The 60,948-nt window shown below is 33.0% G+C and overlaps 11 protein-coding genes and 1 long non-coding RNA gene across 23 annotated transcripts; 7 read left to right on the top strand and 5 right to left on the bottom strand.

The window, feature by feature from the left end:
- Positions 1 to 2,407: 2,407 nt before the first annotated feature.
- Positions 2,408 to 7,115, top strand: LOC136772471 (ATP synthase subunit C lysine N-methyltransferase). Of its 6 annotated transcripts, none has more exons than XR_010822462.1 (9): positions 2,455 to 2,754; positions 2,824 to 2,996; positions 3,055 to 3,243; positions 3,318 to 3,426; positions 4,848 to 5,036; positions 5,306 to 5,404; positions 5,506 to 5,587; positions 6,614 to 6,855; positions 6,980 to 7,115. XR_010822462.1 is itself a non-coding variant. In XM_066725483.1 (5 exons), the coding sequence occupies exons 2-5, from the start codon at positions 2,670 to 2,672 to the stop codon at positions 3,471 to 3,473; spliced, it is 603 nt and encodes a 200-aa protein (XP_066581580.1). In that variant the 5' UTR covers positions 2,408 to 2,514; positions 2,615 to 2,669; the 3' UTR covers positions 3,474 to 3,623. The 6 variants fall into 6 exon arrangements, 2 of the variants coding, with proteins under 2 accessions (XP_066581580.1, XP_066581579.1); XR_010822463.1 differs by having other exon boundaries at positions 5,506 to 5,671; XR_010822461.1 differs by having other exon boundaries at positions 5,506 to 6,258.
- On the bottom strand, positions 3,484 to 8,626 carry LOC136772469 (neutral amino acid transporter 9-like). Its single transcript, XM_066725480.1, has 11 exons — positions 7,877 to 8,626; positions 7,441 to 7,627; positions 7,190 to 7,352; positions 6,949 to 7,109; positions 5,225 to 5,382; positions 4,988 to 5,152; positions 4,853 to 4,909; positions 4,606 to 4,788; positions 4,308 to 4,510; positions 4,125 to 4,229; positions 3,484 to 4,055 (listed from the first exon to the last, which is right to left on the bottom strand). Exons 2-11 carry the CDS (start codon positions 7,617 to 7,619, stop codon positions 3,645 to 3,647), a joined length of 1,785 nt encoding a protein of 594 aa, XP_066581577.1. The 5' UTR covers positions 7,620 to 7,627; positions 7,877 to 8,626; the 3' UTR covers positions 3,484 to 3,644.
- Positions 8,627 to 8,975: 349 nt separating this feature from the next.
- On the top strand, positions 8,976 to 11,389 carry Pgm1 (phosphoglucose mutase 1). The gene is made up of 7 exons (XM_066725481.1): positions 8,976 to 9,392; positions 9,536 to 9,974; positions 10,048 to 10,250; positions 10,336 to 10,537; positions 10,601 to 10,793; positions 10,873 to 11,056; positions 11,144 to 11,389. Exons 1-7 carry the CDS (start codon positions 9,153 to 9,155, stop codon positions 11,366 to 11,368), a joined length of 1,686 nt encoding a protein of 561 aa, XP_066581578.1. The 5' UTR covers positions 8,976 to 9,152; the 3' UTR covers positions 11,369 to 11,389.
- Positions 11,390 to 12,611: 1,222 nt separating this feature from the next.
- LOC136772443 (uncharacterized) lies at positions 12,612 to 15,157 on the top strand. Its single transcript, XM_066725433.1, has 3 exons — positions 12,612 to 13,455; positions 13,603 to 14,872; positions 14,929 to 15,157. Exons 1-3 carry the CDS (start codon positions 13,257 to 13,259, stop codon positions 15,155 to 15,157), a joined length of 1,698 nt encoding a protein of 565 aa, XP_066581530.1. The 5' UTR covers positions 12,612 to 13,256.
- LOC136772445 (U3 small nucleolar ribonucleoprotein protein IMP3) lies at positions 15,093 to 16,100 on the bottom strand. Its single transcript, XM_066725434.1, has 4 exons — positions 15,882 to 16,100; positions 15,496 to 15,810; positions 15,342 to 15,414; positions 15,093 to 15,259 (listed from the first exon to the last, which is right to left on the bottom strand). The coding sequence occupies exons 1-4, from the start codon at positions 16,016 to 16,018 to the stop codon at positions 15,236 to 15,238; spliced, it is 549 nt and encodes a 182-aa protein (XP_066581531.1). The 5' UTR covers positions 16,019 to 16,100; the 3' UTR covers positions 15,093 to 15,235.
- Positions 16,101 to 16,567: 467 nt separating this feature from the next.
- LOC136772501 (uncharacterized) lies at positions 16,568 to 17,492 on the bottom strand. The gene is made up of 3 exons (XR_010822471.1): positions 17,225 to 17,492; positions 16,887 to 17,159; positions 16,568 to 16,818 (listed from the first exon to the last, which is right to left on the bottom strand). It is a non-coding gene; the product is annotated as an uncharacterized lncRNA (long non-coding RNA).
- Positions 17,493 to 19,230: 1,738 nt separating this feature from the next.
- TBC1d7 (TBC1 domain family member 7) lies at positions 19,231 to 21,211 on the top strand. 5 transcript variants are annotated; one of them, XM_066725523.1, is made up of 7 exons: positions 19,231 to 19,431; positions 19,559 to 19,639; positions 19,719 to 19,834; positions 19,901 to 20,250; positions 20,336 to 20,623; positions 20,695 to 20,824; positions 20,894 to 21,211. In XM_066725523.1, exons 3-7 carry the CDS (start codon positions 19,733 to 19,735, stop codon positions 20,999 to 21,001), a joined length of 978 nt encoding a protein of 325 aa, XP_066581620.1. In that variant the 5' UTR covers positions 19,231 to 19,431; positions 19,559 to 19,639; positions 19,719 to 19,732; the 3' UTR covers positions 21,002 to 21,211. The 5 variants fall into 5 exon arrangements, with proteins under 5 accessions (XP_066581620.1, XP_066581619.1, XP_066581618.1 ...); XM_066725522.1 differs by having other exon boundaries at positions 19,232 to 19,431; positions 19,559 to 19,647; XM_066725521.1 differs by having other exon boundaries at positions 19,232 to 19,431; positions 19,544 to 19,647.
- A 145-nt stretch (positions 21,212 to 21,356) lies between these two features.
- Positions 21,357 to 30,688, bottom strand: LOC136772499 (hippocampus abundant transcript 1 protein). Of its 3 annotated transcripts, none has more exons than XM_066725518.1 (7): positions 30,389 to 30,688; positions 27,038 to 27,439; positions 26,739 to 26,960; positions 26,357 to 26,640; positions 25,989 to 26,280; positions 25,639 to 25,795; positions 21,357 to 24,695 (listed from the first exon to the last, which is right to left on the bottom strand). In XM_066725518.1, exons 1-7 carry the CDS (start codon positions 30,512 to 30,514, stop codon positions 24,589 to 24,591), a joined length of 1,590 nt encoding a protein of 529 aa, XP_066581615.1. In that variant the 5' UTR covers positions 30,515 to 30,688; the 3' UTR covers positions 21,357 to 24,588. The 3 variants fall into 3 exon arrangements, with proteins under 3 accessions (XP_066581615.1, XP_066581616.1, XP_066581614.1); XM_066725519.1 differs by lacking the exon at positions 30,389 to 30,688 and adding an exon at positions 27,547 to 27,940 and having other exon boundaries at positions 25,660 to 25,795; XM_066725517.1 differs by lacking the exon at positions 30,389 to 30,688 and adding an exon at positions 27,547 to 27,937.
- A 5,559-nt stretch (positions 30,689 to 36,247) lies between these two features.
- LOC136772786 (uncharacterized) lies at positions 36,248 to 37,955 on the top strand. The gene is made up of 3 exons (XM_066725913.1): positions 36,248 to 36,328; positions 37,550 to 37,614; positions 37,697 to 37,955. Exons 1-3 carry the CDS (start codon positions 36,302 to 36,304, stop codon positions 37,953 to 37,955), a joined length of 351 nt encoding a protein of 116 aa, XP_066582010.1. The 5' UTR covers positions 36,248 to 36,301.
- Positions 37,956 to 44,053: 6,098 nt separating this feature from the next.
- On the top strand, positions 44,054 to 47,343 carry LOC136772785 (uncharacterized). Its single transcript, XM_066725912.1, has 5 exons — positions 44,054 to 44,107; positions 45,211 to 45,272; positions 45,441 to 45,739; positions 46,442 to 46,628; positions 46,725 to 47,343. Exons 1-5 carry the CDS (start codon positions 44,054 to 44,056, stop codon positions 47,341 to 47,343), a joined length of 1,221 nt encoding a protein of 406 aa, XP_066582009.1.
- Positions 47,344 to 49,495: 2,152 nt separating this feature from the next.
- LOC136772784 (uncharacterized) lies at positions 49,496 to 52,356 on the bottom strand. Its single transcript, XM_066725911.1, has 4 exons — positions 52,279 to 52,356; positions 51,383 to 51,432; positions 50,910 to 51,297; positions 49,496 to 50,509 (listed from the first exon to the last, which is right to left on the bottom strand). Exons 1-4 carry the CDS (start codon positions 52,354 to 52,356, stop codon positions 49,496 to 49,498), a joined length of 1,530 nt encoding a protein of 509 aa, XP_066582008.1.
- Positions 52,357 to 56,853: 4,497 nt separating this feature from the next.
- LOC136772847 (uncharacterized) lies at positions 56,854 to 59,759 on the top strand. The gene is made up of 3 exons (XM_066726025.1): positions 56,854 to 56,930; positions 58,433 to 58,494; positions 58,808 to 59,759. Exons 1-3 carry the CDS (start codon positions 56,916 to 56,918, stop codon positions 59,505 to 59,507), a joined length of 777 nt encoding a protein of 258 aa, XP_066582122.1. The 5' UTR covers positions 56,854 to 56,915; the 3' UTR covers positions 59,508 to 59,759.
- The last annotated feature ends 1,189 nt before the right edge of the window (positions 59,760 to 60,948 follow it).

The following is a 60,948-nucleotide window of genomic DNA, read 5'->3' as shown; positions in this document are numbered from 1 at the left end:
ACTTAAAGAAACATGCAACTGTTAACGTATACCGAAGGAACGTCATATAGATGATATTTATTGAACAAAAATACAAGAACTTACCCGGCTCTTCATCCCCAATAGCTTGCTCCGATGGTAGCAGCTCCTCCTCTCTCTCTACTGACTCGAGGAGCATCACCTGAAGGTTGGAATCTATAAAAAATTAAAAGAAAAATAATGACATGATATAATGAATTTAAAAATACACAAAGTAGTGACAAAATTACCATCTAGGCTGATTACCGCCGACACTAGGACATCATGAAAGACTAAAAAAAAAGAGAGAAATTGGTATATTTAAAGAGGAAGAAAACTTTCACATAAAGAAAAATCAATATGTAACTAATTATACTACTTACAAGTTAACTCCAGGTTCTCCTCATCCTCACAAATATCGTGCACTTCAATATCTATAAAATAAATGAAAGTATAAAATAATTATATTGACAATTTGCATTCAATAATAAATAGAAATAATTATATATACTTACTTTGTGAGGACTGGGGAGCTGGAAGAACTGCCTCCGCGACAATTACTCCCTCCTAGGTTTCTTGAGCTGTGTAAAGATATTAAAATATAAATATAATAATTATATCTTTACATATTAAAACAATTCTCTTACCAATAGCTGTGAGCGGCTCGCCTCTTCGGGCTCCATTACCGCTAATGACACTAGAAAAAACATTTTAAATTTACAACCTTATGTAAAATTAATAATTCTATTTTTTTACAGAATTACACATACCTATTGAAGGCCCAGGCGACCCGACATCACCAGTATCTTTTCCTTCGGTATGTGGAACTACATACCTACCTCAGAACTCGGTTCTCCGATATTCCGCTACTTCGGATGCCGAAAAAGAGGAAAGACATTCCTCAATGGCGGAAATCTAAAAAATAAAAAAGAAAAGAATTATTTTAAAGATATTAATTTACTGTAGAAGAAATAGAACTAACAATCCATACAGCACACTTGATTAAACGTTGTCTTATAGACATCTTTTAGTCATCCAATTGACTAAAAGACACCTAAAAGAAGTCTTTAAGTCATTTGGTCTTTTATAGGGAGAGTAAGAAAGTAATCGACTATACAAATAATAATAATCATAAATAAAGGAAAATAGAAATTAATTCAAACAAATACTCAACAGTACATACACCACGATATGTTATTGCCCTTATTAATAATTTCACACATATCATCAGACAATGATTTAATCTCATTGAATACTGCGGCAGGCTTTCTAAAAAATTTTTCTCCATTTTATATACCAGAAATTTTAAATAATATAATCACCTTTAACAGAATTATACAGAAAATTAACAAATATAAGAACATATAGCATACATTACACGTGCGACTATTAAATCCCACAAAAATAAGCTTCGCTTGTAAAAAAAAATGGTAAGTACATAGATCGTCTCTAACATAATTAATATAGTAAAATAAAATATTCTAATTAAAAAAATTAATGAAATTTAAATGCTAGGCAAGTATACATTTTTACCTTCGCGAAAGTTACAATTTATAAAAAAATAATAACGCAAAAAAGTTACTTTCCGGGAGCGTAATGTTCTCACGTAATTAACTATTGATAGATAGGCTTTCAGAAACAACGTTTTTCTTTGAATGTATAAAAATAATTGTTGTATTTGTCAAAAAAATAAACACATTTAACTATAACTATCTTAATCGAAATAGAAAATCAAATGTATATAATATTCTGTACCTTTTACAAGAGAGTAGGGATTGAAGCAAATTCAATCTGTTGAAAATGTCAAATTATTAAGCAGTAATCAGACTTGGCCACTCTGAATAAGACATTCATTACTTTTGTATTCACGAAAAATAGTTCGATACCAATGAGAATTAAACGTAGGAGATTCCGAAGGAGTCAAAAATTATTATATGCTAGAGATCTGTTTTATCCTATTCTCAGCTGAATCAACGGTTATCAACGTGCTTCACATCAGTTTGAACAGATGTCGCGAGGGCATAATTATTGTAGGAAAATGTATAGTTGGTAGAATAAACGACTGCTGTTCTCCAATTTTCTGTAAAGCGTTTTTATTTTACTTTTACTTCACTAATCAGTCTTTTATTAACTTCTTTACACTATATAACTTCCTTGAAGTATAGGGATGCAAAAAGAGAAAGATGGGGTCATGGGGTCCTTATATATATACATAATATTACATGTAAGGTCATCCATATATATATATGTTTTTCGCAGTATGCGTTTATCTGCAAAGTATAGTTGCTGACATTGAATTGCCTATATGTAAATTATGTGCATGAAACTGTTGCCAACTTAAAATTGTTGCTGTGGTGTCAGCACTGATCGCCGCCATGTTACTTGCTCGTGCCGCCACATTATATGAGAACAATTTTTCGGATGGATTTATTAGCAACGCCGCCTATCGGCCACGATTGCTGCGGCCCATCAGCAGTAATCAGCACGCTTTCTGTAATTTGATATATAGGTACATATGTATGTATCTGGACTTAAAGAGACTGCAACTGAAATATCTCCAGAGATCATGATATATCTTCAATAGAATTGCTGTATTACTTTTTGTTTGTTTTTACAGATTTTCTAATTTTTAAATTTCTAATATATAATGAAATTATAACAAATGTAAAAGTATGCACCCTGTGTATAAGTTGGAGCATGCTTCCAAAGCAAAGAAACAGTCTTCCCAGTTACCTCTAATTTTAGCAGGAATTACAGGTCTTACTTAATATTTTATATTTGAAATTACCTTTTGTAATGATCAAAATTTTAAATTCAATTTTCTAGGTGGTTTGGCTGCTGCTATAAGTGCTATATGTTATCCTTTTGTAAGCCCTGCTTTCCGTAATATATGTTTACCATATATGCCAGCTACAACTATGCAGGTTAAAAACATATTAAAAGCATTAGAAGGTAGACATGGAACTCTTGTCGATCTTGGTAGTGGTGATGGGCGTATAGTAAGTATCTTATGTTACAACATGTAAAAAGTTTGTTATTAAGAGTCATTTATTTTAGGTCCATGCAGCTGCTAAAGCAGGGTTTATAGCTCATGGAGTAGAATTAAATTTTTGGTTAGTTCAATATTCTAAATTTATAGCAGCAATTAATGGTCTATCATCAAAGACTGCATTTTATAGAAAAGATATATGGAAATTTAATTTGGAGTCTTATGATAATATTGTAGTATTTGGAGTTCAAGAAATGGTAATTATACATAGTAATGATTGACTAGAATTGTACCAAATTATGTAATATCAATATTTGATTTTATTTTACAGATGCAAAAATTGGAGCAAAAATTTCTTTCAGATTTGAACAAAAACTGTATGGTAGTAGCATGTAGATTCCCATTACCAAATATACAGCCAATTAATATAATAGGAAAAGGTATAGATACTGTTTGGATTTACAAAATTTACTCAAATGACCCTTGAACTATTTATGTTATTAAAGAAAAGTTTTAATTGAAAAAGAAATTATATTTTCACTAGTACAAAAGAGAATTATAAATATAATTAAGGTTTCTAATAGTTCAACAAATGATATAAGTACAAACTAGTCATGCCTACATGCCATGTTAAGTTTCAGTCGCATGTATTCACTATTTAGTGATCATTAATAAAGAATTGAGCTATAAGGTTGGATCCTCCAATTATTGGTATAATTAAGTGTAAGATTAAGGATAATATTGTCAGTTTACACTTTTTAATTAAAACTGCTAAATGCAACAAGCACGGCAGTGTGAAAACATATATAAAACCACTAACAGCTCCTGTATATCTTAATATAGTACCTATATGAGGCATAAACATAGCAAACAGAACACAGATTAATATAAGAATGGAATTAATAAAAATAGTCCATCCTCTACTAGAGACTGGCTTATGCATGGAAGAGAGCACTTGAATCCTTAACATATAACTAAGTAGTGGATATACAGTTAATAACTGGAAAAGGAGAACAGTACGAGCTCCAACAGTCAATCCATCCCATTTTTGGAAATTGTTTAATAAATTCTGTAAAAGAAAGTAAAAATAGAATTCAATTCATTTCTATCAATTAAAAGTCATCTAATTTTTACTTACATCTTCTATGCATGATTTGGCAAGAGGAAAGCATACAAAAAATGCTACTCCTATAATGAGATATGTCAGTGTTACGAGTACGTAAGCAATTGCCAAGTCACGACCCTGAAATAATATTAATTAGTCAATTAAAGTAAGAGCTAGAATATAGAGTGATCAACGTTGTAGTAATAATTTGTGTACGTTTTTGCTTTGATCCCTATTACTCTGTACAATAGTAATGATGATATTGTGAATAAAGAACGCTAGCGCAAGCATTCCTGATAAAGCTGGAAATGTAGGTCGTAGTATCCAACTAGCATCCCATTCTGCGCTATCCATATTGATACCCCATGACATAGATTTAATAATAACGAATACGATTATATATAGAATGGATGCCGTACCTATAAGACAACAATTGTTTTAAAGTATTGGACAAATTATAGTAATATTTATAGTAAACATTTTTAGAAAATTTGTGCTAATTTTGTATACAAACCCAAAGAATTGAACTTGGTGAAAAATGTTGTGCTGTTAAAATTTAGTAAAGGGAAAATTAATATTGCTAGGAAAATAGGCACGGTTTTGTATAAATCCCATGCTGGACCAATATTGTCGTAAGAACGTTCACGAATTGATATAACACGAGTGCTGTTAACTATCTCTTTATTCGGGCATAACACTGTAATTGTATAATACAATTTTATTTTTAATAAAATTAATATGCCTATGATTTTTCAGCTTACCTTCCGGTGCGATGTCGCTGTCATTAAGGGGCTTCCATGAAATTCCAACGATACTATCTAAAAGTTAAAATATGCTTTTATTACAAAGAACGATGTGTCGACAATAAATCGCAACTGATTATTAAATATACATACCATAGAAGAAATTGACAGAGTGATAGAGAAAATTGGACATTAGAATCCAGTAAGCTATAACTGCACCTAATAAAACAGTCATACTAAAAACTCTTGCAATATACTCTGCCCAACTACCAAAAAAAATACGACTTAGCTGTATTACTTCTGTTTTTTCATCTCCACCTAAAATGCATCAAAATACTGTATATATTTTTTTATTAATGCAATTCAACATAAATGTATAGTCTATCTTACCATAATATTTATGAACAGAAAGAAGAAGATAAACGGTGTACAAACATAAACCACTCATAAGTAATATTAATATAATTCCAGGAAAAAATCCGGCCATCCCAATCCCCCAAGGCATTGTTAACAAAGACGAACCAAGGATTGTATTCCATATTGAAAATCTACAGCGGGATTAAAATTAATGTAAAATAATTATTTTAAAATTATATATATAAATAGTATAATAACACGTTTAAGATCTTTACAAAAGTTATAATTCGAAATATGTATTTATTTTAATTCAGGAGCTAGCTGCGAGAAGTATCTATTGGCCCTGGAATAACATTTAAGAAGCATTATCGAAAGACATCTTATTTCTATCCTTAAGTAAGACAATACGATCCCAACACTTTTCTCAAAAGTTTTTATTAACCCTCTCATGGCTCGTGTCGCCACGCTACACATTATTACGTAAGATTTTCCCGTTTAAAAGATACTCAGCTGTCGATTACCAATTGCTAAATATAGTATAAAAACGCTGAGATAGAATATCACATCCACTGTCGTCTTAAGCTTTATATCGCTTTTCTTAATTATTCGACCCTAATTCCTTAATGGCTATATTTGCTATTAGATAACTAAAAATTCGATTGATTGATAATTAGATAAATTCCTTTGTTACATATATAGTTATACGTAATTTGTATATGTATGGATAGTCTGCAATCTTCTTGCAGAAAGAAGCAGTTTTATCCTTCAAAAATATATATCACTCAATAGTGTCTCGACCTGATATATCTCGCGCGATACTTTTGGAAACAACGTTTATTCGTTTTGCTTAAATCCCTAATCAGTAAAATGACAGCGAGAATAATAATATAAACCTGATTAAGATACTGAGTAAAGCTGTAGTGAGATACAGAAAAATCTTTAAGAATATTGGTACGAACACATACATGCAGAAAAATCAAAATACAGAACTCACTGGGAATCGAAATCTATCCGCGGAAAACTACGGACAGGCGAACTATAACGCAAAACATATTGTTGACCTATCGGTAGGTAATCTTATGTATCCGCGCGTGTATTAACCCGCAACTACCCCTTCGACGATATTTTTCTTTATTTACGCTATGATTGCATGTTACTACGAAATATCTCGTCATAATAATAAATCCACGTCGAATAATTCATAATATTATATTCCCCATCTGACTCACGTGCAATCAATAAGCAAAACATTGATCTGTCAAAACATACATCCTCATCTCTGTCGATTCATCAGATTTATTAAAATTTCACATATTGATTCTATAGAGTTGAGTCAAATAGAAATAATTAAACCAATTCTATTTTTTTATTTATTAATTGATTAAAGAAATTCTAATATTATAACTGCTTTTTTTGTTTCAGAATCTTCAAGATCATTTTCGAATAAAGAAAGCTTTGAATAAATAAGAGCTTTTCTCTTAATGAAAGAATGATCGACACAAGAAAAATCTTGACTTATACTGTGATGAATTTTGTTCTGATATGGATTTTTTTTCTTGGATTTGCACGATTTCGTGTAAAATCGGAGTTATTCGTGGAACTCAATGAATTAGAAATAAAATTAATGAAAGTTCGAGTATCATAAATCTTGAATGTTTCACTCTGTAAGTATTTTTCAATAGTTCTCGAATAAAGAAACTTGGATAATAAATCTGTTTTGATGGCTTAAAATCTGGCAGAGAAAATTGTTAACTTACACTGTGACTAATGAACTTTGTTTTGATATAGGTTCTTTTTGTTGGATTTGCACGATTTCAGGTGAAATCGCTAAAGATCCTGGCAAAAAGCCTCCTCCTATATCCTTCACTGTATGTTGTTTGTTGTTGTGATTATCGAGTTTCTGGGAACTCAGCATATACTGGCAACAAAGAGAAACTCGTTCAATGATATTTGACAAATAATTATCTTGCCTGGCTGTGTGTATAACTGATATCTCACCAGGTCCATATTGTTAATTTCGTAGTATTTTTCCGAAGGAAAACGCAAAGGAGAAGTCAAATTGTTTGTTGTCGTTATGATACGGTCGCTCAAAAGAGGCGGAAATCTTCTAGGAAGAACAGTGGCTGTCGAGCTATAGCTGGCAGCTTCGACACTTCCATACCTGCATCAGTTTTATATGTGATATTAATATAAGAAGAATTTGTTTGTACACAGACGAAGAAAAATAATTTTAAATAAGCTTTGTTTACCTCGGTGAGTTATCCTGTTGAGCGGATTCCACATCGCTGGTGTCAGAATTGTGAAACATAATTTGTTCGGAGCTCGCATATGACTCGGAAGAAATTAAAGGAGTACTTTCCGAACCACTGTCCTGTGATGTAGGACAAGTGGAACTACCGTACCAATGATCTGACGAAGATTTGAACATAATTAATCCTGTAAATATACATTAATAATTGTTCAGCACTTCTCGATTATCGCGATACACTGATCATTAAATTGTTATTTTATTATGCTAATTAAAAGAATTATTAAATATTGCTTCTGTTCGAAAAGTGCTTATCCGTTCAGACTCGAGTAGAAAAAACGTATGTTTACGATAATTCTAAATGTTTGTATTTTCAGATTCGTATTTATTTGTCGCTTTTGTGCGGTAAAGATATGCAAAGTAGGTGTGTTACTTACGCGTAGCGTTATCCACTGTTACAGTTTAATTACCGTCATTGTGCAATTAAATTAAAATATTTAATATAAATAAAAAATTAACAATTTCCAGTACGATGACGGGAAGTACGATAATTGTGAATGGATAATTTCGATAGAACGCACATTTTTATTAAACTGTTTCTGCAAGATGGAAAATGGTTTTTAAAAAACCAAAGAGAAGCTTCTATAACAAAGTCTACTGAGAAACTATCTTTCATATCCACTCTGATTTGTGTAAACCAACGAACTTGCAACAGCCGCATCCTTGACATAATACTCCATACTCCCCCCTTTTCCTATTTTTCATCATCATTGGTATATACATGTATATACAATATATATTTGATACAATATATCCAAGTTAGAACGATCTCGTACTTTGTAATACTTATATACACACGCGCACAACTTTCTTGCGTGGCACTAGCTGTGCTAATCAGCTCTTAAATGGGAAAGCATATAAAATTATCAAATTTCTTTGCAGATGCCCCGTACTTACTAATTGCTTATTTACAACATTTTTATTGTAAAAACAGAAAACACATAACTACGAGATAGTTCAGATTTCAGATCCATAAATAAATTCTTAAAAGTTGTAATTAAGTGCATTTCTCAAACTTGTTTAATAATTTTATATTAGGAGCTTAATAGTTATACCAATTTTAATGTCAATTAATAAGCTTAATATAACGATAAAATTATATTCCTGAATCAAAAATACTTATAATAGTAGCAAAATATTTATATTAATTAAATTCCAGTTATTTATTTTTTAAATTGAATTTTGTAAAAGTTTTAAGTACTTGAAATACTTTAAGAGCACAATTATTATATATAACTTAGTAAATCTGCTGTTTTAATGAAAAGCGATGAAGTTTATTAGGTGACAAAATTGATTATGAAATTTAATATGCGGAAGAAAAGGAAAGACAACACGAGTCATGATTGAATTATGGGTTCTTTATTTAAAAACATATGGAGGAGAACTATGTTTTTCGGAGGATTAATACTCATCGGCGATCTAGGCGCGATAATTCAAGATGGGTGATGTGTGCCCTTGTATGTCATTGACAGTCAAGTCAAAGTTCATACGCTCACAGTATTCTTTAAAGCTAATTCCGCTAATCCAGAGCGTTATTAAATAGAATTAGGTTAAAAGAGCTATTGGCGAATGACATAAGGATTTGCTTAAAACTTCCAATTAATTTACTTCAGCTTCGGTATATCATCAATTGTGTTGTTATTTAGTGAAACAATGTTAAAATCTGTATCAGTGCAGACGAAAGTGTACGATGGCCAAAAGCCGGGTACATCTGGTCTTAGAAAAGCAGTTAAAGTATTCCAACAGGAACATTATACTGAAAATTTTGTTCAGGCTATTCTAGATTCTCTTGGCAATGAATTAGCTGGTAGTACTCTTGTTGTTGGAGGAGATGGTCGCTATTATGTTAAAGATGCAGTACAGAAAATCATAAAAATTGCTGCTGCTAATCAGGTTTGTTAACCTCTTTAATATTAGTTATGATTTAAATATGGATGCTTATATAATAGTCATAACCATTATTTTAAGAATCTTTGATACTGTTTTCTTATTCTAATATTATCTTAAACAGATTTACACTGTAATCTTAATTTTAGGTGAGAAAATTAATAATTGGGCAAAATGGTATCCTTTCAACACCTGCTGTATCAACAATCATAAGGAAATACAAAACATTAGGTGGTATTGTTTTAACAGCGTCCCATAACCCTGGTGGTCCAGATGCTGATTTTGGTATAAAATTCAATTGCAATAATGGTGGACCAGCTCCAGACAACATCACTAATAAAATTTACGAGCTGACCACAACTCTTAAATCATACAGGATAGTTCCTGATATGATTGTAGATATTAGCAAAATACAAGAATGCTCTTTTCAAGTTGATGATAAAGAGTTTACTGTTAACATTATAGACTCTGTAGATGATTACTTGGAACTTATGAAAAATATCTTTGATTTTGGAAGTATAAAAGAGCTGCTTCACGGAAATAATGAAATACCACCATTTAAAGTTCTTATTAATGCCATGAATGGAGGTAATATGTCTATAACACATTAATGTTAATAGTAAACTTTTAAAAGTATATTTAAATAAAATTTAATTTTTAGTTACTGGTCCATATATTACTAGAATATTTAAAAATGAGCTAGAACTTGAAGACTCTTGCTTGGTTAACTCTACTCCGTTAGAAGATTTTGGTGGTTTACATCCTGATCCAAATTTAACCTATGCCAGTGAGTTAGTAACTGCCATTCAAAATGGTCCTTATGATTTTGGTGCTGCTTTTGATGGGGACGGAGATAGGAACATGGTATGCACAATAATAAATTACTTTTTTAATAAAGGTAAAATATTAATTTTTATTTACTAGTAACTAACATTTTTGTAATTAATAGATTATAGGAAAGAAAGCATTCTTTGTTACACCCTCTGACTCTTTGGCTGTACTAGCTGCTAATCTTCAATTAATACCATACTTTCAAAAAACTGGCATTAAAGGGCTAGCTAGATCTATGCCTACAGGTGCAGCTGTGGATAAAGTTGCTGCTAAAAAAGACATAAAATTATTTGAAGTTCCTACAGGATGGAAATACTTTGGTATTTTATTTTTACTTTCATAGTTTTTTATTTGTAGTCCTTTATAATTTAACTAAAACATAGGTAATTTGATGGATGCTGGACTTCTGTCGCTTTGTGGAGAGGAAAGCTTTGGTACTGGCTCAGATCATATTCGTGAAAAAGATGGTATATGGGCATGCCTTGCTTGGCTTAGTATTATGGCAAAATTAGGTAAATCCGTCGAGGATATCTTAATAGAGCACTGGAAGACGTATGGTAGAAACTTTTTTACAAGGTGCATTTCAATTTTTTAACTTTAACATACGCCATTTATTCGCTAATGATGTAGTTACTAATTTGTTTTGATTTAATAGATATGATTATGAAAATTGTGAAACTGATAGCTCCAATAAAATGATGAAAGAGCTTGAGGCAAAAATTCAAAAACCAGGGTTTGTTGGAAAAGAATTCAATATTGGTAATAAATCATATATTGTTAATATTGCTGATAATTATTCATACGTAGATCCGGTCGATAAAAGTAAAGCCACTAACCAGGTATATTTTCTAAAATAATTAAAGTTTTATATAAATATATAGTACATAATCCTCCTATATATAATCGAATAATAATTATTTTTCAAGGGTCTTCGAATAATATTTACGGATGGTTCTCGCATTATATTTCGTTTATCAGGTACAGGTAGCTCCGGCGCAACTATTCGCTTATACATAGACAGCTATGATGACGATGTCTCAGCTTATAAAAAGATAACGCAAGAAACGTTAGAACCATTGGTTAAATTTGCTCTTGAATTAAGTAAACTTGCCGAATTCACCGGCCGGCAAGAGCCAACTGTAATTACATAAAATAAAATGTTTTCTTTCTAATCAGTATATTCTATATTAATAATGTAAAAACACATGCTCCTTTTGTGTATTCCACAACGGGCCAAATTGCGTTAGTACTAAAAATTTTAGTAAATTCAAATAGAACAGTTTTACTATTCTTTATAAAATATACAAAATAATTTGTGACAAATTATTTTCTTTGTTTTAAATGAAATTTAAAAATAACATTTTTTATATAAATTACACTACAAATGTTCTATTATTTAGTTTTACTGCCCGCTTCAAATTATATATATTATTTTCAAACGTTCTAGTAGTCTTTTAATTCACTGCATATTGAAATTTCTATTTCTGCAGGAAAATTACAAATTTCCGTCTTTCATTATTATAGTGTTATATCTGAATTATATCTTCAATGACGAGTTTTGTGCTACTAATGATAAATCAAATGTAATTTTCAACCTACTTTGTAGCATAATCTGGTCATGGGGGGAAAAAACCTAATTGTAACTAGGTATAGTCAATTTTAGGCCAAAGATTGAGTAAAGTTTATCTAAGTTTAACGAGCTTATGTATGTAAAGTCGATAACAATTTCTGATAATTCGAAAAATTATACAATAATCTACATATCAGTCTGCATTAGATTATTTTCTCAAGCATAGAACAATCTATAAATGTTAGACTGTTTTCTAAATCGGAACACAATATAAATAATTAAAAAATTGTGAGATCCAATTATTGTCTGTTTATATTTGGAAGCTATACAGCACCCACTTTATGGAATAGGTTTGTACTGTTATGAAATTTTCGTAAACAGCGATTGACAATTAAAATAAGCATTTTTTTTAGCACTTAAGAATGATGTAATTTAAGTACTGATTTCATAATAACTATTTGTCAGATATTGATGAAGAATATTATTTACGAAAGCTAATCTCCTTTGTTATATGTAAAATTTCTATAAATTGCATCAGCATAATCATTCAAACTCAACTCTTTATGTTTGTTTTAATTTATTTATAAAGTCGACATCCAAGAGATTCCGAGATTTTTATGAATTATTAAGAAATAAACAATCAAATCCTAAGTTCCTTAGGATTATAATTTTTTTATATTAAATAAAAAAGAATACGAATATAATTCAGAAACAAAATTAAATTTGTTTTGTCTCCTTCCTGTGAAAGAAAAAAAAACTTCCCACATTTCTACAAATAAAGTTTTATTTAATTAAAAGTATATTTTGAAGTAGTTTATGCATTACATTCGGATTATCGATATTATTAAATATCTTATTTTATATTATTTTTTAACTGTTTCTAAAAATGATAACATTATATCATTATTCAATTAAATAAAATTAGGACTACTTCAAACTTAAAGCGTGTCTGCCTATATTAAAGTCTGAATCTACTACGGAAACAATCTTAAAATATTTCTTTTCCATTTTCTTAAATTGTTTTTTTTTTATAATCGTGCGACGATATTAATTAGTTGTAGTTATACTGTTAATTTAACACACAGCGATGTTACCAATAAAGTCTAGGTGCATTTATACTCTACACTTGCAACAAAACGCCACTACGAATCTCATCGCGAATCACAGTCCGCACCTACATACATACGTTTACATTTGATTTGTGTAATACATTAAAACAGCAGTATGTAGGTGTGGTTCGCGATGAGGTTCGGAGCGGCGCGGTGTTTTGTTGCAAGTGTATGTATAGGCGCACCTTTATACAATATATGAACAAAAGTATCGTACATATGGATTAGTGCTGCCTCTCTGTTTTAAAGTAAATAGTAGGTAAAAACTGTTGAGTGCAAACATTTGAATTGTATTTTGATAATTCGAATTCATCAGGTTATTTTACATTGAAAACTGATAAGTATTTTGAAAAATTAAAAATGTCTTTTTACGAAAAAGAAGAGCTTTTATGTTGTAAATGCAAATCTGATTTACATTCGTTATTTTCGCTTGGTCCTTCATATATGAGCAGTATTAATTGTCTTACTCAAACAAAATTTTTATCTAACGAAAAAGAACATAAAATTATTCAAGACTTCCAACCCATGATTGAAACAAATAATGTAGATGAAATTTCAGGTACCTAATTTTTTTAAACGTATATTATTATTATATTGAATTGACAAAAATTATTACACGTTTTCGTAACATACCAATCGATAAGATGTGATATAAATTTTCCAACAATACACCAAAAAAGTAGTACTGAATTGTAAAAATTTTCAGATGTAAAAGATTATGCCACAAAAGAATATTACAGTATGATGGATTTATTGAAAATAGAGCAAGATATTTTAAAAGTTACTCAAAGTATTAAATGCAACATAAAACAAAATATTTTTAAAAAGATAACAGCTTCACAATCTACAAAATGTATTAAAAAGGAAAATATTGTTGATGTAATCAAAACTAGTCAAAGTGATCAACATGTAGAAAAAGGAAAGTTTGTTCAAACTATTTCAGACAGCCAAAACACTCAGTATAATAAAAAGGAAAATGCTATTAATGCAATAAAAGTTAGTCAAAATGATCAACCTGAAAAAAAAGAAACATTTGCTAACACTATTTCAGCCAGACCAAATATTCAGTATATAAAGAAGGGAACTGCTATTAATGCAATCAAATCTAGTCAAAATTATCAACATGAAAAAATAGAAAAGTTTGTTAACACTATTTCAGCCAGCCAAAGTACTCAGTGTATTGAAAAAGAATATATTATCAATACAATCAAAGCTTGTCAAAATGATAAACACAAGAAAAAAGAAGAGTATTTTAAAACTGCTGTGGCCAATGGAAATGATGAGGTTGAAAAATGTCAAAATACATTAAAAATCAATCTAACCAATCATCAATATATTCAGCATGACAATAACCATAATGATGATTTTACTATGCCCAGTTCTTTAAGTATACAAAAAAATGAATTACTAACAAAAACCCCTTCGAGGACTAAATTTCCTGGTTATACATGTCTAATGCCTAATGTAATAAAGTCACGAGAAATATATCGACATGAAGTTAATTCTTCTCAAGAAACAAATATTACTGACATTGATAGAAATGATATGAGATTCAATCAAAAAAATACTTATAAAGATTGCTTAATTCAGGAAATATTAAAACCATGTACTGTCAATATAGTCACAAATCAGCAGACACATTCACCTTTTAAAACTGTGAATGAAAATAAATTTTATTATAAAAATGAGTTAAAAGCTTCAAAATTAAAATCTAATAATAAAGTGCCTCAAACAAGCATAATTAATTATAATAATTATAAACAACCAATATTACAAAAATTGGATGAAATATGTACTAATCAAAATATCAGTGTAGCTACTCAAATTATAGAAGAAGATAAGTGTAAAGATAAACAAAAGCTTCAAGTACCAATTGTAGAAAAGCTTAACACAATAGCTCAAAAAAACCTAACTACTCAAAATACCTGTAAATCACAGCTATTACCAAAAATTATTGAACAGCTTTCAAATATTAGGTATATTTATTTTATATATATAAAAAATTACAGTTAATAAACGTTTGTATTTGCAGTTCAGGGATAACAATTATACAACAAATTTTGATAGAAAACAATGATTTACTAGTATCAACAGTACACAATTATCAAAATGAGACAATGAAATCCCAAGTTAAAAGAAAACTCACTGAATCAGAAACAAATGTAAATCCTTTGATGTATACTTTCAATCCATTTCAACCTAAAAATTTGAAGAAGGACTCACAGAAGAAAATTAAATTCCATCTGGATACTAATCTTTAATGCCAAAGAGAATTATTTTATTTAATAATTTAATTAATAACTTTTTTTATTAAATTAGTAAATTATTATTTCGCTTAATTATAATCCATCAAAATCATCTCTCTGTAATATAAAAGTAAATATTACTTAAAAAATAACAAATAATATATTACTTGTTTAAAAAGAAGGAAAATAGTTTACTTACAGCATCATTATATTCAAGCACATGTTTTTTGATAGCAGAAGTGTTCACCCATGTTACAAAGTCTTCTAAACTTCTATACATATAAACATAAGCTGGTTAGAAAAGTGTGCTTGAATTGAAAAATAAAATTTAAATTTGTTAATAAAATATTTACCTTGTCACAAGGAAAGCTGGATCTTTTACAACCTCTGTTCCAACCCTGACATGTCCTTGTTCTATAAATTTGGTTGCCATTTTAATGTTTTCGCACATTTTATTCCTTACCATGATTATTGGTAATCTTCTTTTACAAAATGAGCTAGCTGATATTTTCTGCGTTAATGCCAAGTCCCACTTAGTAGATATCAATCCTATAATATATAATTTTTCTAATAATTTTGCACTTTGTTCTATCCTAAATGGATGTTCAGCATCGATTTCCTTAATTTTAAGTGCTAATTCACGAATTTCACGAGCTAATTTGTTGTACCTAATTTGAGAAATTTAAATTTGTTTTATTTTATTTAATAAATAAATGAGGTTATAGAAAAATGAATGTACTTTGTATAGTCTTCTCGTTTTTGAATTCGATATCTTCTTAAAATTTTTACTTCGTGTAAATTATTGTCTGCTTCCCAAGATATAAAATCGACTTTTTTCAACAATTTTTGCTCATGATACTTTAATTTCCGAACCATATTTGCAAACTTTAATGTTATATTTTACCAGAGTTGAAACGGGAGATTGCTCATGCGAGGTCCCGAGGCAATCCCTACCGGTAGGCGGCGCTGGTGTTGGCAAACGCGTCTAAGGTCCATCTAACCCCTAACGCCATCTATCGGAAGAGACGACGAAGCACGAGCGTTAAGCTTAGAAAAGGGTAAAACAGATATGCATTGTTGCCAGAAAGCGGACTAAAGGTTGTATAGAAAACGGCCAAATGATAATATGGCCAAATGATATTTTCGCCAAAAAACGCTAACTTCACATTGGTCAAAAGTCGGTATTGCAGATTACCGACCGAATCGTATAAATTCGTAAATTTGAGGAGCTGGCAACACTGGACTGGATATAGCTGTCATATGGGCACGTGTATGTACTACATGCAAAGTGAAAATGTCAAAATTATCAATATTTTAGCACAATATTAAAAGTTATATGCAATTAATTTATTTCTGGACTTGTCAGATAAGTTTTTTGATTTATATTTTTATAACAACTAATAAGAATAAATTTGCTTTGTGAATGTATTTTTATTTCCTCATCTATAGATGTGCAATACCTTGTATAAGATAATTAAATGCAGAAGATAGAATATCATAGGTTATACTGTCAGAAGTTTGATGTTTATATTATCCGGCCAAATTATAAATACAATTAACTGCATTACTTTTAAAAGAATCATCTTCAAAATTTACTGCCAGCATATATATATTTGTACATCCCTGTGTCCATCCTTCTCCATGACGTATTATCAAAGGATTTCCTTGTTGCTCACCTATAAGAAGTAAAATATTCAGATATTTACAATCATTTATTCCAATTAACTATTAAATATATACTTACTCTCAATGAAAATCTAAAAATGAAGGAACGACATTCATTAAGTTAGTTTCTTATACAAATTGTATCCTCCTTCGTAAGCACATATGTATCATGTGCCTTCAATTATGCACCAGAGCTGCTAATAATTTTGTACATATATATTAATTACCCTTAATCGCATTTTGCTTAAATTATTAAGTTTCACAATTCGATGACAGCATGTACTATTCCATGTTAGTGTCCAGTGTTTTCTATTTAATAATGTTAAATGTGGTTTTTGTTGCTCATCATTTACTGCAAGAAATATGGTCACAAATTTATTTGATCTTATTAGAGCTATTAATTGAATATATACTTACAGTACAAACTTAAAATTGAAATTCCATAATTAGCCTGTCATAGTACTCATACCAGCTTCACATAAAAATCTCCGCATTCCATTCTTTCAATTGTATGCCATGGCTGTAATTGATATTGTATCCACTTTGTTGTCATTCATCGAATAAACTTGAAATTATTAATTCTGATAGTTCGCTGACAGTATAACCTATGATATTCTATCTTCTGCATTTAATTATCTTATACAAGGTATTGCACATCTATAGATGAGGAAATAAAAATACATTCACAAAGCAAATTTATTCTTATTAGTTGTTATAAAAATATAAATCAAAAAACTTATCTGACAAGTCCAGAAATAAATTCATTGCATATAACTTTTAATATTGTGCTAAAATATTGATAATTTTGACATTTTCACTTTGCATGTAGTACATACACGTGCCCATATGACAGCTATATCCAGTCCAGTGTTGCCAGCTCCTCAAATTTACGAATTTATACGATTCGGTCGGTAATCTGCAATACCGACTTTTGACCAATGTGAAGTTAGCGTTTTTTGGCGAAAATATCATTTGGCCATATTATCATTTGGCCGTTTTCTATACAACCGACTAAAGAGAGCGCGGAGATATTTTGGAAGGTCCCGACTCCCGCCGTTAGAGAATCACCCGTACATACTTTTTGAACAGCCTATATCATATACTTAGGCCGGTATTCATAGTCGTTACTTATATTTAAGTCTGACTTAAAGTATCGATTGTCCTTTTTCACCTAACAGTATTAGAAAAAGATAACCTATGCTTAAGTCGGTCTTAAATATAAGTAACGACTATGAATACCGGCCTTATTCTCCGGCTAACTGTCAAGTTACCTATACAGAAATGTTGTTCTGTCGGTAACAATCTTACGAGATGGCGTTAGGAGTTAGATGGACCTTAGACGCGTTTGCCAACACCAGCGCCGCCTACCGGTAGGGATTGCCTCGGGACCTCGCAATAGTCGCAATTCGCATGGGCAATCTCCCGTTTCATCTCTGATTTTACTTATCATTACGCTTTCCACTGAACCTCTTTCAGTACATAATAACACATTTACAGTTTTTTTAATCAAAAATGTGCATGCTAACTCGCCCTTTTTCGTCTTAATTTATTGATGATGAGCGGCCCCACTATAGGGACGGTGCACACTGCACATCAACACAATGATAGAGAAGTGTCAATGTGTAACTATTACGTATAAATAAATTACACTCAAAAACTGCGAAAATTGACCGATAGTTTGCGCTGATAGTATGCATATACACCAATACACATTCTCATCTCACTGTCATTGTGTTGATGTGCACGGTCCCGCATCAAGGATGCCATTTGCCATACATTCCGATCAATGGTACACTGTTCAAACCGAATCATGTACAGGTATAGTTTCTGCTTCCCTATACTATCTTGTAGCAAAAATGCTTCTCGCAAAATTGATTCATGACCATCTCAAGTCTCAACTCTTCTATACTATCTTATAGCAAAAATTTAAAGACAACAGCAGACGAAACGCGACATCGACAAATATGAAGATGACGTTTTGGACGTAGTAAAACTATTATCCAGAAAGCATATTATTTATGTTGGAAATGTAGGGATGTCGAAAAATGGAATGGAAAATAATGCAAATATGGTGCATATATATAATATTATTTATCAAGTATAAAAGGGAAGAGATCGGATGCAATTTTCAGCCTATAAAGAGGAAAAAGCATCAGATAAGTATCGGGAGCAGTAAATCAAAAGAAAGATTAAAGAATATTTTGCTTTGTTAAATTAATCTTTCTTCTGACTTGCTGCTCCCGATACTTATCTGATGCTTTTTCCTCTTTATAGGCTGAAAATTGCATCCGATCTCTTCCCTTTTATACTTGATAAATAATATTATATATATGCACCATATTTGCATTATTTTCCATTCCATTTTTCGACATCCCTACATTTCCAACATAAATAATATGCTTTCTGGATAATAGTTTTACTACGTCTAAAACGTCATCTTCATATTTGTCGATGTCGCGTTTCGTCTGCTGTTGTCTTTAAATTTTTGCTATAAGATAGTATAGAAGAGTTGAGAGTGTTGAGACTTGAGATGGACATGAATCAATTTTGCGAGAAGCATTTTTGCTACAAGATAGTATAGGGAAGCAGAAACTATACCTGTACATGATTCAGTTTTGAACAGTGTATGTATATACATACATACATACATGTATACATACATACGTATTGTTGCAATGTATGTAATGTATTGTCGCTGCTATTGACTAACTAACCTACAACTTCTCAAGGCCCAAGGCCTTCTTGTTACAGAGCAAAATCAGGTTTGGTTAGATTCAGTTTGTAACCAAATCAAAAACAATGTTAAGAAAATATAGGAATGTCAAACCAGGGGTAAAATGGTAAAACTTTATAAAAATACAATAAATTAATCAGTATTCAGTAGTAATAATTTTGCTATAATATTGTAAAGGTCAAGTGCATAGTATGAGCAGCAGGAGCAAGATAACAATATTATTCCAAGAAGTATACTATTTTCTGTTAATAATGGCAGATGAAAGAAATTTTCGGTCTTCGTATTATGAAAAGGTAAATCTGAAATAAATATGATGATAATATACAAATTAAAAGGAAATAAGATGCATCATTTTTTAGGTAGGATTTAGAAGTGTAGAAGAAAAAAAGTCACTAGAAATATTATTGAAAGAGCAGCCATTTGACAAAGCAAAATTGAAACAATTTTGCTTAAGATTCACTGTACCTGCTATGTATAGAAATTATGTATGGAAAATCTTACTAGATGTGATACCAGTTTATGCAGAAAGCCATGATTTTATAATGATGCAAAGAAAAATTGAATACGAAACCTTACAAAAATCTCTCAGGGTAGCCAAGATTATTGATGACAATACCAAACCGCAAGTAATTTATTTAATGATGTGGCTGTTACGTACTAGAAGGGCTAAACTTGATATAAGTGCACAAATGGAGCTTCCTTTAAATAGGTGCTAATGTTGTAACTTTCTAAAATTCTTCCTTTATATTAGTAACTAGTATTACTTGTTACAATTTAAAACAAAATGTTTATAGCAGAGCTATGTGCAGAATGGCTGAAACTGTGTGGAATGTTTTAGACACAGATCATGAAGAAGATAAGTGTGTTGATGTATACTGGATACTATGCGGATTATTTGACCAATTACAAAAATTTCAAATAGAAGTAGGACGACTTCAAGAATGTGCATATACGTTATTAGAAAGAGAAGATCCTGATCTTTCAAAGCATCTTTCAAAAATTGAAGCCCTTAACAGTTTACCTTTTGATATTTGGTTTTTCTCCTGCTTTGCAGGTGTTATATGCGATGGTTCCATACCTAAGTAAGTTAACTTTCATATATCAATAATAAGAATTTACATTAATAATTGAAAATTTTCTTATTATCTATAAGGATTTGGGATAAGATAACAGTAGGTGCATACAAAGTATTAGTATTTGTAGCAGTTATAACATTAACAACATTAAGAAGAGCTCTATTAAGATCTGAAAACCTAGACAGTGTATTAGACACAATTAATAATGTAAGTAATTTGTAAAATTATTATAAAACTGCTAAGAAATTTATTGAATATAATAACTACTTTTTATAGATGACAGAGGAAACATCAGAAGTAATAGTCAATAAAGCTTTAGAATCTTGGCAACAAAGTGGATCTACATTAACTTCAATTTCACAGACTGCAGTATATAATGTTTGAAATTTCATAAAACTAAAGACAAAACAAATCTTAATAAAATACCTATAGACTTGGGCTTTTCATCTTAAAAATAACTGTTTTTTATTAACGCATCCGTCATACATTGTACATACATAATTACTTAACAACAAGCTAAATCTTACCCTATGTATTGTTTTTCTTATTGTGTAACATTTTTATAATACAAGTGGTTACAATGGTTTCAGAAAATGCACCTTCTAATTTTTCTTTCATTTATAAAAAATTCTTACTACTGTAATTAAATAGAGTCAATCACTATTATTTAGAAAAAAAATGTGAACTCTTCTTTCATATAATTATTACAAATTGCGCAAACATTTAATACTAAATAGAATCTAGTAGTGGCATTGCTATTTTCTGCAGCTATCGTTAAATGTAGTACACAATAATAATGTCGTCCCATTTATAGCAGTTTTGCCATTTAACAGAAACTTTTAAAGGGCTCTAAGAACACGCACTTCTTTTAGATCTTGATAAATATTCCCTATATATTTACAAATTCATGAAAAAAAAGCAAAAGCTGTATAATGTTAATTATCTAAACACGTTAATTCTTGGCAAAATATATGACTCTCTGATCATACAAGAGTTCTTGGTGAAAGCCTAGAATAATTAAAAATAGATTTTTCATGCAGACTGCATTTAACTCTTTGATATCTGCCAAGCTTTTTTATCTTACTTTTTTTCACTTATGTACGTTAAAGAATAATATGTATTAATTACTTTTCAATCTTTGGCTTACTAGGAGATTGAAGAGAAGGATTTACAAAACATCCTTTTTGTTTCAGCTTCTCCCCAAAATTGACCAACAATGATTAAAAAGCTGAGTATGTTCAACTTTTTTTCTTTCAAATAAAATTGTATAATGATAGATTAGTAAAACTGGTAAACCTGCTGCTAAAATTAGATAATCGATACAAGGGTATAATTGTCGTGTGCATATTATTTTTATGTAATTTTCCGTAATAAAAATAGCGGATTGAATTGATTCGCGTAACGACGAGAATATCTTCCTATATAATGTATTATGTTGTCTTATTTTTACCACTTGCACTGTTTAATTATACGTTACCTTAGAACACTCCATTCAGAATTAAATGTTACGCGACTTGTCTGAAATTATTTTTAATAAAATCGTAAACTCTTTGATTTGCGCAAGCGAATCAGCAGTTGAATTATAAAGTTATTTTTATTCGCCTTATCAAGAGTGTTATGCGCTTTGGCTTATTAGTGAAAGGAAGCAAAAATATTTGTTATATCGTAAAAATAAATTAACATCGTTTTATGAAATGTCATTCAGCACTCTAGGACTCTTAAATAATAAATTATTGGGTGTGGATGTTACCTTTTCATCATCTATATAAATATTTACTTGTACAACCATAAAATCATAGCCCGCTCCTTAATTGTATTTAAATGATAAGACACATGCTCTCCAATTTTTGATTTAATAGTTTTGTCGAATTTTTATATTATAATTTTGACTTTTTATCGCATATTTGTTTCATTGTTTAACAGGTTGACTACGACTGTGATATTGCTATTTTGTCCTTCTATCCGGTTCCGGTTTTCTAGGATTGGTACGATTTTTTATATTTAAATTAGATGCATCGTATCGAATATATACAGTTACATTTTTTGTTTCTATGACATACTATAGGCAAGTACCAATAGTAAAATGACTATAACATTAAGAATGAACAATTTTTTACAAGGGTATAATATAAAAATCGTATTGTGAAAAAATTTACTTTTCTGTATCGCTAAACTGAAAGAGATTTCATTATCAGCAAAACAGTCTATCTGCTGTGTGATGAAAAAGAATAGAATTGTTGAATCGATTATATTGTTGCTAAAAACAGCAACAGAGCTTGTGCCCTCACAATCGTATTAGCATTTTACAAGTAAAAAAGGCTACGAACTCTATACTGGTTCAAACAAATACATTTTCGACAAAAAGAAATAGTTCAATGATTTTGGTAAATAGACACAATATGCGATAATTTTCCGATTCTTGGACATTTTAGTGTAATGTTTTTCACAAATATTCTCAGACTTTGTATAATGTCGGAGTGAAAACTATTAGAACGACATAGAAAATTCATTAATATTATGTTTATTTCTTTATTTTGTCGGAGTCGTTGAAAATAGAATTAATGATTAAATATCACATATTCAGCGTAATAGATATTCGATATAATGAATGATCATTACTGTCGTCGTTAAATCCTCTCAATGTATCTTTACTTGACAGCTTATACTTGACACAGGGAATGTAAATGATTTTACGATGCACACAAGTAACATGGTTTTTCTTAAAAATATTATGGCATATCGTAACACACTGTCTATCGCATAAAAAGTATTAGTTTAAATTTAAGATATCTTCCCTTTTTCTTTCACGTAGCCATTGCAACTAACATCGAGAAATGAACGACATGGCAAAAGAAATGTGTCAACCGAGATATGCGATAAATAACAAACAGAGTTAGAGAGAATACTGATAACAGTTTTTCATTTCCACCACGAGTTTGTGCTATTGGCAAGCTAAATAACTATTATTCGAATTTTATGAACGGGAGCAATTCTTCAATGATTTATTTCATTGCCAAATATGAGTCTTTGTCTACAATTAACGGCAATGAAATTTCAATAGTTAGACCACCGAAAAGCTTTATTATCGACTTTAAACTTTCAGACGGTGGCATCATTTTATACAAGAAAACTTAAAAGAAAAAAGAATCGTGAATCAATAGCGAGGTTTCTTAAAGAAAGAAAAAACTTTACATAATTAAATGCTCTGTCTGGAGAGCAACTAAAACGTTGTTGCACAAATTCCGCTTGAAAATTAGTTTCGCAAGCGAAGTATTAAGTTGTTGAATAGCTTTAACTTCAAGCTTAATTATTGACTTAGGATAATGCATAAGCGACTGTGCTTCTGTAAAATATCACATTATTAAAATAACAGTGAAATCGCATCTGTCTTAGTCTGTACTATTGCCACTTCATCCTCTTTCTTTGACTAATGATGTGAGAGAAGCGTGTAAATAATTTATTGGTAAAAGAATTTAACAATTTTTTCCGTAAAACTAAATTTGGATGTTCAGGAAAATCTCGTACAATTTTGAAAATTTTCAAATTAGTTTAAACCCAAATGAATTTTGAACTCTTTTTCAGATCGCTATAAAGAGCTCTTTTATTTAATTAAAATATTTTTATTTTTTAATCTAACTTGAATAACATTTTTTGACAGTTCGTATTAAAACTTTTATAAACATTTAATAAACTGGGTCTACAGCGCCTCGACTTTTCTTTATTCTATAAATCTATAAAAGAATTTCGCCATCGGTGTAGGTATTAAAAAGATTTTCTTGAACAAATTATTTGGTCGCTTATGCGTTATCTCAAAGAGGCAATATAATACAATAATCAAATAGTTATCCGAAAGTAGCCGCACTTCACGAACATGACCACTTTTTCACTAAAGTTCTGCCATTCTGCCAGAATATATATATTTATATATGTTTTTTGTATTCCTACATCGTTAATTTGATGTTGAAGCCTAGCTATAGTGCGGCAGAATTACAATTGTCGACTAGTGGAGAGAGAGGCCCTACTTTTCCTCTCCCGCTCCCCATTCTGTCCGCCTCGTAGTGAACATCCAGTGATAAACCTAAAACAATGAATCAATTAAATGACGCTAGAAGTGACACCTATCGACTATTTAAAACTAGTTCTATCTGATTAACTAAATCTACAGTGCATGTAAAAGCGTTATTAAACAAAATCAGTACATGATTCTTTTTTTCAAAAATAAAATTACTTCGACGGCTTATATATGTACATATGTACTTGTTGTCCAGATACTACCGTGTCTCTTGATATATTGTTGTCACTCTTTTCCCAATAATGAAGTTTTATTCTTTTAAGTTTTAATATTATCAATTTAAAAAGAATAAAATACATAAATTCGATACTATTTTCCCAATTTTACTATATAGTCCCATACAGTACAAGGTATATACTTTAATTCGTCCTAGGTCGTTAACATGATTTACTTCCATAATCATAAAAAATATTAACTTTTTGCACGGGATCTTTTTGAAACTTCTATCTAGATTCAAGTATATTATGTGAAATACTGGCAGCTTTTATAGTTACCAAAATAAGTTAATTATCACGTATGTGCTATAAGGCGAATTAAAGTATAGATCCTATATTAGTTTGTTTCTATAAAATTATAGAATCATGATTTATCCAATATTGATTTTATTAGGTTACTTATAATGATTCTATGATATGTAAAGCATGAAGTGATGTTGAAACTAATTGTAATTTATATTATAGTTACAGGTTTATTGTTAATATTTGGTTAAAATTTAATTATAATTCTTAAAGTCGTTTGTTTTAATTATTCATAATTTTACATAAAGGTGTAACCTATAACAATATATAAAATACAACTATAAAAAAAAATGTTAACTTCTTGTAAATAATGATTTTAATAAATGAAGTCATAATTATAAAAATGGCCTAGACTAATATATTAGTCGATTAAACCCTCCACCAAAAATATATTTTTGGTTTTTGAATGTATGTGGCAACCTGCAACGTACATTTGTGATATGCGTATTTACCGGAGGGCCTCCGGGAGGTAGAGGAATGATGCATTGGACCAGTTGTTATTGGATTTGCCTCGGGTATAAATGCAGCTACGAGTAGCGCACAGATTACCAATAATGCTCCAAATACAAATGGTGGACCTGGGACAAGCTAAATAAAAAAGAAGAATGAGGGACCATACTGTTAGTCAAATGTTTTAAAATCTACATAATCTGTTTCACGTATTTTATAGACTTTAAAGGTTTTTTAAATCAAATATCAATTAAAAATACAGTTAGAGCTTTGTAAATAATTTCAACTGGAAAATCAATATATTTTATTTTTGATATAAAACATTCCTTACCTGAGGCATAAGTTCAAAATGCTGTGTGGCAGTTCCAGTCCTATTATTCTCATCCAAGAGAGATGATTTTAAAGGAAGATTGGGGGAGTCGTCGTTGAGATCGACATGAAAAAGATAGAAAATTACGCCGAACATTGCAGGCCCCAGTCCATTGCAAAGTCCTCGCATTCCAGTTACCATTCCTTGCACTAATCCCTGCTTATCAGCATCTGAATGCATTGATACAAATGCTGAGATTGCAGGGTACGTGATACTAGACACTGAAGCTAGAACTCCAGCTGCCCACATCATCCTACAAATAAAGAACATTCTTTTTATTTCACTTATTCTTAATTGAAAAAAATATATATGACCTATGCAATTATTACCATGTCTGAGATCCAAAACCATACCACATGAGTTGCAACATTTCAAACAAAAGTCCCAACATTATAGTATGTTTGCTGCCAAGAGTTCTCATGAGAGGACCTAGTACAATTTGTGCACAGACACTTAAAATTCCTACCACTGCAATAAACACTGCGACCATCACAGCCGTAAAACCCATAGCGAGTTTTAAATACACAAAAATACAACTATACTGTCCAGCTTCAGGTAAATAACTCAGAAATACAGTAACGCAAAGCATTAAGATAGTATGGTCTTTTCCAACCTGAAAATAAATTGAATGGTTCAGTTTTACATATAATTATTGAATCGCTATCGCTTAACTCTATTCTAATATAATTTGTAATTTAAATTAGATCTTACCTTTCCTAATGATGCAAAAGGGTCTGCTTGTTCCCAAGATATGGGTGCAGGTGGTCTGGCTTTTTCAGGTAGACTTTCAGGTACTGCCACTAATATAAAAAAAACATCTAAAATAGCAATTGCAGTAGCTAGTGCCACCGTTACGTTTTCTCCATATGCTGTCTTGGTATAAGAGCCCAATGCTGGACTTATAACCATGCTTGCAGCAAAGGTTGCGGAAACCTAATAGATAAATTTTATATGTACAAAGTGACTACTAATTATACTTTAATTGTAATATTACTATTAATTTTACGTACCAAACCATATGCCAATGACCTTTGACATTCTTCTGTAACATCGGCAACATATGCAAATACTACTGAGAAAGTACAGGCAAAAACGCCACTGATAGAAATCATGGCAAAGAACCACCATGTGTTAATACTCATTAAAGGAATCGGCGCACATGTAAAGGCCACTGTGATGAGTAGGAAAAATTTCCGGCCCCATACATCAGAGAGAGCACCGATCAATGGTGCTGACAAAAAGGATAAAATGCCTTTAATACCCATTATTAAGCCATTCATTAAAAACGTATGGTCTGGGAAGGTCTCATTTAATACAGAAATAATAGGCATTGTCAGTAAACCCCAAGCAAAAAATTCCAGAAATATTACAACCAACGCATGGTATACACTTGCTTCTCCAATTCCTGAACTCTGAAAGACAAAAGAGAAAAGTATAAATTTGAAAGTTCAAGCATATAATGTGAAAATATAAATCTATATCCAATTTTTAATAGGGTCATTTATGTCAATCAGCTGACCTTCAGATACTTGTAACACTGCTGGCTAAAGGTAAGGGGGACTAGCTTGATAGTACTAGGTTCTTGGCCATTATGTATTTCTGCGTTAGAAGGGCCTATGCCCTCTGCATCGATTTCAGCCCCAGGGGGCATGACCCCTAAGCTTTACTTTCAAAATTACATTTATTCATATCCAAAACAACTGATTTGTGAAACAATGCATAGCATATCACTACCATTTTTATACATATATGCATTCTTAAAAAAATTAATTTTCTTCTTGTTACTTTAAAATTTGACAATGTTATTAAAGTCATTACACTTTGATGATTGATCTTTTCTTATGATTTAATTCAATATTTGTATTATTGATTTTAGTTTTAAGACTAATACTGAAATACATATTTTTATAAGATTGATTATAAACATTTTTCATTCTTTTGATCAATACAAAAACTATTTTTATTTTACATAATATATAATATTTATGCACTGGGAGTTTTAAGAGTTCTTATTTCTCATTACTTTGTTTCAACTCTTGTTATCAGCTTTAAGTAATGTTTCAAATTACTATTATTTCTTAATAAGTTAAGAGAATGCAATACTATTAGCTTTTTATTGATTTTATGTTAATGAAAATCAAGTGTGATTTGAATAGTAGCTAATTTTTTGCGGTAATAATTTCCGTGACTTTCACAAATAAACACAATAATGTTTAATAAAAATATCATTAAGAATTGCTGATCTAAATCCTGATTATATCTTACTGCTCAATTATTCTAATTAATTTCTATTGAAATTCATTAACGCGTTAAACCACATCAAGTGTCGAGTCCCCCTTTACTCCCAGGTTGTTCGTCCTTTGAAAAAAAGTTTCATTCTCAATCGATCGTTCATGAGACAGCTGTTCCGTTTTATAAATGTTATATAAAAATTATTTTTTTTTTCATATTATTAAGTTTTCCTTGTGAAAATGGATTATTCTGTGACACACGTGAACTTAAGGTTACCCGTAATAAACACTACAGTCGCACAATTTTTCGTTGTGGTATATCAAACTTTATGTAATCATTTTAAACAGCCAATAGAATTATAATATCTTTTTTGATTGATAATACATTGATGAGGTGGGATATCTGGAGAAGAATTCTGACACTAGGGTTTTGCGATCCATTCAGTCCATTCAGTATTATCTGGTATTATCGAGCGAGTCATGGCACGTTCTACTGAATTTTCCTACCAGAAATCACTTTTTTTTGGAAAAATTCATTTCTGTTACATTTTCTATTGAAGAATTTATACGAGTGAACTAAAAAAACGTGTAATACGAATTGATTTCATCGAATACTTTACTCAGATACATACAACCACCGCAATGCCACTTGTATAGAGTCGACCCCTCCACTCCACTCTCTGACTAGTTCATTCTACGGCGCATCCAATATTTTCCTAATAACTCTACAATTTCAACCCCATTCTAACCTAGAACTGTCCCTGACGTTACTTGACCAACTAATAATATTCAATGAAGAGATGCTGCTGACCAATAAATGCTTCTCTGTTAACTTCAATAAATCAAATTTCATGTTGTATATTTATTTTTTTTTATTTTACTATTTCTTAATTAATTAAAATAGGAAAACTTGCTAAAAGCTGTCTCTCTCTCATCCTAAGAAAATAAATAAAAATAAAAAATGAATTTTTTATAGTAATTTTTTTATTGAAGCATCTAATATTCCAATTAAAGCAATATAAAAATTGTAGAAAGATGCGTATGACATCTTCTAAATTTTTAAAATGATTTGAAAAAACTGAAAATTTTCAGAATATTTTGTATTTTTGCTTGGTCAACAAATTTCATTATTTTGCTTAAGATGATTGAATAATAAAGAGTAGCCCATAAAGGGGGGACAAATAATTTAGTAAATATAGTACACTGTCATAGTTCAATTTCATGCTAAAATGTTCTTTAAAATTTATAATCATAAGTATAATATTAGGTTTAAATCATTAAGCCTTCAATAAACTCCTATGCTAGATTAATAATAAATATATATAAATATTTTTATCAAATCATAAAATTTGTGGTATTAAGAAAAATAAAAAATATATCAATAATATGTTAAATAATAATCAGTTGCAGTGATTAATAAGAGACACAATATAATCTTTTTCAAGATAACTTCTCATACAGATTTATATTTATTTAATATAGTTATTACCAATGGACGAATAAAATTGGTACTCATTTATATTTGCACACTTTAATCATAATATAGGAGATTAAATATCCTTATTATAGAGTGTCTATTTGGTAACAAATAAATTGGTATTTTACAGATTAAAGACGAATATCTGTAAGCCTGCGAACTGTAAATAATGCCATATTGTCATATCAGGTAAAGCTGATAAGACCTACGTGTTCCTTAGCCATTTGTCACCTGTCTTAATATTTTAACCCGATCTTATTCAAATTACCATACAACGTGGATTCTAAAATTATTTCTTTATAAGTACAAAAAACAGGATTAAAGTACAATTTTTGGTAAAAACAAGAAATGGTTCTTTTTTTTGCCTAATGAGTTTAACAATAATTTCAATATTATACAAACTCTATTCGTTATGCCAAAAAGATCTCAGTACAGTGGGAGCTTTAAAAAAAAATTTTATACACCAGAATTATTGTATTTTGCTTACCACGAAATAATCCTGTAAATTTGATTTAAATAGCGTGTGGAGTGTGGTTTGTATAAAATACATGTATAGCGAGCAATGGGAGTGGGAGATGCTAGAAAATTGTCTGGTACAGGTCAGCGGTGGGGTTGATAGAAATTAAATAGAAACAGTGAAATTATTTTAATACCGTGATAACCCCATCCTTCATGATGGATTTTCGGCTCCGGATGATCATTCCAACGACCTTCTTTGAGACCTTGGCGGGCATATTCACGCACTGCGCGCACAGACTTTTTCGCTTTTTTAATTTCATTAATCGCTAAAAATTAATTCTCACATAGCAAGTCATTTTCCTGCATTATATTTGGCTAGAAAATATCATGGACAACTTCAAATCATTTTCCTAATCAAATACACTACGGCTGTATTAGAGTTTACCACAAAGGTTACTTCTGGTTCCTTCACTTCTATACTCATGCTCCCGTTACAAAAGAGCCCAAGAGTGGCCAAGAGTGGCATCACTGGCATCAAGGAATGTAGCTTGGAAAACATTTTCACTGCCATCTTACCAAAAAGAGCCATACTAAACGGTTCACTTCCCAATAAAGTATCGATAATGTCAATTTGTAATTTATCTACAGAGTTAAGAGTAGTATCTATTTTCAACTGTCGCGTGAAAGCAGTTAAAAAATTGTCTAAACTGTGTCTTGTTCAGTTCCTAACAATCCTACAATCCTACATTCGTTACATTTCTACCTTGTAGCTAATGTCCTAGAGACATTTTAAAATTACGTGACATAAAGGCAGTATCGTGTTTCTTATTAATATCCGCAATAGATTTTCGCCATAATTTTCTTAAAAAAAAAAATTAGTAATAAATTTTTATCGAAAATACAACTACTTTTATAGTTAATTTATAAGACACATTGGAGATTGTCTAATCTATTTGTAATATTTTAATTTTAAAGAAGATTTCACACTTGTGTTTTTAAATCTAATTACCTATATATATACATGAAATATTGCACTGTTAGTAAAATTTTCTTCTGCTATATGTTTCAGTTTTAGGAATACTGCAGTACTACTTTTACGGCGATAGTTTTTTCCATCAAACTGAATACTTTTCGGTCATTGTGTATAACTATTTGTTTTCTTCTAATCTAATTATTACGTTGAAAGAATCTCATTATTTAATCCCGCGATATCAATAGATTCTTCCTCGTATATTACGTGACATTCGCATAGTTTAAAAGTCTTTGCTGTGCATTGTAAAAGAAAGCCGTGAAGAGATGACTGTTTTTTATGAGCACAACATAGTTTGTGTGCAAGAAAGTGCAATTATCATTATTATATTGTTATTATATAGATACCGTATTATAATTAAAACTATAATGAGTAAGATTTAAATTGTTTAATTTCAGAGATATTAATGGTTTGAAAGTTGGGAATAGAAAAGATCAACAGTAAGTTTTTCGTTTGCTTCAAAATACCCGTATGGTTTTAATGAGAAATGTTATTACTGCATATTAGGACAATTATAGACATTACAGCTCCTCATATCCCGTTAAAATCGATGGTTAGCCAGTGCAGAATACAGATCTCCCAAAATGAGTGTTTTTTATTATTTGGTTGCTACTATATACTGACTGTTTGCTGAATCGCTGCAATGTTGTGACAACACACTCGGTCACATGGGTCACCACTCACCGCTCACGCCTCACTGTCCCCGTCACAATGCTGGATAGTTTACGAATATATTGTAAAGTTGTAAACAAATTTCCAAACATTTTTTACTCTAACGTGGCAGCATCTCTTCTTTCACTTCTCTCTCTCTCTCTCTCTCTTTCTCTCTTTCTCTATACATATTCATTCTAATTTTAATAAGCTTTAAGTACTTTCACAAGATTAAGGTTCTAATTTAAGGAGCAAATCGCGAAGAACCGTAAAATCCTTTTTTATTGAATATAAGGGTTGTTTTCTAACAACAAAACAAATTAGTCGACTTCATGTTACTCAGCCTTTGCACTCGAACATTTTATATTTGGATTAATTTAGTATTAAACGGTGTAATTATAATCGGTTATATATATAAGGATAAATGATATTTATAATAAACTTTGAATGTTATCGAACTAAAATGGTGGAAAATTAGCACTTGAAAAAAGTGCTATAGTCAAACAACTCAATTCCTATGTTTCGCCGTTAGAAAATGACCCTATATAAGAAGAGACACGTAATTAATATAATAGACGTAATATGTTTATATTTTTTCATAATCTATAGAACATTTTTTACTATTTTTGGTCGTGCATCGATAAGCATGCAGTGTTACAGGAAGCGGTGTAAGTTGCATACTTATCCGTCATAGCAGGGAGAAAGCGTTTCGTAACTTTTACACATATATACTTTTACGCGCATCTCTTTGGCTGAGGCCGTCGCTTTTATAGTATTAAAGGCAAAAGCTCGTGTGTGCAGTGTGCAAGAGGAGTAAAGAAAAACGGACAAAAAGTCAAAGTCGGACATAAACGGACCAATGACTTCATAAAATATCCGGCGTTCATTTTTACGTAAGCCATAGGCTTCCGTCCGGATCCCCCCACCACTAGCTTTTCTCCCAAAGCGTAGACGCACGTCGTGAAAGTGAGGTTATGCCAAATTCGCGGCAAATATTCTTCATGGTTGGCGTTGGTCCACTTTGTCCATTTTGTTAGAAGGAGGGAGAAAGAAAGATGTGTGTATATACATTATATTTGTGTTCACTTGCCATGGTCTGCACAATATAAAAAGAAAGATAGAGGTTAGAGTAGACGCAGAGAGGGGAGAAAATGAAAGACGACGATGTATTTGCTGACGGAATCGATGAAAGTCCTCTTTATGCTGGATCGGCTCCAATTGGCGAAACGACTACGTGCTGTAATCGTAATCATGCTTAATTAACCCATAACGGATTATTTAAGTGTCTGGAAGGGAACTTTTTTGTCTCTGTCTAATTCTCTGTTTTCTATTTTTAGCTATCTCCTTCCCAAAATAATAATTACTTGTAGATATATATATATATATATATAAATTGAAATTCAAATATATCTTACCAATCTTTACTAGCCTAAAAGGATATAATCAATATGAAACTTAAATTTTAATTGATCCTGTAATCAGAGCAATTTTTTGTTAGTTTAATTCATTCAAAAGCTGCTTTGAAACAATAAATTCTCAATAATCTTCCAGTAATTTAAAAGAAAATCACCGAACTGTGATCGTTTAGCGATCCTTATCAATATTAAAGTACTTGAAAGTAGAATTTATATTGCACTAGTCAGACATGCTTTAAATTTAAAATAAATAAAATTCTGTTACAAAATAGTAGCAACGAATTACTCATTGTTCAAATAAACTTTTGAAAACGATCGAAACTTGTTGAAAAAAAGTCTAAATGTTGTATAATAAATATATATGTCTTCTTTTCTATTGTAATTGATGAGTTGCGGTTTAATGATTCTTGGTAATAGATTGTCATTTATTCTAGACTATAATATGCTTATAAAATACAATGGAAGAAAGTAAACAATAATAGCTGTATATAAGCAGTGATTATGATTAGATAAGCAATGGTATAACTTATTACTGAAAATCATTCATTAAACATTAATTCCAAGGAATGGAATTGGTAAGTAAGACTTTACAATAACATTAGATTGTCTAAACAATAATTAAAACGTGTAACATTAATTAAAAAGAAACAATTATTTTACATAACTCTATTTCCATTTGTTAATTCCAGATGAAATTAAACACAGTGAAATCCAATACAAGTTCCTCGACCTTTTACTTATACAGAGTCAAGCACTTTTAAGACGCCCCAGAGTATAGACGTAAGAGAACGTTTATCTAAATAACTATGTTAGATAAAAAATTTTTCAAGACCTTTTGTAAACCTCTTTGTTTTTGCATTCAGATAAGTTTTATAAAGGAAAAAATGGTTGTATCTCATAGTTATCGAAGTAAATGAAATTTATATTCTAACTTTGAGGCATCTAAGTGACTCACTGTATACAATCTTATGGAACTTTATAACGATACTGAATCAGAAACAAAAGAAATATCGAAATGAAATATTTCGGAGATATTAAATATGAATTTCGTCATGGTGGTTGCGTATTTATGGTATTGGCTGTCGCAATGCAATTTTTGACTTTTGAAGAAAGGGAGAGAGAAATTGGAGTCACAGTCGGGGTCAGTTCTGCATTAAAGAGTATCGCATATAGGTGAAAGAGGCAAGCAAGGATCGACGTGGATCTTAAATAAGATTCATCGCGTAACTCTCTGATGTAACGGTCATTCTCCCGTGTGTAACCAAAAATCTACTATCCAAAATATGCAGATTTTCAAGAGTAGAGCGAACCAGCAAGTTTTGGGGAATTATATAGATGTGTGCTCTCACTCTCGCTATGAACGATCGTCGATCCTAGAATATAATTAACATGATTGCCCATTACACGCTCTCAATGTATTTCGATACACCTTTCAAAATATCAACCGCAGAAGCAAGGTCCTATTTCGATATATTACGATTTTGGCCTCCCGATCGAATAAATTTGTATCGTACGCCCGTGAAGTGACCCAAAAAGTAGCGATGAGAGTTGTCCAGATTGAAATGGCGAACGTTAACATTACGCAATAATAACGCTACATTTGCTGAATAATCCTTGCAAATTAAACTGTTGAGAAAAGCCGGCATTTTTCTGAATTTTATAAGACGTTTGGAAATACGTGATTCGAGTTATGATTGATGTTTAGGATATCCGGCACGCCACGGAGAGCGACGTTCAACAGACTTGAGAAGAGAAACGAGTGCAACTTTCAATTATTTCCGGTTTATCCTTGGTGCCTTGTTAGAAATGTCTTCATGGATATCATGTTCAAATGTAATCAGGATAGAGGATTGTGTTATTCGATCCATCCAAGTGTATTTATAATTGTATGATTTTTTTATATCTGGAAAAGTATGACAGTTTTAATGAATTTTAAATTTCCTTACTTTTTTCAATGTTTCCATAATTGATACATTTTACTATTCGACGAAAATGATAATTGTTGATACTTGATTGTATTATAGAGAATAATTTATAATTAGTAGTGTTATATTGACTGAGATGATTAAAATGATTAATACACCGATAATTGGCGATAATTGATATTGGTTGATAGCTGATATACTGGTAAAATATTTAAAAATGTAAATGAGTATCGATATAGGTAATATCATTGATAAACATATTTATCAATGTTGACACATGTTAATATTCTATACTAGCAGTACTCGCTTATTAATATTTGATTTTACTACAGTAATAAATGTTATTAATTAACTACGTTAATACACTGATATTTGATGATATTCATGCACAAACATATTTGACATTATAAGTATCCAATGTTCCAATATAATGTACCACGGTAAGTGTTGATAATTAACATTATTGTCAAACTGATACTCTACTTACCGATACTTAACAATATTACGCGGTAGTATATACCTAAATGCTGATATTTGACGTTACCACGGTAAGTGTTGATAATTATCGTTATTAGTGAGTGTTTATACTTACACGTTGAATCGATCGAGTGCTTGCTCCCCTGGAAGGTTCGAGTGGAATCGCGTCACGCAAAACTCGACTCGCCAGAGACGGAATGAAAGAAAGAACAAGAAGAAGACGTAGATCTTCTGGTGAAAGAGAGAACGATAGCGGTTGAGGGGGGGGGCGGGTGAGGGCTAGGAGAGAAGGGCAAGGAACACGAAGCAAATACGCAAAGGCGCAACGACGAGGGTTACGCAGCCACGACGCTTCGAAGGCGGTAACGTAATGCGCGAGCCACTTCCTCGGTTTTACGTAACCGAAAAGTCGAGCAGCGACTTTACGGTTCCCCACCCTGAGGATTTCACCGGGTGGTTTTGGCCACTCCGTTTGTCCTTTATAAGCAAAGATTGGTAGCGGCTAAGGCAGAACCGTATCGGCACTCCAACCAAAAACCGCACTCGCCGCTTTTTTTCAATCTTTCATCCTCGTCGATACTCTCGAACTCTCCGATCCAATTCCGCAAGATGATCTCGCCAATCAGCACCGTCTCCGTGAGTAATATCCCACTGGCGATCTGTCTCTCAAAAATCTATATACCTCGTGGTCGGTATCACGACGATTAGAGTACCACTTTTCATGTATTTGATACATTTCTTTGGTGGTATCTGTGATTCTTCCGTAGACACTTTAGTATCGCGTAGAAGAAGATATTTTGTTAAACGATTTTTTCAGTCAACTCTGACTCTCCGTCATCATTCTAATAGCAATATCAATTTTACAATTTGGTCGATGATAATTAATGCAAAATTTTACATATATAAAATGCTGTTACGGTGATTTCTAAATAGACAGTTTTGTATCGCGAAGAAGATATTTTGTTAAACGATTTTTTCAGTCAACTCTGACTCTTTGTCATCATTCAAATATCAATATCAAATTGACATTTCGTTCTATGATAATTAATGGCAAATTTGACGTACATAAAATGTTGTTACGGTGATTTTTGTGATTCCTAAATAGACAGTTTTGTATCGCGAGGAAGATATTTTATTAAACGATTTTTTCAGTCAACTCTGACTCTTCGTCATCATTCAAATGTCAATATTAATCTTACATTTTGTTCGATGATAATTAATGCCAAATCTGATGTACATAAAATGTTGTTACGGTGATTTTTGTGATTCCTGCATAGACAGTTTTACATCTTTAACAAGAAGATAATCGAACAATTACGTATCTTCGGGTCGGTAAATTTTCAGCATTTACAATGTCGTAAAGAATATTAACGAGACGTAAATGCGTGGCACGCGACTTACCAAGCTATTAAGAAGTCTACAAGCGGTTATACAAAATGCTACTAGAATATGGTAGGCTAAGTGACGTTTATTACTACAGTCGTCTGTCCAGAGATCGGTAGAATTTTTCTTTCTCGATTCATGACAATTGTTCGATCCGCCGATTTCTTCATCCTCCAATTGTTACGAGAAAAATAATTCGGTGGAATATAATTTCGTAATTTCGATATTACGTTTCGAGTGTTCGATCATTTTCAATTTATTATCTAAGAAATGAAAAAAATTGATATGTAACAATAACAAAAGTGTTACGTCATCGCATTACTCGACTATAAGTAAATCGATAGCGATAAATCGTGAAAGTGAAGAATTTCATCTATAAGCCCTCTTGCTCTTTAGCTATAATTCACAAATTGCACATAAAGATCGTTAAATTTTACAACATAATTAATTTTTATTTTATCGTTGATTTTGCAGATTCTCCTTGTTGGAGCATTGGCAATGACAATGGCTGCCCCAGCACCTGAACCTGGTTACCATCAGTAAGCAAAGATTACTAATAAAAATACATAAAAATATACATAAAAAAATGTCGATAAGAATTACAATTTATTTTTTTTTCAGCGAGCATGTTAGGATTCACGTTCCTTATCACGTGCACACGGTTCATCATCACCACGTGAAGAAGATTCATGTACCAGTGCACCATGTGGAAAAGGTACATGTACCAGTTCCAATTCCAGTGCATCATGTTGAGAAAGTCCACGTGCCAGTACCAGTTCACCATGTTGAAAAGGTCCATGTTCCGGTACCGGTACACCACGTTGAAAAGGTCCACGTGCCCGTTCATGTACCAGTTCACGAAGAGAAGGGCTGGTGGTGAAAAACATCTTCAAAATTGTTTTACTCACCTTAGGTAGATTGCTTTTATTATTTTTTATAATTGGTCTGATACAAAATGAGCTATTTATGACGTCACAGAGTTGCAACTTAAAAAATTAATTTATATAAATTTTTATAGTAAAATCTTTATCGATTCCTACAATAAAGCAGCTACAAAAATTCTTAGTCAGGAAAGTAATTAATATTTTTGATAATTATTAACGAGATAAATAATTGTTTAACTCGAAACTTTCATGCTCTGAGGTGTATAAGTGATCACGTGTCCATTCACGAAGAGAGGGGGTGGGGTGAAAAGCATCCCTCTCAAAATGACTTGACTCACCTCAGTTAGTCTGCTCTTTTGATTTCTCGTAATTGGCATTATATAAGGGAAACTTCGCGAGCGTGCTTGGTGTCTTGATTAGATCCAAGAATGGAAAAGAAATTGCAGCTGTCGATACACATTGTAGCTTTCACGTAAAATTGCGGCAGACGGCGATTTCTTTATATGTAATCGCTCGACTACTTTACACTTGCCAAGTGTAGTTTCGCGATGAAAATGTTTCTATTGATAGAAAGTGAGAAGTCTACTTTGACAAAAGTCACTTTGAAGATCACGATGGGCAATGTTTACTAAAAAATCGGTGAGTCTCTCGATCGATTTCGACGATTTTCAAAATAAACGGTTTAATTTTAATGAGTGAAATGTCGAGTAGCAATTAAAAATTGTGCTTAATGCCGATTTTTTATATGTAATTCTCGATTACTTTACACCTGCCAAGTGTGTGATTTCGCAATAAAAATGCTTTTATGATAGAAAGTGAGGAATCTAATTTGCCAAAAGTCGCTTAGAATATCATGATCGGTAATATTTACTGAAAAATGGCAAAGTTGACCAACCGATTAATAACCGATCTCGATCGACGGTTTCCTCTATAAAAAGTTCAATTTATTCAAGTCTAATGTCAAGTGGCAATCAGAACTCGGCAGTGATCGGTAACATGTGTTCGAAAAATCGACGAGTTCGATCGTTTTCACGCAGACAAATATCGTTTCCGGTTTTTGCATTAATTTCAAAGAACTCTAACAACATTTAATTCAACTCACATTCGAACACCGATAAGTTGTTTGTTCCAACAAAATAAATCGGCACTATCAATGATAACAATAAAAAAGAAATTAATAAAAAAAGAAAATCAATTTTCTAGATTTTACTTAACATTCAATAAACGTTTCTCGAAACCCATAAAAAATGTTGAAATTACGACGATCTTTAAGGTTTTCGATGGAAAATCGGTAGTGTTTATCGGTTAGAAAATCGGTTGGGATGAGGGATAAGCGATTCATCGTGTATTCTTGAAGACCAATTTTTCTTACGTAAGCGTCTGTTACAGCTTGTAATAATGGTCGAGAGGAACAGTAAAAATGACTTACGTGGGCCGCCGGTTCCCGAAGGGTCCTGAAACTTTCTCGAGGAGATCGGTGAGCTTCCGGACTGGACAGGATCCTGCTGACACGTTCACCCAGTACAAATCTCTTCGGCCCCTTAGAGCCTATACGCGAATGTGTATCTTCCGAGAATCACACCTGTAAATAATATATTTTTTTATACCGATTACACAACCTTTGTTAAATGTATACTTGAGAGAATAAACATAATTTTTTTTTACCTATTACATGGTCAACGTTTCATTTCTCTTGGACGTAACGGGCGCGTGAAATCATTCTTTTAACTTGGTAAGGTCTTGCGTAAAGGGAGCGTTAATCTGTATAATCTATATACATGCCGAGAGTGTTGCATCTCGCTTCCTGAAAGCATAGAGCTACTTATTATCGATCAGAACTGAAGATAGAGCTACGCTTGGTCGAGGAACCGATTAAACGAAATCCAATCCTCGTTTGCTTCCGTGTACCCCAATGCCAAGTTCCTTCTAGAAATTGTTTTCAAAACAAGTAAGAGTATAAAATATAGCAACAGCTTTTCTCCGTAATAAAATTTTATAATTTAAGTTCTCCAATTATGCAGTATTCACTGGCGTTATAAATGATAACTTTTGATAATTTAATATAAAATTTTTAATATTAGTTTTTTTAACAATTTTATTGAAGAAAATGATATTCGTTTGTATAAATTAACCTAGAAAATATTATTATATAGAAAATAACATATTTATGTGGGCTAAACATAGAATTACGATAGTTCATCTTAATAAATATCAATTTTTACCAAATTTTCCCAATTGGTTTTCCGCATATCCGTATCCGTATCTTGTATTACATCTTCACCAATTAGTTGATATCGTCGATGCGTATATTGCACGCTTTGATAGGAAGAATAAAAACAAGTTTATACACATAGTGCCGTAACGTGTTCCAACTATTTCGATCGAGTCCAGTTAGTTTACACACTCATTAATTAGCCTTATACACGAATCGTGTCGACAAGGTTTCAGTCACAGAATTAACAGCGTGTTATAATAATACTATATATACGTCGAGCAACCGGATATACAAGCTGGAAACGCCTTCATGAGACATTAATTACATTATTAGATCTACGAGTAAACATAAATTTTTTTAACACGCAATTTTGCAATATTCTCACTACTGTAAAACATCGTCGAATAAAATGATATTTTTTTTATTAAAAATATAAAGCATATAATAATTCATTGTGTTCACTTTAATAACATGCATTGATTTTTCCTTCTATCCTATCATTGACCTGTTTGCAAGGGAAATTTGTCGAGATCAGAAAAACTTAAACGATTTCACGCAAGGCATCCAGCGTTTGTAATCAAATTTTACCGTTCGTTTATTTCTGCCATGACTTTCGATGGTCCGATCACGGTCATTACCGACCGAGCTTATGATCTTTTGCATTAAAATGCATTCTACACGTATTGCACATTCGTAATACACACGCGTACACACGTTTATCGCGCTGCATGCACAAATAAACTTTTACGACTCCCTCGTCGTGCATCCTTATCTATTTACCCACTTCCGTTTGCACTTTTGTATTAACAATTACGCGTATATCCAATCGTTAATACGAATCGACTCTCGTTTAGTCCGCAATGTTAACGAATCTCTCTGTGTGGAGCATTTAAAAAATCCTGCATATTCCTATTTTTTTCATTATATAAAAATTTTGGTAATTAATGGCAACACCTGTTTTAAAAATTAAATAGTTGATCAAGAAATTTTTGTTTACAAAATAAATTTTATTGTGAGTGTATTTTACATTTGTGTTTGTTTTTTTTTTAATTTTGCGGTACGATTGATCCTGCGATACTCCGGTGCAAAAATCGATGATTCGAATAGTTGGTGGGAAATGCTGTCTTTTACGAGGATATATAGCAGTCGTAGAAACGAGTCTTGAATAATTTAGTGAAAGAAACCCAGGCGTTTCGTTAAAGAGCTCCAACCAGTGATAATAATTAGACAATCGAGTTGTTGATTAATGCTTGAACGAGGCATTTGAAATTCTCGTTGGGATGCAATAAAGTTATTAATTTATCAGTCGGCTTCCTAGAAATCTCGTTTGAGCTTAGTACAGTCTGAGAGAAGAGGGTGCGTTGAAATAGAAAGTAATGGGATTAGGGAGAAACAAAATTAAACGAATAAAATGAAGAAAAAATTTCAAAGTTTATTTATACAAAGGGAAAAATGTATACAAAATAAATGGATAATGATAGTTGCAAAGTTTTTTTTGCCTTCTATTTCAAGTGTAAAAAATAACATAATTATAATAATAATAAACATCTATTTAGATAATAAAAAATAAAAGAGAAATGTAAAAAGGACCGAGAGAGAAAAAGCAGAAAACGAAATTATGAAAAGCAAAAAGGAGAGCAAGCGAGAAGCTGTACGTCGAAGTAGGTAAAGAAGGAAAGAGAAGGACAAGTAGAGGAAGTTCGCACTGTGTCAGACAAGGTTCGCGATGAGTGTGGGAAACTGCGGCCTTCTCATAACGACGTTGCCCTTTCACTGTCTTTCCCTACCGATGAGTCGTTTCATCTCTGCTTGAATTTCTCGTCTCTGGCTATATTTTTACAACGACAATAACCTTGAATCTCCAATTAACAACGTTATACTCGTTATATCATTGAACATGATTCCCTATGAATTAAACTGGACTTTTTTTCACGATAACGTCACGATGACGTACGAATATTATCGATTAGTTCAAGTGTAATGTTATGAAGAATGATTAAAATTAGTACTAAAAATTAATCAAATATATACTGAACATATATAAAAAATTTGTTAGTAGATTTAATGTTAATTATTTTAGGTAGATAATTGTTATCCAAATTAAAATTTGTTTTATAATATTGATGTAAGAATTAACCCTTTCATTTTTTATAATAAATTTTTTATTGGAGAATGGAATATAGTTTTCTGTTTCTCTGATGATATTATTTGTTGAAAATTATGAATTATTTATGATGGAAGAAATTTTTTATTAAGATTGTGATTAGTTTGTCACGAGTTAGAGCTGATTGGCTGTTTTTAATCAAAAATTCTGATAACTCTTTCATGTTTTCTCGTTAAAAATTTTCTATTGAAGAATTGGATAGAGTTTTATTTTCTCCTGGCAACATTTTTGTTGCAAAATAACGAATTATTACGATGATGGAAAATTATCATTAAGGGTGTGGTTGGCTAGCCAATATGGCACGTGTGTAATCTTCCACGTGGTTCACTTTCTTTCTCACGAGAGCAAATCATCCCAAGGGACATATAAGGATTTGTTCGGAATGGCTATCAAGGATGTTTTTAGATGACCATTCGTTTTAACAGGAAAATCCCTTCACCAGAGATTACCCCTTATCAAAGCATTCTATAAAAAACATTGACCTAAAAACGCCAGATATCGAAAGTTCTCTGCAGGTATGTCTCAATGAATTTTACTTTAATTTGACAGAGAAGTGGAGATTCTATCGAATGTAATTCCTATTCGATGTCTTCAGTACTTTTGAAACTGTAAGAAACAAGATTTATAAAGTTTCATCCTTTTCCTATAATATGGCAAACTCGACATGCTTTAGATTAAATTAGGATTGAACGAAAATACAATTCACTCGATTTGATGCTTAATGTAATATTGAATTTCACGAAAATATCAATAATCAAATATATTAAATATTTATTTTTGGATACTGCAGAAGCCAAATTGCTATAATTCTTTAAAAAATATCTTGAACACTCTTATTAATGTATACTGATTCAATAATGAGTAAATTAAATCAGTGTGAAAAATTTGCTTTCCTGCTTTAACAAAGTATGAAAACCTCGTTATAACGAAGATAAATAGCAAAAGTTGTGGCCATCAACGAATGAAACAGATTAATATATCGTTACGCGTGACAGGCTAGTCAGACGGAAGACTTTCTTAAGACATTTTAAAGGTTTTATTTTTCAATTGGGTAGACAGAGTAAACTTTTTACTTTCACGCAGACTTCTTTCAAGTGATGTAGGATAGCTCGGTTTCCGGCGGAACTATGTGGAGTCTTGTAGCCATTGTTGCTATCTTTCACTCATTACAATTTTAAACGTATAATTTCGCACGACATAATTAAATGCATTATACAATGAAAGTAGCCTTTTTTATAGCAATCGATAAACAGGAGCATTATGCTCAGCTTAGTTTCACGTAATTAATGGATTTAAAGAATAAAAATCTGTTACTATTATAATCATAGATTCGCTAAACTTCTAATTAAATACTCTTAATAAATTATGCATATATAAAACAATCATTGCGGATAAGTTTTATTGTTTGAAAGTATATTCTAAAATATTTCAATTTTTATTTAAATAAAAACTAGATTATCTGCTATATTTTTTAATTTTATTTCCGGTAAACAAAAAACGTTGCAAAACAATAGAAAACTCAATTGTTAATAGTAAAAGTATTAATTTTATAAAAATAAATAACAGTAAATTTGTTTGTAATAAAATGCATTTAGCACAATTTTATTATATTTTAAGAGAAAAAATTATTATTATACAGGTAAATAAACGCTGAATTGTCTATCTGCTGTAAAAGTGGTAATTTCGAAGTAAGTTCAGGCAGGATGATGATAAGAATGATTGATGAGAAGGAGGCAGTATTAGCAATTCGCATGAAAGTTCGTTTGCTGGTTTGTTGATGGAGAGTTCCATGGATGCTCGTGTTGGTTGGGTTCACGAGAGGACAATCGATCGAGCAAGCTGCTTGAATTTCTCTGCTCCTCCTCGGTGACTCTGGGTCACGGCCGTTCTCCAGCATTCTCATCGGTGTCCGAGTACCTACAGGTCGTCGCAAATTTTTCAACAGCCACTTTGGCTCCTCCCTCTAAATTCTCCACCAATCAGCTATTCCCTCCCCTTTGGCGTTCCCGTCTGACAAAAATTCATCGTATAAAATATCTTTTCCAAATCTATGAAACTCTATCGAACACCATTCAAAGTTCCACAGTGAGACGTTGAAGGTGACTTTGAATGGGACTGTACCTGTGAACCGTGGCGAACCTGAAACTCACTCGGTACTTTCAGTTTCCTCTTCGGCACTGCTCACCATTTACCCCCTACTCTTCCTACTCTTCCGGCAGACTCCTTTTGGCCCACTATATATATATAGACAGGATGCTACCTCCAGATATATGACAGTGCGTGTCGAGTCATCGGAAAGTGAAGCGTTCCTTGGAGATTCCTCAACATCCGCTACAAAAACATGGAATCTACTCTCGTAAGAATCCTTATATCTCCTTATTTGTCAGGAATGGCTCCTTCGTTAAACCAAAATTAGATATACGTATATATATGAATCTTTCCTACTTTTATTCTCTTCCTGAAGAAAAGTGCTACAGACTGATTTAAGTGCATAAAACCATCGTTTACTCGTGATTTATTTCGCTTCTTATATTGTACTTGGGATGCAATAAAATTTTTCATTCGTTTCACCTAGAAGACCATGAAATCTTGGATTACTCTTATTCCGGATGTAATGAAATTCTTAACTCGTTTTACTCGGGGGTTAATGAAATCTCGGAGTCTCATTTTTCTCGATAGATTCTTATGTTAATTAGGTAGTAACGTAACGATAGATTTCCCTATTCGATACTGGGGCAACAATTTTCGCCAGGTCTATTTCCTATGATGTTATTACGATATAATTGCAATTACCCATGCACCAGTCCGCGCGTTCTAGGCAACGGTTACAAGTTCGATTATATGTAATTATTTTAATAATGAATTATTGCAGGCCAAGTGTTTTGTTTTCACTGCAGTATGGTCCATAGTGCTTGCTACTTTTGGACACGAACAGTAAGTCTGACAAACTTATATTTCTATAACATTTATGAATTATTTATAAAAGTCAATGCATTTGGTTGATATTAATGAATTTTTGCGAATGGTTAAAATTTTATTTATTTGATAAAAATAAGAATGATAATGTTCTAATTTGTTGGTAATACAATCTTTTTATTCCAGCGTACATATAAGAATAATTTTGCCAGAATCTCACGATCATCATGAGAAAAGTGTGGCCAGTTTCGATGACCACGATTCTGGTCCACCTGGTCACGGTGGCGGAGGCGGAGGTGGAGGACACATAGAATTTGGTGGTCCTGGAGGTGGTGGTCACGGAGGAGGTGGTCACGATGATTTTGGTGGTGGACCAGACATAGGTTTTGGAGGCGGTGACCATCACGATTTTGGAGGAGGGGGCGGTGGCTTCGGAGGAGGTTTCGGGGGTGGTCACGGTGGAGGTGGATTTGGTGGAGGCGGAGGTAAGAAATATTAACGTTATTTAATATTAATAAATTCCCTTTTTGCTAAAAAAAAATACTTATAATATTATTTTTATTTAATTAAATATCTTCGTATAGTTAATTCAATAAATATTAGCATTTTGACAAAAAAGTAACCAGTATACGAATAGCGCGATAATTAGTAAGCTTATTGGGATTGGGAAAAGATCGTGGTGGAGAAAAACAAGAAGAAATTAACATAGCAGTTGTGGCATACTTGAACTTGTTCGGTGTAAATTGACGCGTTTACTTTCCTTCTTTCCTTTCGCCGTAATGAGCCAGCAAGGCTACTCGCTCAACGAGTTTTCTACCTTCGATCGCAAAATCTTATATATGCTCGTAAATGAATCGTCTTACACGTACGCACCTTTCTCGGCGACTTTCCCTCTCGATATTGGAAAGTAATTGCGTACACCTCATCATTAACTGCAATCTAATTTGTACTGCGTTACTGTAATAGTAGCTAGATCACGTTGATCCTCGCTTGGATTAGCTTGTTTTACTGGTCATTTAAAATAGGCCACGCATAATGGGTCACAGGTATAGTAGTGAAAGTTATGCAATTCCTTGTGAATAGGGAAAATTGGAAAGAAGCAAAGGGAAAATAATTCTCTATTGAGAAGCAGTTGTGTCAGGTTGAGTGCGAGACGTGTTAAATATAAAGTGGCCTTTTATTTCTAGATGACCATCATGGTAGTATCAGTTTTGGAGGTGGTGGAGGGGGAGGCGGTGGTTTTGGCGGTCATGGTGGCTTTGGAGGAGGCGATGATGGAGGATTCGATGACCATCATGGAGGAGGTGGTGGGGGATTCGATGACCACCATGGGGGTGGCGACATAGGAAACAGCATCTCCGATTTTGGTGGCGGGTAAATATCATTATAATTTAATTTCTTCGTTGAAAATTATAATCTGATAATTGGATATAAAAAGATATTTATAAAATTGTATGATTTTAAAATTAGTGACCACGATAGTAGCAGTTTCGATTCATATTCTGGAGGTCATGGAGGCGGCGGGGGTGGCCATGGAGGCGGTGGATATGGAGGTGGCGGAGGTCACGGAGGTGGAGGTTACGGCGGAGGCGGTGGTCATGGGGGAGGAGGATTTGGAGGTGGTGGTGGTCACGGAGGTCACGGAGGTGGAGGTGGAGGTTATGGTGGTGGCGGTGGTCACGGAGGGGGAGGATATGGAGGAGGCGGTGGTCACGGAGGCAGCAGCAGTTACAGTAGTAGTTTTAGCAGTGGATTCAGTGGCAGTCATAGTTTTGGAGGTGGCCATGGCAGTTACGGAGGAGGCAGTAGTTTCGGTGGCGGTCATGGAGGTGGAAGCAGTTTTGGAGGTGACCATGGTAGTCATGGGGGTGGTGGTTACGGCGGAGGTAGCAGCTTCGGAGGTGGACATAGTAGCCATGGAGGTGGTGGATATGGTGGTGGTAGTAGCTTTGGAGGTGGTCATGGAGGAGGTGGTAGCTTTAGTAGTGGTCACAGCAGTGGTGGATATGGCGGAGGTGGTGGATTTGGGGGAGGCGGTGGAGGAGGTCATGGGGGCCATGGGGGTTTCTCAGGATATAAAAAGAAGTAATTGGGTCCCTCTATATCCTAGTTTAAAACTTTTCAATTATCCTGATAGGACTATTATTTTTTCTATTCTTTTGTATCTTTCATACCAGTTTGATAGCCAAATCTACAGAAGCTGAATAATGGTACTAAATGCAGTATTTAGCAAACAATATTGTACAACAGAACTTTTGCTAATATTGTATATAGATATAAGAATAGTAGATAGTGGAATGAATATCTTTAGACATTATACTGTTTGTCCAGTTTTCATTATTTTTGTTTAAAAAAAGTATCTGAAAATTTTCCATAAATGCATTACATGTGATTATAGTATTATTTTTATAGCCATTATAAATGTATAATTCATTCACAATTTCAACTAGATTTTAAATTAGCAATTACTATTATTAATTATTATTTGTAATATATTATATATTTTATTATATTTTGTAAATACCTTTGTTATCTTGTTGTTATTATATCATTAATAAAAATTTTTATACAATGTTTTTTATACAAAATACCTGTTTTTTATTCTGTTCTGCTTTTCCTAAAAAAAAGAGAAAGAATTTCTTAAAACAGGTTACAAGTATTCGGTTGGTATCATTTTATTTAACAAGAGAAGAAAGGTCTGCAGTAAGAAGGTTTCAAGTATTTGTGTATAAAATATCGGTAAGAAAAGTTATTTGGACGTTTGCGATTTCGACTCTCACTATTTGCCGGATAAAAAAGGGAAGTTCCAAGGATGAAGTACAATTAAATTGATACCCCTTGTAAATCTTAACGTAAGCTGTACTTTCTCGACTTTCGAACTTACACTGGACCACGTTGGTAGTGAAAGTAACGTTACTGAGGAAACGCTCGTAATGTAAGTCACGACCAGCTACTCGCCTGGATCTTCTTTGTTTGTGTAAATGCAATCAACTTTACCAATGCAATCGAAAACCGTTCACTTAAATCTTCCTTGTTTGCGCGAATGCAATAAACTTCATCGATGCAATCGAAGCCCACTTACCTTTCCGGAAATTTAAAATTGCAATTGGATCCACGCTGTTGACTTTATTAACTTTTTTTCACCTATTAATGATGTACGCAAACTCTCATTTAATAGAAAATATTGCACCTTTATTAACGAGAAAATTGCATCTCATTTGCTTATCTCTCTTTCACTATCACTCTATCTCTCCTTGCTACTCTTTTTTTCTCCCACTTTCTGGTAAAAGGAACATTAGCTCGTTTTATTATACAATATGGAACATTCGAAGCATCAAATGCATGGATATAATAAGACTGATAAAAATAATTAATGCCTATTTAAAAACTAGTATTGATACTTGGTAATTAAGTGCTAGCAGACGAACTACATGAGTTTAAAAAAAGGAAGTGTAGAATTAGAAAAATGAATAATTTATGCAATCGGAAGGAGTCTGAAAATACTTCCTCGTCACAATAAGAAAATTATCAAGTATTATCGATAAAGTATTAAAATCTAAAATCGCTCGGGTGTCGAGTAAATTCTCCACGTTGAATGTCTTCTTGGTGATTGCTCCGCAGTCTCGGTCGTGTTTGATAAAAAAAGGAAAAGGATGTATATAAGTGCAAAGGGGGAAACTTCAGGGAGAAAGTTATCGAGTATCTTCCCAAGCATGTTATACGATGAAATTTCACTTATGATTATGATTATCAATGCACTTTAGGTACCACAAATGGCACAGCAACAGCTTAAATATTGCTGAACAGAAATTGATGAGTGGATGATTGCGATTATTGAGTATAGGAGCTTATATATTTTGAAGGGGAAATAATTCGATTATGGTTAGTATATGATTATGAAGAGTTTTGAGTATAGCACTTTAAATATTGGTAAATGAAAATGAACGAATGTGTGATTGAAATTAAAAAGGGAAATATGCATTACGAAGCCGAAATAACAATTCAATGACGTTGAAACAAAAAATATGAATACGTCTTAAGACCATTGATGGTCCAGAAACAGTAAAGAATTGTGAAGAAAATCAGAAAATATAGAACCAATAACATCTTCAGCTTCCAAATTTCAGGATTAAATGGAAACAATAATTATGTAATTATTAATAATAAGACCTACTTGAAAAGTTTGATCGACCATGAAGAGGAAACAATTCCATTAGATTAGGATGGAATTTAGGAAAGACTCACTGTGTTTTGGGAGCCAGTGATGGTGCAGGTACAGTTTGGATGTTACTAGATGAGAATTGTGGAGTTGAAGATTTGAAGCTTTGAATGGAGGGCAATCCACTTTGCGGAGGGACAGGAGGTATAGATTTCGAAAGGATGGACGAGACTGGTCTGAATGGGAAAGTTTCGGGTATATCTTCCTTGACGGCGTAACCTTGACCTTCTGGGACCCAGGAGACTCGACTTGCAATCCTTGGAAGTTGGAACTGACGTGCTTGAATCGCTCTTAACAATTCATGTGAGATTTGAGAATCTGCAGTTGATTGAGGAGACATCAATGCCTGCATTTGAGGAGCGATCAGAGCCTGTGCTTGAGGTGCCAGCAGTGTTTGTTGGTGTTGAGCCATCAGTGACTGTGTATGAGGAATTACTAACTGTGCGTGTGTCTGTGTTTGAGGAGCAACCAATGCCTGCGATTGGATTTGCTGCTGAAATTCTGGCACTTGAATGGTCTGCAAATGTTGACCTTGAGAGAAACCAATAGCTGCTGGATTGATCATAGTCGATGGCCAGGACTTCATCAAGTTCTCTATAGTCTTGTGGTACTCATCCAATATTATGCTGTCCTTCAGAACAATTCCATCCTTGTTTCCACCAATAGTAGCTGACGGAACCCCACCACTTGGTAGCAATATCGAACCTTCGACTGGTACCGTTCGCGTCTGGTCACCGCTCTCTTTGATCAGGTCATTGACCTCCTTTGAGAGAGTTTCCTTATCGGTCAAGAGGTTCCCGAAACCACGATAGCTTTTGGTACCCAAATCTTTCTCCAGAGATCTGGATGTGTAAAATTTTTTTCTACCACTTTTCCTCGTGCCAAAGTCACCATCGTGGTCGTATGGCTCCACGTCGTACGAGTAGTTGTCCAGAACGTCCTGGTGATATTCTACAGGAATCGGTTGCCCGTAATTCGAGCTGCTGGATGTATATGTTGCGGCAAAGTCTGGCTGTTTGTGCCCTAAATTAAATGGCTCTTGGTACCTGTTCGGACAAACTCGTGTTAATGATCATTCTTGAAGGAAATATAATTAAAACAATATAATTTATTTCTAAAAATTAAATTACGAAATCTAATTTTTTTAGAATATAGATATATGAATAGTTTTTTGTTAATAAATTCAATTATACAGGGTGTAACTAAACGATGATGAAAAATTCAGATAAGTTATTTCTAAAGACTCTCCCGTCAGGACCCTTGCTCTCGTTAATACAGGTGTAGAGGTTCACGAGTTACGGATGATTAAAGAAATTTTTAGTTGCGCCCTGTACTTATAATAATGCATAAATAAACTATACATAAAATTAAAAATTGTAATTAGAAGTATTAAAGGACAAGACTAGAGTTTAACTGAGTTATTAATGATAAAAGACGTACTTTTCGTGTCCAGCTGAGAAGGTTCCTTTGATGGTATCATAAGGTATATATCCTTTTCCAAATGAAATCCCATGGGTTACGTCTTTTCCGTATGGTATCATTACATGATTGACCTCTTGATTATCGTGGTCTTGGTCGAAGTCATCGCCACCTTGAGGATAAGGCGACTTGGCTGGGGCTACAAGTGCAGTTGGACTTGGAAAGGGAACTATCGACTCCCTCGCGGGCAAGGCGTTCGGATGGGCGTAATGCAGGTGCTGATAAGTATGACGATGATATTCGTGATTCCCATTCAGAGATTTCTTATGGAAATTCGAAGGTTTCCTGTAATAAGGTACCGATGGACTTCTTCTAACTTGTTGTGGTACCACTATTACCACCTTCCTCCTGAAAATATTTTTCAATAATTTTCCTGATAATCAGATCAAAATTCGTATTTTTATTAATGATGAAAAATGGAGTTACTCACGCGTGAGACAAGAGTGGTTCTCCAATGACGAATAGAAGAATTCCAAGGATCTAAAAAATATAAGAATTGGTGTGAAGAAGACGGGTTGTTATAAAGTGGAAAAAAATGGGAAGTTTTTGAAAGAAAAAGAATTTTAGTAAGGATTGTTATTATTAGTTACCGCCAGCTTCATTCTGTCGCAGTGGTGGAGGGTGAACCGTGAATGAAGACAAGGCACCTTCCAGTGCGAATAGAGAAGTGGACTGATCTGGTCTGGATGAGATCTGGTTGAGGAACGGTCTAGTTAAATATTGCAGCCAGATACAGTGGCTCTCTTCGCTTTTATACAAGATTATCCTAGAGAGGCCTGCCCCTCCCATCTAGGCTGCCAGGAGTTGCTCTCGTATTTCTTCCACTCCAAGGAGAGTAGCGAAATCCACTACATGCAAATTTTTCTTACTAACAAATCCAGATCTGCTGCAGGAGCGAGTGCTACTTTCGGTATTTTGCAGAATCTACCAATCTCTTATAGTTTCCCTCGTCCCCTCTCAGCTTCTTTCGTTCTTTTACAAATAGTCTCAAATTTTTGCGGATACCCTTGATCTATTTGAATTCCTTGCCAATTTTTCCAGTCTTCATCACAAATTCTTCGTGGTCTCTTATATTTAACATTTTTTCTTATTCCTTCACAACTTTGTCCTTATAATGTTTCTAATTCCCTTTTAATCTCTTACAGTTCTACCCAATGTATGATAATTCTACAGCAGTCTCCCTCACTCTCTCTTACCAGTTTTCTCATTCTTCCTCAGCTTCTCTCTCTCTCTCTCTCTCTCATTCTCGATCTTTTTCTCTCTCAGTTTCTTATTAGCTTATCTAAGTCTATCGAACACTCGTCAGTCTCTTTCAGCCTCTCTCACAGACTCTCTCAGATTCTCTTCATCACCGCCAACGCAAACGCCATCAGCATCGCTCAATTCGGGTCTACTAATCAACATGAGTTTTTTTTTTCGGGGAAATCGACGCTTTCTTCTGCTTCAACACGCCCATCGCCTCTAATATCCTCTCGCTTAACTCACTCGTACACACTTTCCAAAATGTGACGAATAAGAATAGTCGCATTCCCCACCAGAGGAAAACTTATTTTCTACGCACCTCCGACACTCGACCAATTAGCTCGCATTTTAAATAATTTATCGCTTTGTGGAGTAAATTAGAAAAAATTTCCATATTTTCTCAACCATCCATTTGCAATTTCTACTTTTAATTTAAAGCCGATCAATGGTTGGTAATGAAAAGTAGCATGTTTATTTTGATTGAGAATGGACGATGGAGAATTTATTTATTTTTTAAAATTAGACCGATTTCATGGTCTGGGAATTAATGTTGATTTGCTGATACGAAGGAGCAATTAGGGGAAATGATCAGTAACGGTCGTTGAATTTGTTATTCCGTTATTTTTGCTTCGTTGAAAGGAGAAAGGGAAATGGTTATCAAATTGATTATCGACGATTAGTCTTTTTCTTGTACTTTTTGTTACGTAAAGAATAGCTAGCGGTTTTTCAATCATCAATTTTGATCACTTTTACTTGATGGCCTACGAGGAAAAAGTGAACGATCGCTAAAAATATTTGTCTATGCTTCTTCCTTCTACATAAAAATCCTTCGGGTAATTTCTAGTGGAAGCAAAAATTATTCAGAACTTTTAATTGTTTTTACATTAAAGGCTTGGAATTATATAGGAAGAGCAAAACAACCATTGAGCAATTTATTGGACTATTTGTAATTTTATAGTAGACGATCAGCGATGTTTATTCCACATAATTATTCGGTTATTTGTACGTTTATATTACAATAGATTTTAACTGTCTGTACTTCCTAGATAAGTCTACGTAATTTTACTATTTTTACATCATTGCATGCTATGGTTATTGGTGTATTTGTATTTTTATAGCAAACATAATAGACGTTATCAGAAACGATCAACAGTGAGCATTAAAACGATTATTCTATCCTAAGAACGTTAACTATTTGTTTTTCCTAGACAAGCCAATGAATCTTGACTATTTTATCATCATTATTACAGCTATTAGGCTATTTGCATTTTCTTACTAAACATACTAGAAGTAGGTGTACGAGATACGATTATTGAGTTACATGAGTGTTTATTATAATAGATCTGAACTATTTCTATTTCTCAGAAAGGTCAATGAACCCTGGTTATTTCTTCATTATTATTACGATCGAACTCCAATCTTTACACAAACGTATACAATTTTTTGAAAATTTAAATTAAAAATTATCTTGACTGATGTAAACTGTTTATAAAATTATTAAAGACCCGAATATATTAAAAATGTATGGTTTAATTCTTATTTCAAGCTAATCAATTATTTACAAACTTCCATTTTACATAAAGACCCAGTTTATTTGTTATCATTGGACTATTAATTTTTTGTCACGAACATACTATATATTAGTAGTTGTATAAGAAACTATTATTCATCAGTTATGTCAACAACCATTAAAATATAGATTTTAACTATTTTTACTTGTCAGACAAATCAACGAATCTCGACTAATTTTTCACATTGTTGTAACTATTGGACTCTATTCGAATTTTCGTACCAAACATATATCAGTATTAGTAGGTGTGTATAATAAACGATCGATAATATTCATTGAACGATTATTCGGCTATATGCGATTGGTGGACGAAGCAAAAGAGAAATCGTCTTTTATAAAATGTACAAAGAGACCGTTTTATACGCATTCCTGTCAAACTTCACCCGAGATAGTCGAGTGAAAAGAAAAAGGAACGGCACGCGAGACACTTTATCCTTTTTTCACCAGGCTGTAAAAGCGTGACACTAAATACCGCGAATACCACTCCGGATGAGATCGCAAATTGTCATCCTGATGAGTTTGCGAAAAAAAACGTTTAATAGCGCGTAAAATCATCGGACCATTTCACTGAAAATGAATGTGTATTTATGTTTACGGTGAAATTGCTTTAATATCCAGAAGCAGCGACTTAACAATACTGAAATAATAATCATGGGAGGATATACGTGAAATGTAAATATCAAAATAAGAAAATTATAAAAATAAGATACACCGTAGTGAAAGGAGGTGAGATAAAATAAGGTATTGGAATAGGAGGGGGGGGGGGGGGGGGGATGAAAAATAATAAAAACGAGAGAAATTTATATAAATAATGTAAAAGAGGAAACGGATGGGATGATGAATGGGAATATAATGAGAGTGAAGTTTACAGCTGCTGTGGATCACTGGCAAATTGCAGGATGACAGAAATGGCCATGACAGTGAGAACAACTTGGAAATGTCGGTGAAGGTAGAGCGGAATCGGCAAATGCTAGCGGTAATGAATATTTTCAGCCAGAGTGGGGGAACTCTACACACAGAACTCGACTTGGCTCCTCACAATCAGGACAAATCGGTTCACGCCGTTACTCGATAAACTTACAATATTGCCAGCTCACTATACACTCAACTTTCCTTTCATTTATCCGTTCACATTCGCGAAAAACTTTTATCATCCATGCTGTCATTAATCATCACCTCTGGAAAATTTATCCTTGTCCATCCAAGTAACACGATATAACGACGTACCTAATGAACCTTGGTCAACCAAATTGCAAAAATTTCCTTGAAGTTATTCTTGCAAGCAAAAATCATGAACAAATTAATGACAAATTAAAATTCTGTAGGGTTGAAATGATTTTTAACTTTATTTTTTTTTTTGTTATCATTTAAATTAATTTTTTAAGTATTAAATTGTCTAGAGTGGTACCAAGAAGGATTCGAGACAAGAGGTTTGTTGCGTATTTTATTAAAAAAATAGCAACAAATAGGAAAATTCTTATTCGATCGTGGTCACGAGCAAGATTTAAGAGGAAATTCACGCTTTACCGAGCACAGACTTGGGAAGGCTTCGTTCGTCTTTTCCTAGACGACGCTAGACGGTGTCTCACATATCGCACATACAGTTCTTTCAGATGGCAACACGCGATATCCGAGACCGGTGAAAGCATCCAAAGTATCGAATGGTCTCTAGTCCAGTGAATTCGCCACTGGGAATCGCAAAGATTCTTATCGGAAATGACGCATGCTTGTACGACAAGAATTTCAGAAAATATTTTTCTGCTAGAAAAATGTTGAAACAATTCAAAAAAGTAGCATAATTTTTTTAACAATAGACTCGACTTAAAATCAATTTAAAGCTAACATCTCGTCTTAAATTTGACATTTAAATCAAACATTAATCACTTTTTCATGAATATTTACGTTAATTTAGATTTTGAGAAAGAATGCACATAAAAAAAGATAAAACGAGCAATGCAAACCCACAGAAAGAATTACTTATTATTTCGTTCGATTAATTTTAGTTGATTAATATTTTAAGTAGTACAGACGAATATTAAAATCAGCACTTGAAAAAATTACGAAAAAACACATAAACAAAATTCAGGTTTATAATATGAAAGTAGAGAAAAATGTGAAATACGTGCAAGAAAGGGAATTAAAAAAAAAAAGGAAGAGAAACTGAATTATTAAACGAAACAATAGAATTATAACACGTATTTACCACATTGTATTTACGCTTCGAGTGAATTGTCCAAGTAAAGGTACCAGCTACGGCTCGGTAGAAAATACCCTTCCAAGAACAGACGCGATTAGAGAAGCTAAAAATAGAAGAGAACGCGATTGTGAAAAGTGGGTAAAATAAGCAGAATGAAAAAAAGAAAAGAGAATATTGTTTGTTGTACGAAAGACTTGGCAAGATTAACATTTAGCATATATATATATATATATATATTTACGGTTGAACTGAATCAGTCGAGTAAGAGGTACCAGGGCACAGGAGAAAATACCCTTCTAAGAACAGACGCGGGAGTAGCGAACAAGTCGCCCAATTAAGATTTAACGTTTATCTTGGAGCTGTTTGGGAGAGTGAAAGGCGTAGGAGGGAAGAGGTGCGGGGATGGTGGGAGAAAGGGCGGTGGGGAGGGGAGGAGGGGGTTGAATCGGAGATGAACAACCTTCTCCCTCTAAGGATCCTATCAAGTGGTTGCAGCAGCGTTAAACGTTGGAGGCAGCTAAGTTGATCTTGGACGTTGACCCTGGCTTTCCCGAGAAGGCGGAAGCTGCCGGAAGAATCGCGGCGGCGTCGGCCGGAAATAGATTCATAAAAGATAAATGGAAAAAGCGTGGTGTTCCGCGGGAACGAGAGTAAAATAGATATCGGCACTCCCAATGCTCGATTTTTCTTTTCAACGCCACTGGACCAGTCTCCGCTAGGCTTATATTACTCCTTTCACGAGAGTGCAGCTACGCATTCGGCGCAAAAGTCTCCCTTTCATTCTTCTTATCGGATTCGTATCGCTGCTACGCTATAAAAGCCGAGCCAGTTTAAATAGGCAACGTCGAATAAGAAACGTGCACAGTGTCCCCTGGGCTGCTCGAGGATAGAATCGGGGATACGGTGGAAAAAGACCTATCGCTACGGACCGACAGTTTTCCTAGATCGACGAGAATGACTCGCCTCGCGGTAAGTTTACTCCACTTCTGGTTTCGGTGACTCGCGTTATCCTTTGTCTCATCCACTTATGCCGCGATCTCTCCCAAGGTCAATGACCTTCGACTAATCGCGGGAATCTCGAACATTGCTGGTACGTTTAGTGTTCAAGGTCGTTTTTGTTTATGCTGTTTCAAGTGTAGTGAACAACCTGTCCGGAGGATTTTCTTCGTGTCCGACGGTTTTTCGTTTAACGATTTTTTTTAATGTTAGTTTGTTGTTATTGTTCATAGGATATTGTCGGTTATTGGGAATTACTCGTTGGGGGTAAGTTTCTTTTGCTTCTGGTTTGGATGAATTGTTCTTTTTTTCGTTATTGCTTCAGTAGTCTCAGGGCCGTTAACCCTGAACTAATTACGGTCCGATGGAAATACTAAGTCTGCTGGAACGTTTGTGTTCAAGGTCGTTACTGGTTCAAGTGCACAGTGAGAAATATAATTCCGAAGGTTACATGTTTCGATATCGAATGGTTTTTAATTTAACGATATTTTTTCGCAATAAATTGTTATTGTTGCTTATATAATTTTGTCGGGTATTGGGAATTACTCGTTTTGGAATAAGCTCATTCCACTTCTGGTTTGAACGAATTTCTTTAGCTTTTATGTTTACCATTATTACGTGACTAGGTTCAGGGTCATTAACCCTGAACTTTTTTCAGTCTAATGGAAACATTAAGATTGTCGGTATATTTAGTGTTCAATCGTCATAGACATTCATAGTGGTTCTTGTTTAAAGTGCAGTGAAAAATGTTCGACAGGATTTCGTCAAGGTCAAACGAATTTTAATTGCCGGAATTTTGTAGTAAAAATTTGCAGTTTTTCTTTATCCATACAATTTTGTCAAACGTTGGAAATAATACGTTTTACGGAATGTTTGCTCCACTTCCGGTTCTCCGGCTTGATAAAATCTCTTTATTGACCGTCTCAAGGTTAATATCTGAAGGATGTTCAAGGTCGTTTTTGTAAAAAAGTGCAGTGAAACGAAGCTTCGACACCAAAAATCAAACGGTTGTTGTAAATATTATAGTTCGTTCTTTATTAATAGCGTTTCATCTGTCATGTCTCAAGATTTTCACCAAACCTCAGCATAACGGTCAATTCTTTTCACTTCCGGTTTATCGATTCGGCTTGGTCATATCGCTGATCATCTCGAGTGTTTTACAATGGATTTTCAAGGTCAAGTTAGTTTCAAAATTGAATAGTTACCAAGAGCATTGAAGATTTTTGCACGATTATTATTTATATAAAAAATGTTAGATGATCTCGTTCTATATAGCTGCGTGATCATTATTTTGATAAAGTAGCTTTAATGATTTCGTCTGGACGTTTATTTTTTAATCGTTGCATGCGGCGAACAGTCAAAGAATTGCGTACGTCATTCAGCTGCAATTCGAGTAATTTCCTAGAAAGTCGCGATTAAAATTGAAAATACTGTTGTGGCCCAGTTTTTAAAGAAACGTTTGTATCTCTTTGCAGCTCATCTCTCTCTTGCTGCTCCCGCTCCTCCACTCGATTCAGGCCGATGACGATCATGAACAGTGAGTGGATAATGCAAGATATCTCTAGTGCTATACCTCAACAACAATAACAAAATAGTGGTTTTTCTGTAAAACTTTAACTACGATGCAAATAATAAAGGATTATATAAATCCGCAATTTTTTAAATTATCCATAATCCATAATGAGATTTCGGTTTAGTGACAATTTTTTTTAACGTTGATTTACACTTCCTTAGACCATAATAATATTTATAGTGAGAAATTGTTGCAATTTTTAGAAAGATCTCTTTATGGATACTGTAAGAATTTAAACAATTTTTGACTTTGCTAATTCTGCAATATAATTTTTTAGTCATCATGTGATTATTCACGTACCGTACAAGGTGAAGACTATCAAGCACACACATACGATCGTCAAGCACATACACCATGGAAAGGACGATAAGTACGAAGTACTGGGATATACGGTGGGCAAGCCAATTGACCTAGGAGGTCACGAGGGAGGAGGCGATCTAGGTGGTCACGTCTTTCTTTCCAAGGGTCACAGCTTTGGGGGCGGAGATATCGGTGGTCACAGTTTGGGAGGCGGTGGTCACAGCTTCGAAGGAGGGGAGAACAGCGTGAGCTACGGAGGTCACGATTTTGGTGGTCATGGAGGATTTTCCGGGGGTGAGATCGACGGTGGAGTCGGTCACGAGGAAGTTGGCCTTTCCAGTGGTCATGCTGAAATTGGTCACGGAGGAATCTCGAGTGGTCACGGCGGGGGTCACGCGGTCATATCTGGAGGAATAGGAGGTGGCCACTCGGAGATCTCGTCCGGAATCAGCGAAGGTCACGCTGTAGTCAGCGGAGGATACAGTATTGGTGGTCACGGAGAAGGAATTTCTGGTATCAGTGGTCATTCGGAAGGTCAAAGTTCAGGATTCAGCGCTAGTCAGGGTCCTTATGGCGGACACGGGGGCGGAATCAGTCGAAGTTATCGCTACGGCCTGGTTGGATACGACCTACCCTCTTCCGGATACGACGTTCGAGAAGAAATCAACGAACGCTGATTGGTTCCCTCATCATTTAGACTTTCACTTTTCCGAAACAGTCTCCGAAATCTTCCAGGTCGCTCGGACGAAATTGCTTACGATATTTTTTGTTTTTATTTATTTACTATTGTTAGAAAGAGAGAGAGAGAGAGAGTGAATGAGAAAAAGAGAGCGAGAGAAAAAATGAGTTAACAAAACTCGTTTGTCTTAACCTGTCCCTTTTTCTGGTTTCGTTAACTAGTCCTTTTCCATACCTTAATTCCTTGACAAAGCTAATGTATAGCGATATTATTCATTGTTATCACTTTTTAATGAACCGTTAACACTTAACTGTTTTGTTTCTCATGTTACAATAAATAAACTGTATTATTAAACAAATCTAGTTTGTTCTGTTTTTTCTCCTGGTGAAATCATAATTCCTTGGGGAACTCCATTCTGGTTTGATTTTAATGAGCTCCTTTGATGGAGATCGGAGTGCTGATAACGATCATTGGAAAGGTAATCATCGTTTTATTCGGAGCATTAAACTTGTTTTCTTAAACTTATGCTGTGTGTTGGATACGGCTAGTTGAACTCTTAAAACTCAACCTTCTCGCCTATTATTGCCTATCCTTAATGCTATTAAATAAGCGTGTAAATCAATTCCAAATCATATTTGTCAATATGCTTATCATGTAACTGATTAATACAATTCTAGCATAATACATGAATAATACTCATGTTTTCAATTTTTTGCAATAAATTAACTAGTTTTTATTTAATAAATGGTAGATACAATTTCTCTTAATGATAGAATATAAATCATCGTTATCCACTAATCTCGTTCCCCTTGACTTTCTTAGATTGTTGTTTTAGCTTGAATCAACTTTCAATTGAAAAGACAATTTATCGTCAATCCTCATGTTATTTTTCTTGAGCCAGAATAATTTCAGGTTCTGAAATCATACACTTACGAAATAACTGTTGTTTCTTTTTCTAAGTCGAAATTTTAAATCTTTCCTGTGAAATAAAATTGGAAGTTTTTAATACTGGATAACTTTTTAAATATTCAACGCTTCACTGAATTCTATTTTATATAATTCACTACTCTTTGGATCACTTTATATTCATTTCTTTATGTCCAAGTAATCAGCTTTATCTTTTGTAGAAGTCGTAACTACTACCACCCCCGCCATGACTCTCCTTGTGCTTCTCATGATGTGGAATGATCTTGTAGATTGTGTGCGTGTGTTTGATATTCTTCACACGGTACGGTACGTGAATAACAACCTTTTTTCTGCAAAAAGTAATATTCTACAATAAAAAATAAAGCAAGTAATTTAAAAATGTAAGTCTTACAAAATTAAAAGACTATCTATTACAGAAAAAAAATAAAAATGTTTCATAGCTTTTTTTGAAGCGACGTTTTTGATAAAATTTAAGTAAAAATCTACGAAGTCTGTACTCTTTATGGACAATG

The sequence above is a fragment of the Prorops nasuta genome, unplaced genomic scaffold (genome assembly GCF_024137725.1).
Source record: "Prorops nasuta isolate Cenicafe-Biocafe unplaced genomic scaffold, Cenicafe_Pnas_1.2 PNAS00004, whole genome shotgun sequence".
Taxonomy (NCBI): Eukaryota; Metazoa; Arthropoda; class Insecta; order Hymenoptera; family Bethylidae; genus Prorops; species Prorops nasuta.
The sequence above is the reverse complement of the archived record's forward strand: the minus strand, read 5'-3'. Positions and strand labels throughout refer to the sequence as shown.

What these genes read in the sequence shown, in the direction of transcription:
- LOC136772469 (XM_066725480.1), bottom strand. Translation starts at nt 7,619, where the DNA reads ATGTTCAAATCTTCGTCAGATCATTGGTACGGTAGTTCCACTTGTCCT. An exon ending in AAATTAACAATATGGACCTG is followed by an intron (nt 7,110 to 7,189) that starts GTGAGATATCAG and finishes CTTTGTTGCCAG; the next exon opens with TATATGCTGAGTTCCCAGAA. An exon ending in CCAAATCATGCATAGAAGAT is followed by an intron (nt 4,056 to 4,124) that starts GTAAGTAAAAAT and finishes TTTCTTTTACAG; the next exon opens with AATTTATTAAACAATTTCCA.
- Pgm1 (XM_066725481.1), top strand. Translation starts at nt 9,153, where the DNA reads ATGTTAAAATCTGTATCAGTGCAGACGAAAGTGTACGATGGCCAAAAG. An exon ending in TACAGGATGGAAATACTTTG is followed by an intron (nt 10,538 to 10,600) that starts GTATTTTATTTT and finishes ACTAAAACATAG; the next exon opens with GTAATTTGATGGATGCTGGA. An exon ending in AAAGTAAAGCCACTAACCAG is followed by an intron (nt 11,057 to 11,143) that starts GTATATTTTCTA and finishes TTATTTTTCAAG; the next exon opens with GGTCTTCGAATAATATTTAC.
- LOC136772499 (XM_066725517.1), bottom strand. Translation starts at nt 27,678, where the DNA reads ATGCCCCCTGGGGCTGAAATCGATGCAGAGGGCATAGGCCCTTCTAAC. An exon ending in GGTCATTGGCATATGGTTTG is followed by an intron (nt 26,961 to 27,037) that starts GTACGTAAAATT and finishes TTTATCTATTAG; the next exon opens with GTTTCCGCAACCTTTGCTGC. An exon ending in GGTTTTGGATCTCAGACATG is followed by an intron (nt 26,281 to 26,356) that starts GTAATAATTGCA and finishes CTTTATTTGTAG; the next exon opens with GATGATGTGGGCAGCTGGAG.
- TBC1d7 (XM_066725523.1), top strand. Translation starts at nt 19,733, where the DNA reads ATGAGCAGCAGGAGCAAGATAACAATATTATTCCAAGAAGTATACTAT. An exon ending in ATGGAGCTTCCTTTAAATAG is followed by an intron (nt 20,251 to 20,335) that starts GTGCTAATGTTG and finishes AAATGTTTATAG; the next exon opens with CAGAGCTATGTGCAGAATGG. An exon ending in TATTAGACACAATTAATAAT is followed by an intron (nt 20,825 to 20,893) that starts GTAAGTAATTTG and finishes TACTTTTTATAG; the next exon opens with ATGACAGAGGAAACATCAGA.
- LOC136772785 (XM_066725912.1), top strand. Translation starts at nt 44,054, where the DNA reads ATGATTGATGAGAAGGAGGCAGTATTAGCAATTCGCATGAAAGTTCGT. An exon ending in GCTACTTTTGGACACGAACA is followed by an intron (nt 45,273 to 45,440) that starts GTAAGTCTGACA and finishes TTTTTATTCCAG; the next exon opens with CGTACATATAAGAATAATTT. An exon ending in ATCTCCGATTTTGGTGGCGG is followed by an intron (nt 46,629 to 46,724) that starts GTAAATATCATT and finishes TTTTAAAATTAG; the next exon opens with TGACCACGATAGTAGCAGTT.
- LOC136772784 (XM_066725911.1), bottom strand. Translation starts at nt 52,356, where the DNA reads ATGTTGATTAGTAGACCCGAATTGAGCGATGCTGATGGCGTTTGCGTT. An exon ending in AAGAGAATCTGAGAGAGTCT is followed by an intron (nt 51,433 to 52,278) that starts GTGAGAGAGGCT and finishes TATATTTTTTAG; the next exon opens with ATCCTTGGAATTCTTCTATT. An exon ending in GAACCACTCTTGTCTCACGC is followed by an intron (nt 51,298 to 51,382) that starts GTGAGTAACTCC and finishes TATTTTCAGGAG; the next exon opens with GAAGGTGGTAATAGTGGTAC.
- LOC136772443 (XM_066725433.1), top strand. Translation starts at nt 13,257, where the DNA reads ATGTCTTTTTACGAAAAAGAAGAGCTTTTATGTTGTAAATGCAAATCT. An exon ending in TAATGTAGATGAAATTTCAG is followed by an intron (nt 13,456 to 13,602) that starts GTACCTAATTTT and finishes AAAAATTTTCAG; the next exon opens with ATGTAAAAGATTATGCCACA. An exon ending in GAACAGCTTTCAAATATTAG is followed by an intron (nt 14,873 to 14,928) that starts GTATATTTATTT and finishes TTGTATTTGCAG; the next exon opens with TTCAGGGATAACAATTATAC.
- LOC136772445 (XM_066725434.1), bottom strand. Translation starts at nt 16,018, where the DNA reads ATGGTTCGGAAATTAAAGTATCATGAGCAAAAATTGTTGAAAAAAGTC. An exon ending in AAACGAGAAGACTATACAAA is followed by an intron (nt 15,811 to 15,881) that starts GTACATTCATTT and finishes TTCTCAAATTAG; the next exon opens with GTACAACAAATTAGCTCGTG. An exon ending in CCAGCTTTCCTTGTGACAAG is followed by an intron (nt 15,415 to 15,495) that starts GTAAATATTTTA and finishes TTATATGTATAG; the next exon opens with AAGTTTAGAAGACTTTGTAA.
- LOC136772471 (XM_066725483.1), top strand. Translation starts at nt 2,670, where the DNA reads ATGCACCCTGTGTATAAGTTGGAGCATGCTTCCAAAGCAAAGAAACAG. An exon ending in AATTTTAGCAGGAATTACAG is followed by an intron (nt 2,755 to 2,823) that starts GTCTTACTTAAT and finishes TCAATTTTCTAG; the next exon opens with GTGGTTTGGCTGCTGCTATA. An exon ending in GTAGTGGTGATGGGCGTATA is followed by an intron (nt 2,997 to 3,054) that starts GTAAGTATCTTA and finishes CATTTATTTTAG; the next exon opens with GTCCATGCAGCTGCTAAAGC.
- LOC136772786 (XM_066725913.1), top strand. Translation starts at nt 36,302, where the DNA reads ATGATCTCGCCAATCAGCACCGTCTCC. An exon ending in CGCCAATCAGCACCGTCTCC is followed by an intron (nt 36,329 to 37,549) that starts GTGAGTAATATC and finishes TTGATTTTGCAG; the next exon opens with ATTCTCCTTGTTGGAGCATT. An exon ending in CCTGAACCTGGTTACCATCA is followed by an intron (nt 37,615 to 37,696) that starts GTAAGCAAAGAT and finishes TTTTTTTTTCAG; the next exon opens with CGAGCATGTTAGGATTCACG.
- LOC136772847 (XM_066726025.1), top strand. An exon ending in GCCGATGACGATCATGAACA is followed by an intron (nt 58,495 to 58,807) that starts GTGAGTGGATAA and finishes ATAATTTTTTAG; the next exon opens with TCATCATGTGATTATTCACG.